Source organism: Macrotis lagotis, chromosome 1 (genome assembly GCF_037893015.1).
Source record: "Macrotis lagotis isolate mMagLag1 chromosome 1, bilby.v1.9.chrom.fasta, whole genome shotgun sequence".
Lineage (NCBI taxonomy): Eukaryota > Metazoa > Chordata > Mammalia > Peramelemorphia > Peramelidae > Macrotis > Macrotis lagotis.
The window spans coordinates 267,495,766-267,567,854 of NC_133658.1; positions in this window are offsets into that span (position 1 = coordinate 267,495,766).

Sequence of the window (72,089 nt, forward strand, 5' to 3'; positions counted from 1 at the left end):
GATCTTGTGCTGGGGGGTGCTAAATCACAGATGTTAGGTTTTGAAAACTCTAGAAGCTTTGCTCACTGGGCTTGGTAACTGCAAGTAGGTTAGTCAGTAGTGGGTACTAGAATATTTCCCTGGAGTGTCTTTGAACTCAACTTGTGGCCTACTCCCTAGGCTTGGAGGGTGGGGGAAGGAGTAGGGTCTGAATTACCCTTGAACAATGTGGGGTTACTCCTTGAGCTATTTCATTAATCTCAGTATTGAGAGAGATCTGCTGCCCACACCTGAGCCTGGGGATGTCGGGGAGGGCAGGGTGCAGAGGTTTGTTACTATGTTTGTTCTGGAAGAGACCAATTCTCTCACAGGGATTGGGGGGGGGGGGGGGTCTCAACTGGGGACTTTGCTGAAAATATAGGTCTCTGGCCCTGATCTTCCAGGCCAGTGGTGTTGATCAGACTGATGTCTAGCCACTCTGATGGATCTCCTCCACCCAATGTGCTGATCTCAGCTTCTGAGGCTGCTCTAAGGTTAATACAGGGTCTCAAACCACTTCCCCTGTGCTGGCTCTCTGACTTCCAGCTCAACCATCCTTGAAAGACCTTGTTGGTAGATTTTCTTCTCCTTTGCTCTTTCTGGATTTTGTGGATTTGAATTCTGTTATGAGACTTGATTCATGTTAATTCTGAGGGGAAGACAGGATACCTTAGCCTAGATTCTTTCTGCCATCTTGAGCAGATATCCTAATGTTCCTCACATATACTTTAAGAAAAAATTTTTCTTATGTTCTTCTTTCCATTGATCCTAAATCCTCATGTCTAAAATGTCTAATCTGTAAACAAATTTTACGCAAATGTGTAAGTACAATTTAACCTGACTGTTCACCACTGAGAGGAGGAGGATGGAAGGGAAGAAAATTTTGTAAGTTAAAAATTTACATATGCATTTGGGTGAATATTGTAAAAAATTCATAGCATATATTTGGAGAAATAAAATATTAGTTTAAATGATCTGATAAATTAGCTTTGCTTTTAATAAATTATAAGCGTATCACCAACTGTATAATACGGAGGCCAAAATTCTACTGTTTAGCTGAATTGAAATGAATAGTATTGAAGAACTAAGAAATGCAAATTAAAGCTTCTCTGAGGTACTACCTCACACCTCTCAGATTGGCCAATATGACCAGGTATGATAATCATCATTGTTAGAAGGGTTGTGGGAAATCTGGGACACTATTACACTGTTGGTGGAGCTATGAACTCATCCAACCCTTCTGGAGAACTATTTGGAACTATGCCCAAAGGGCAACAAAAATGTGCATACCCTTTGACCCAGCAATACCACTACTGGGTCTTTACCCTGAAGAGATGATGAAAAGGGGTAAAAACATTACTTGTACAAAAAATATTTATAGCAGCCCTGATTGTGGTGGCAAAGAATTGGAAATCAAGTAAATGTCCTTCAATTGGGGAATGGCTTAGCAAACTGTGGTATATGTATGTCATGGAACACTATTGTTCTATTAGAAACCAGGAGGGACAGGATTTCAGGGAAGCCTGGGGGGATTTGCATGAACTGATGCTGAGTGAGATGAGCAGAACCAGAAAAACACTGTACATCCTAACAGCAACATGGGAGTGATGTTCAACCTTGAAGGACTTGCTCATTCCATCAGTGCAACAATCGGGAACAATATTGGGCTGTCTGCAAAAGAGAGTGCCATCTGTATCCAGATAAGGAGCTGTGGAATTTGAACAAAGTGCAAGGACTATTCCCTTTAATTTAGAAAAAAAACCAGATATCTTATTGCCTGATCTTGTTACCTCTGAGACTTCCCTTCTCTTCTTTAATGATATGATTTCTCACTCATCACACCCAATTTGGATCAAGGTACAACATGGAAACAAAGTAAAGAGTGACAGAGTGCTTTCTGTGGGGGTGTGGGGGGAGGGAAGCAAGATTGGGTGGAAAATTGTAAAACTCAAATAATATCTTTAATAAAAACAAATTAAAAAAAACATAGTATTTCTTTTTATTACTAATATAGGTGACACAATATTATTTAGAAGGGTTCATTAGACTTCCAAGAGATCCATGACACAAAAAAAGATTAAGTATTCATGTGAATTTTTTTTTCTGAGTCCAGTCAGCAGAATGAGAAGAAAGAAAAATGGAAATTACAGAGGAAAGTTAAGACAAAATTGTGCTAATAAGTACAATTATCTAAAATTGCAAGGACTGTCATGCGAACTAGAGGGATCACTTTTTTCTTCAAGTAAAAAGTAGGGAATCAAACAATAAACATCTCTAAGTACTCTCTATATATCAGGCATTATTATAGATTTTTGTCAATTCAAAGAAAAAAATAAAATCTTCTCTGCCCTCAAAGAACTTATACTTAGTAGGTGAGATAACATGTACTTATATAAGTATTCAATATGTGCCTGCAACAAATCAAGTTAATTTTGGGGGGAGTTAGACAAAAGTAATTGGGGGGTAATACTGGGAAGATTTAATTTAGAAGGTGATGGTTGAACTGAGTTTTAAAGAAAACAACTGATTCTAAAAGGAAGACATGAGGAGAGAAGACAGAATAATCTAGGCATGAATCTAGTTCAAAAGTATGGAAATGGAGGATGGAGTATTATATGTAAGGAACATCAAAAATATCAGTTCAATTGGATCATTATTACAGGAAACATAGTAATGTATAAAATGTATAAAACTGGAAATGTCAGTTGGAGAAAAATTGCCAACTATGCTGTAAAAAGCATTCTTTTGCATATATAATTTGGACTAGATAGCCATAGTCTTTTCCAACTCTAAATAATGTAGTTCAAAAAAAGTAATTTCACTATTCTGTGCCTCCATTTTTTTCATCTGTAAAATAAAATAGATGAATTCCTCTGAAGAACCTTAGAACACCTTTATGAATCTAAATCTATGATCCTTTTACCCCATGATGGATAAATTTTCAACATCTTTCTGTCAAATATGTTTCAATAAAAATCACCCTTTTGGGAAATTGGTGCTATAATTAAGAAGGCATGCAATTTTGTGCTAAACATGAGAATCCATACCTGCCTGGCCACTATCTCTTCAACTGTTCTTGTACTCAATCTTCTGTTTTCTCCCTTAAAACTTTTGAATTTCTCAACTACATCAATTTACACATATTTCCTATGCCTCCTGTTCATAAGTGAATCTCATTTCCTGCCTCTGTCTCCAATATGTATACAACTGTCCCAAGAGCCCTCATTTAAACAAATTTCTTTCAAGTCAGGTTAAAGAATAACCCTTAAATCTTCATAGGAGGAGGTACTGTGGTAACAGAATCAGTAATTAGAAATTAAAGGGGAGATACTTCCTTAGAGCTGTATTTTGTTAAGCAAGCAAAATGTAAAATCTTCATATCTTTAGTTATTAATAACCTTTTAAAGGACCTTACTAACAGGAACAATTGAAGAATGTGGGAGCAATTAAGGAGTTCCTCCAGTGCAGTTCACTTTTCAAAATGACTCAGAAGAGATTTCAACTGGATTACTGTCCCCTATGCCTTACCTACTGTCAAACCATATCCAGCAGCCCCCAAGAAGACTATTTTAGGTTCATCAGCAAAATGCCACACTGAACTTTTAGCAGCAATTATAGACATAAAATATATTGGCCTTGCAGTGATGTAGACTGAACTCTACAACATCCTTCATACAGGCACCACTAATACCTCTGCTTAGCTTTGAAGGGATACCTGGTTTCCATTAGTGTTTTTTTTCAAAAGGAAAACAATTCATGCTTGTAAAAGGGTAAAAGCTAAGGCAGTTAAAGGCCCTCTGTACTTTCCTGTAATATCTTTCTTTAAATACCAATTGCTAATGTATAATACTTAAGTTTTAGAAATAGAAGCTTGAGAAATACAGGATTAGCTTTAGTGAAATTAAAAGAGCTCTGGTTTGGTTTGGGTATTAGAAACCTGGGTATGAATAACTGCCATTGAGGTTACAGTTCAATCTCTTTCTAACATACCTTCCCTGTAAAATAGGACTTTGGACTGGATGATCTCTAATATCATTTCTGGATATCAACGTTGCTTTGGGTAAGGGTCTTTTATTAAATGTATATAAAATCCTAGAGATTCTGCATTAAAAAGGACTCAGAAGTCATCTAATTATATAACTAGTTTATGAGGAATATTCTCTACCACTTCCATTACAAGTTTTCATACAGTGTTGTTGTCTTTGGGTTTGTCAAAGAGTAGATTTCTATAGTCATTTACTGTGGTTTCCTTTGAACTTATTCTAATCCACTGCTCTTAACTAGTGTCAGGCAGTTTTACGTCTGGTATTATAATTTTAGATCTAGTGGAGCTAGGACACATTTCTTTACATTTTATTTCATCATTGCCCAAAATGTGTTTTTTTTTGCTTTTATTCTTTGATTCTTTTTCTGGAATGAATTTAAGTATTGATTGGCCTAATGAGGATCATAGATCATAGTTTTATATATTTGAAACTAGAAGTAATCTTAGAAATCATAAAATCCAACTCCCTTTTTTTTAGGTTTTTCTGCAAGGCAGATGGAGTTAAGTGGCTTGCCCAAGGCCACACAGCTTGGTAATTATTAAGTGTCTTAAACCAGATTTGAACCCAGGTACTCCTGACTCCAAGGCCGGTGCTTTTTCCACTACTCCACCTAGCCGCCCCTCCATTATGCCACCTAGCCGCCCCATCCAACTCCCTCTTCTTATAGATCAAGGAAATGAATGACAAAGAGAATAAATGACTTGTCCAGAGTCACATGCTATTAACTGTCTGAGGTATGGTTTGAATAAAGATCCCTTTTCTCAAATTTCTGTAACCTAAACTATAAAATTCTGCCTCACTTTAAGGAAATGTGGAAGACAAATATAGCATACTAGATAGAGTCTCATTACTAGAGATTTGACCCTTACATGAGTGTGTAGAAGCTCATGAAATTTCAAATGAAAGTCTTAGCATCAAAGCTCTTATCTAGATCTATCTCATACTAGATGTTGAAAAACTGGATAAATATAAACTTAAGTATTCATCAAGTTATAGCACCCAATGAAGTCAGAATTTGATTTATTTATTTTTATTGTTTATTTGGTTTTGGAACCCTGTCAAGCATAATGTTGAATAAGACATCAGTCTCCACAGTATTTTAAAATTTCTGAGACTCAATATAAATTTCTATCTCCTTTCCTCATAATTGTGACTATAAGACTCTAGCCAAATATTGATAACAAGAAAGCTAGGACATTTTACTTATTTCTCCTCATTCTCAGCTCAGAATATTTCAATATTCTAAGATAGAATAGAGTTGTTCATATCTGAGTGCATTGTTTAAAATGTGTACCGTCATATATTTTCTTTTCAGTAAGTTTTACCATCTAGAAAAGGGATGGCTCCAAGTTATATGTATTATTCTAGGTCTCTGTCCTAATTTGGCACATCCACAATGCTATGATATATACACTAAAGACTTCAATCACATCTCTGATTGGTTCCCCAAAAACAATATTTGTTCTTCATCAAGGCAAAAACTTCATATATGGGTCCAATTAAATTTTATTAAAAATCTTGATATATAAGTGATTTTCATTTTTACTCTAGATGTTTATATGACTTATATAATTAATAATATTGGAAGCATTTTTACATTGAAGATTATGTAAATTCTTTCATTGATATTTCCTAGAAATTACAAAGATTATCTACTCAAATCAGTCAGCAAATGTTACCTATTGTTTGTCAAACAGAATAAGTCCTGAGGTCACAAAAATATTCCAAATTTAGTCCTGGCTTTTAACCTCTAATAATAAAGGAAACAAAAAAGCAAATATATACAAAGTAATCTATATAAAAGATAAATGGGAAATAATTAAAAGAGATAAGTTAATGGAAAGAAGAAATGTTTGGGAAAGGATTCCTTTTGAATGTAAGATTTTCATCCATTTCATTCATTTTATTATGGGTATAGTCCCTGAGCTACTTGTGCCTTCCTCTGTCAGGTCATTTTTCATCAATTTCATATAAATTTTATATATGCCTATTCATGCAATAGTTGCCCTTCCCATTAGACCTGAATCTCCTTGAGGGAAGGGACAATTTCTTCTTTTTTATTTGCATTTTATTTGCATGAAATAAGCATTTAATAAAATTTAAATTTAAAAATTCATTTATTGAGGTTCAACTACATTACGCCTTTCCTATTATCATCAAGCAGCTAATTTTACATACCTTCCATTTCTTTTTGAAGAACAGTATCTCATAGTATATCACTATTACTTATAGTCCTTCAAGTACAATAGAAAGAGTGATATATTTTGAATTAGAAAACCCATATTCAAATCTCAGTCCAAGCATTTATTATTTGTGTTACCTAGTATATTAGACATTGAGCAAGATGAACTCTTTTAAAGTTCCTTACAGTTCTTAAATGATCCTAGCAAATCTGGATTAGGGGTTCTGAATGTCTTAGTATGGTGAAACCATGGACCCCTTCTCAGGAGAATTCTTTTAAATTCATAAAATAAAATTCAATTACAATAGAAATCAAATACAATGAAAAAGTTTTCTATCTTTCTGTCTGTATAATCTATCTCATTTAAAGATAATTAATTGCATCTAGTTGTGTACTCTTTCTGATAAAAATCAGAAGATGGAAAACTATGGATCAGAGGTTAATTCTGAACCAATGCCTGATTAAGCATAGTCTCAGGTAGGACTTTTTTTAAACATATAAACTAATTTTCATCGATAGGTCATATAGGAACATGTGATGGGATGAATTCAATATGTTTCTCATAGTTTACCAATCCCTAATTTAGATGACAGTCTATTTTTGTCACCTTATCTTATAAAAGTTTTACCTGTGTCCTCCTATAAACTGTCATAATCACCCATAAATATATAGTGAATTTATAATTAATTTCAAATTAATGGTAACCAAATGAATAATGAATAAGAAATGTAAATAAATTTCCATACATTTGTAAATGGTGGAGAATTTCCTCTAAACCTCTTGTATTGCATAGTTACCAATATGTGATGGAACTAAGTAGTGACCCCATATTAGTCCATTCTCTTCCTAAAAGTCCAGGTTATGGCTTTTTGGTCCATATATCTCTTTGATGATGTCACTTATGTCCCTTCTCATGTATAAGCCTTTTTGTTTATATGCTGCACTATCCTCATGGAAAATAAATAACTGTAAATCTAATCTTAAAATACTATTATATTTCATGGCTTTTAGATATAAAACCTCACAAAAATATTAAAAAGATGAGAACTTATCTCAGGCAGAAACATGGGTTCATTTAAAAAATTATAGAATTTCTGAAATGCAATCCAGCTTGCTCTTTTCCTTCTTGTCAAATTAAATTCCCCATTGATTATCTATACTTTGTTCCAGATAGATAGGTTTACTAATAGACAGCTGTATCTGGTGTGGACAATTAGCATTCTTCATTTATTTTACTTTATTCATGAATGACTAGACTGAATTCTGCTAATTATGGATATTATTTAGAAGCTTCCACAGTGTTAAAAGGTTTGATGAATAATTTTTTTAAAAAACATTTATTAAGCACTAACTATACAGAAGACTAAACTAAATGCTGAGATACAAATAAAAATTGAGATAGTCAAGTAACTGTTCTCAATTAGCTCACATTTTTGAATATTATTTTATTTTATGCAAAGATAGTTTTTGACATTTATCTTTTTGTAAACTTTTGAGTTCCATATTTTCTAGAGCTCACATTTAAATGGGGGAGATATCAAATGTGAAAGACTTTGGATAGAAGTCAGATGCAAGGGTTCTAACATCCTAAGGATATAGTCACAAGGGGAGTAGTAATGCCTCTTTCTTTAATGTGTTTATTAATGACCAAATCATATAAATTTCTTATACTGAAGTATACCACAGATTTTATTAGCAATAATTTTTTAACTTGGTCTTTAAAAGTTATGCATGTAGCATCTGTAAGAACAGTTGCAAAGATTCATTTTCATAAGAACTGTTTTTCTATGACGGTTACAAGAAATAGACTGATATTCCCTTGAGTCTTGGTTTCGAATTCTAGAATGTCTCCAACAAAGGTCCAAGGAAATATGGTGAACAGAGAGTGGTGATGGTAATGGTGGTGGTGGTAGTGGTTATGGTGCTCATTTTTGACTTACCTAGTACATGTAGTCCTTTGACTAGTCTGGTTGCTTTCACAAGACCCCATTATTTTCCCTAAGAGTGACAATTATTTGATAATTATTATAAGTGACTGCCATCTTCTACATAGTATTTGCTTCACTAGATGATAGTAATGTGGACTGAATTAAAAAAAAAATTATGACAAATTCCAGGGTGGAACCATGGTGGTGCAAAGCTAGTATGCTACACAACAAAAACTTTAATGAAGCTTCTACACAGATCTTAGAGCCACAGATCCCACCAAAAAAAAAGAGCAAAACAAGTTCCCAACTCAAGATATCATGAAGGTTCTTCTGAAAAGGACTGTCTCTTCCAGAGTAAAGAGGAAATATAGCCCAGGGTAGATGGGAGAACTGGAAAGTCAGTAGGAAGTTTTTAGCTACAGCACAACTCAGGTTCTAGTTCAGTAAACCAGTTTGATAGCAGCTTGGAAGTATCAGATGACAGTGAATTCTGAGACAATAAATGGGATTGGGATGGGAACAAACCACTGCATAGGGAAAACCTGGTATAAAGGAGGAAATATACTTCTGTCTAGAAAATAGTTGCTCTTCATAAGCAACACCTTGGTCAGATCCTGCCTGCAGCACAAAAAGCTTTGGACTATATTCCCTGTACCCTAGAATCAGAGCTCAACTATAAAAATGAGGAATAATAATAAAAAACCACTACCCATAAATAACTACTATTCAGATAAGAGTGATTAAAAATGCCACACCAGAAGAACAAAGCAATGACACATTGCCTAAATGTAAAGTCTCAAAGGAGTTTATAAATTGACCTCAAAAACAAAACCTCAATGAAGAGTTGAAAAGAATTTTTAAATCTAAAGAAGAGAGGTAGTAGAAAAATGGGGGGAGGGCAAGAAATGAGAGTTTTGAAAAATTGACTGAAGAAATCAACTCTTTTAAAAGTAAAAATGACCAGATGGAAAAAGAAAGTAACTCAATAAAAAGTAGAATCAATGAACTGGAAAAGGAAAACAATTCATTTAAAAGTAAAATTAACCAAATAGAAAAAGAAATATAAAAAGCAAGAAAGGAAAAGAAAATCCTAAATATTATAATTGGACATATGGAAACTAATGACTCCATGAGACACCAAAATTTCATTAAAGAGAGCCAACATGCTGAAAAATAGGAGTAAATTCAAAGTACTTTTTAGGAAAAGCAAATGACCTGGGAAATAGTTTCAGGAGAGAAAATTTATGAAATAATGGTCTACACCAAAATCTCATTAAACAAAGACCCTGGAAAATATCTTTTATGAAATTATCATAGATTGCAGAGTCCCACCTTAACAAATACCAAAATATCCAGAAATAGAATAGGGAAATGAGCAAACAACTTTTAGTCATACACACTCATAATACGATAACAAAGTCAAATTTCTGCATTTGAAACCTCCAAGAAAAATATGAATAGGTCTTAGATCATGGACGAGTTAAAAAATTATTTTGAAAAATAAAGGGATGTAGGTAGAGGGGAAAATTTGGAAGATAAATTGAAATGATGTAAAAAAATCATGAAAATCAAGTTAGCAGCTTGATGAAAGAGATACAAAAATTACTGAAGAAAATAAAATCTTAAAAGTCAGTTTTGACCAAATGGAAAAAGTGGTCCAAAAGGCCAATGAGGAGAAGAATGGCTTAAAAAATAGAATTGGTCAAAATGGAAAAGGAGATACAAAAATTCTCTGAAGAAAATACCTTCTTAAAATATAGAATGGAGCTAAGGGAAGCAATGACCTCGTGAGAAATTAAAGCATAAATAAAACAGAACCAAAAGATGAAAAGCTAGAAGAAAATATGAAATGTCTCATTGGAAAAGCAGTTGATTTGCAAAAGAGATCTAAGAGAGATAATTTTAAAAGTATTGGTCTATCTGAAAACCATAATCAAAAATAACATGGACATCATTGTTCTTTTTTATATTTATTTTTTTCATCCATATGCACATGTATATTTTTAAGGCAAAATTTCATTCTACCTTCCCTTCCCATCCCCCTCCCTTCATCAGCAGTCAGTTTAACATTGTACATACAGTATAATTTTTCCAGAAATAATCCAGGAAACCTAAAAGCAAAGGATAAAATAGAAATTGAAGGAATACATTACTTGCCTCCTGAAAGTGATCTAAAAATGAAAATTTCCAGGAATAATATAGTCAAATTTAAATGAGAAAATATTGTTTATAGCCAGAAAGAATTGAAATATCAGGAAACAAGAGTAAGGAGAACACAAAATTTAACAGCTTCTATATAAAGGGATGATAGGACTTAGAATGTGATATTCCAGAAGACAAAGTAGCTTGGATTACAATCAAGAATTAACTACCACAACCGCCCTGGAGTCAGGAGTACCTGAGTTCGAATCCAGCCTCAGACACCTAATAATTAACTAATTGTGTAGCCTTGGGCAAGTCACTTAACCCCATTGCCTTGCAAAAAAACTAAAAGAAAAGAATTAACTACTCAGAACAACTGATGAACTCTTTAAAGGAAAAGAAGGATCTTCAATAAAGTAGGGAATTTTATTTTTTTTCTTCATTTTTTGTTAAATTCTTTTTTTCATGTTACTTCAATAGTTGTATAAAAGTAACCATAATCCCTCTCCACAAAAAAAGAAAGCTTAAGAAAGATAAAATGAGATTTAAAAAAGGTATGCTTCAGTCTGAATTCAGATGCCATCGGTCCTGTTTTGGGGATAGATAATATTCTTTATCATAAGTACATCAGAGAAATTGCTTCTATAGTTTTTTTCCCCTCAATTACTATTGCTAGCTATATTTTCCTCCATCCTATTCCTACCCACATCCATTTATTCTATTCTCTCTTCTTTCTCCTTATTCCTCCTCAAAAATTTATTATATCTAACTACCATCTCCCATCATCATCCCTCTCATTTATCATCTACACCCCTGCTTTCTCCCTCTGTCCCCTTTCTCCCATTCCTTTCTTGTAAGATTTTTCTCTAGGGTAAGATAGATGTCTGTACCCAATTGAGTGCATATGTTATTTCCTCTCTGAGTCACTTCCTTTGAGAGTGAAGGTTCACTCATATCCCCTCACTCCCCCCAAATTTCTTGCCTCTTTTATGTAAAATAGCTCAGCCCATTCTATCTCTCCTTTCCCTTTCTCTCACTAAATTTCTTTCTCACCCATTAGCAACATCTTTATGTTATAACTTCATATTCAGTTCCCTCCTGTGTCTTATCTATGTATAATATTTCTGACTGTCCTAATAAATGAGAAGGCTTATATGCATTGTCAGTATCATCTTCCCATGCAGGAATACAGGAAGCTCAACATCATTAAGGCCCTCATAACTTGCCCTTCCTATGCCCTCTCTGTATGCTTAATCTGAGTCCTGTCCTTGAAGATCACAGTTTCTGTTCAGCTCTGATCAATTCAACAGGAAATTTTGTTAGTCCACTATTTCATTAAAAGACCATCTTTTCCCCTGAAAGAGGATGCTCAGTTTTGCTGGGTAGTTGAAGCTCAGTTGTAATACAAATTGTTTTGCCTTGTGGAATATCATGTTCTAAACCAAACCCTTAAAGTGGACAATACTAAATTCTGACTGTATCACCACAATAAATAGCTTGCAATAGCTTCAACAAAGTAATAACAAAATTACTCACTTTCCAGATTCCTGATTTAAAAAAAATAGTTTTTCCTGAATTTTATTATTGTTTTTCTTGTTGTTGCTTTGTATTTATTACTAAAATAATGGTTATCCATGCATATGACAATTTCATGGATGTTTTTGTTCAGACGAACTGAGCTTGAATTTTTTCACTTATAACTGTCTTTACCAATTAATGTGTATAAGATTAATACTATAAATAACTGAATTAATTTTTAAAAGGGAGCTCTTTTATGCTTAGAAAGAATTGGAAATTAAAGGGATGTCCATCAATTGGGAAATGGCAGAAAAACATGTAGCAAATAATTGTGATAGAACAGTACTGGGCTATAATAAAAGAAATACATGAAATGATGCAATGTGAAAATGAGCAGAACTAGGATAACTCTGAATAAAGAATTAGCAATAAAGTATGACACTGTTCAGTCATTTCATCCACATCTAATCCTTTGTGGCCCTAAATGGAATTTAATTTTCAAAACCCCTGGAGTGGTTTGTTATTCAATTCATTTTACAGATGAGGAATTATACATATAGGGTTCAGTGACTTGCTCAGAGTCACAGAACTAATATCTGAAGTTTGATTTGAACTCAGAAAGATTAGTCTTTCTGATTTCAGGGCTGGCACAGTATTATAAGATGATGAACTGTGAATGCTAACCATTTCAATCACTGAAATGATGCAAAACAGTTCCAAATACTTATGTTGTAAAATGCTCTCCAGATCCAGGGAAAGAATTGGTGAAGTTTGAATGCAAATTTAAACATGATTTTTTTTCTTTCCTTTTTTTTCCTTTTTGGAACATTGATATAACCTTGATTTTTCCTTCACTGATTTCTTATTTTATATGATAATACTACATTTAATTTTCTTATTCCTGTCTAATAATTTACCAAAACATTAAATAAAATATAATATTATGAAGTTGTGATTTCTTTGCTTGACATGTCTCATATTTGAGTTATATGTATTGGTTAAATCTGTCAGAATTATCTAGACACTTTTATTCTACTTTTCATATTAATTGTGTACAGTGATCAAATTTCCTTAAGAAGTAGTAGCAGTTTTTGTAACTACATGTCCTATTTGTTTTTACCTTCAACATCTTATTAATTTATTGAGGCTGGAGTTTGCTGAGCCAAATCTTATCATTTTTATTTTTTCATCTCATTGGTTATTGTACTTGACTGTCTTTTAACAAGTCAATGCTAAGACTTAATACAGAAAATTAATTTGGAATAAATAGTTCTGGGAGTCAGTTATTTCCTTTCAGATTATAATTAGTTTCATTTTTATAATTTTATTCATTGTTTGACATGTCCAGCAATTAATTGTTTTCTTTCTGAAAACATCATTCACTTTATAAATGCTGTAAAGTTTCTACATATTCTATGTTATTGGCATCTCTCATTTTTTACATTTGAGCTGAATTTTAATGTATTTTAGCCTCCTTCATTATGCTCAACTTTTACTTGAAACCACTGAATGTTAAAGTGTATGTTGATTTCATATGGAATGTCTTATTGGAGTCTTCATAATATTTTATGTCTTCTCATTTTTGACAGATACTAATTAATAAACATGACTATTTTCATGGCAATCTTTTTGTAATTACTTACAATAAACACTAAAAGACAAGCCAGATATTCTTTGAAATTATTTTTCTTATAGCCTTTAAATGAAACAGAAAATCACCTAATAATTTCTTTATTTTGCTTTATGACTAGAAGCTATAAGAAATCATTGAACATGTTTTCGTCTTATTGCAAAAATGTCAAGTTTGAGTTAATTTAAATTAGTGGAAATTTGTGTGATTCTTGGCACTCTTTACTTCTTTTTCTGAAATTCTGTCATCACCAGTACAAAAGTAGAATGGTGATTGCATAAGACTAAGGAATATTTTGATTTGTTTTTTTCCCTTTTGACTGCTTTCTTAGCCAAACAAATAATAACCAAATGGACAGCCTTCTGGTAATAAACCATTCCATATTTAATGAGTTTGTTCTTTAGAAAACAGACACCACCTGTTGTCAGAACCATATTGAAAGTCTTTCTAATAAGATAGAACTTGGTCAAGTTTAGACTCTGCAGGTGTAGCCTTTCAGAACTCCAAATTATTTCTATACCATAAGGAAAAATTGAGTATGAAATTGGGTAAGATTTTGTTTTGTGTGTGCGTGTGTGTGTGTGTGTGTGTGTGTGTGTGTATTCATAGATGTATACTTCCTATGCATATAAGTATATACCCATATTTATATGCATATGTACACATACATATAAAATGTGAGTATCATTGAAAGACATAGACATGAGCAAAGATATTTATTTTCATTTATTTTTTCAAACTCTTAAGGTAGGCAGGGTAGGCAGGGGAGGTAGAACTGATGTGAACCTGGATCTTGAAGCCAGAAATGGGCAGAACAGAATTTCACTCTCTGATCCCAGAAAAGATGTTACAGATCTTAGATGCAGCTACTATATTTGGGGAGAACTGCATTATTAATTTAACCTTGGGGAGATATCTCAGGCCTCCTGTAAGCATACATACACACACACACACACACACACACACACACACACACACACGACAAATAATAAAGAAGCAATTCAGTTTCCCTAGCTTTTAGAAGGGATCTCAGAAAGAACATTACACACACTTACAACAATGTGGGGTGCTGATCAATCATGACAGACTTGCTCATTCTATCAGTGTAGTAATCAGGGACAATTTTAAGGGACGTGTGATGGAGAATAGGATCAGTATTCAGAGAAGGAACTGTGGAGTTTAAATGAAGACCAAAGTTTATTATTGTTCAATTTTTCAAATTAATTTTAGGTATGAAGTCTTATCATTGACTTGTTAAAAGACAGGTCAGGTCCAATAACCAGTGATATGAAAAAATAAAAATGATAAGATTTGGCTCAGCAAACTCCAACCTGAATAAATTAATAAGTTATTGAAGGTAAAACCATATAGGACATATAATGACAAAAACTGCTACTACTTCTTAAGGAAATTTGATCCCTGTACACAAGTAATTTGAAAAGTAGAATAAAAGTATCTAGAAAATTACAAATTTCAAAAGTTGTCTTATGTCCTATATAACTTTGTTATCTCCAATATTTTCTTTCTTCCTTTTGGATCTGATTCTTTTCTCACAACAAGTTCAATTTAAATCTATACTAATCATGGATACAATGTAAAAATTGTATATCAGATTCCCTTCTGTTGGGGAGAGGGGGGAGAGAAGAAAGCAAAGGGATGGGGAGGAAGGGAGGGAGGAAAATTGTAAAACTCAAAATTTCTCAAAAAGCATGATTGGCAGAAATTACCACTGCATGTAATTGCAAAACAAATAAAATGTTTATGTAATAATAAAAAAGAAGGAATCTCAGAGCACAAAAATCCTACAATATTATCTGTCTAATCCAGGAAAGTTGACAATAGATTTAAACCTGAATGGCAGAATAGGATTCAGTTCAGTTTCTTTGATAGTAAAGAAAGAATGTGAAACTCAGACCCAGGCTGCATGAGAAATAGAGATTTGTTATCTCACCCTAGAGAAAAATGGGAGGAAAGGGGTGGAATAAGGACGAATGGGGGAGGGAAGGGGGAGTAGGTGATAGAAGAGAGGGAAGATCTTAGGAGAGGGTACTCAGATACAACACACTTCTGAACAGGGACAGGATAAAAGGAGACAGAGAGAGAGAGAATGAAATAAATGAGAGTAGGGAGGTATAGAGGGGCGGGAAATACAGCTAGTAATAGCAACTGTGGGGAAAATATTGAAGCAACTTCACTGGTGGACTTATAATAAACAAGGCAACTCATCCCAGAGATAGAGCTATTGGAATCTGAACACAGACTGAAGTACACGTATTTCTCTCTCATTATTCTTGAGGTTTTTCATCTTTTGGAGGGGGGAGGAGGGTTTTTATAATCACAGGAAAATTATTGGAATAATATAAAATAAATAAACCAAAACCAAAAAAAAGAAATAGAGATTTAAAACAACTCAATAATTAGAAAAGACACATTAACAAACCATAAATAAAACTCAATATTAAAAAAATCATATGAATATACAAGTTTACAAGTGAAACAAATAAGACTTTCAAAGAAAAAATAATTTAAATATCATGCAAACTATTTGTAAAAATATGAAAAGGATTCTTCCAACCCTTCAAATTAAATTAGATTTTTTTTATATCCAAAGCAGAGAGAGTTAAAAGAAAATTTATCGACCAGTTACAAAAAACAAATTTTTATGTAAAAAATATCATCCAAAACAGTACTATACACTTTGAACAAATTAGATTCATTCCAGGAATGTAAGGTTGGTTCAATATTAGAATAACTATCAATTCGCCATATTGATTACAAGAACAAAAAAAAATAATTTGGTTATGTTAATAGATTAGGAAAACTCTTTTTAAAAGTTTAACACTCATTTCTACTAAAATATTAGAAAACAGAAATAAATGAATCTTCATTTATATGATAAAGAGTATGTATTTCAAACCACAATTCTACATTATATGCCATCATAGCCCTTTCAAATGAGATTAGGAAAAAGGTAAAACAGTCTGTTGTCATTACCAATTTTTAATATAGTGCTAGAAATGCAAGTAATAGAAATAAGATAAGGAAAAATGATTGGAAAAATATAAGAAGTGAAAGAACAAAAACATTATTTTTAGAGATGATGATGATATATTTAGATAAATATGTCAAATGAAATTAATTAATATATTGACAAGTAAACTTGTGGGATAAAAAATAAATGCAAGTATATCATCAGTATTTTTGCATATTAACAATACATGCAACAGAGAGAGATAAAGTTTTACTGAAAATACAGAATATATAAAATATTTTGGTGTCTCCCTACTAATGTCAATTAATGAATTAACAATTATTAACTAAATGCATGCTATGTGCCAGACACAGTAGTAAATCTACCAATAAGGGGCAAGAGACAAAGAGACAAAGAAAAGTCCTTGACTTCAAGAGACTTACAGTCTTAAAAGGAATACATGTAAATAAATGTATATAAAGCAACCTATTCACAGGATAAATAAGAAATAATTAATAGTGGGAAGGGCTTGGAGATTGGAAAAGTCTTCCTAAAGAAGGAGAGATATTAATTGAGACAATGTAAGCCCAAGTTGTCCTAGTAGTAGAGAAAGAAGGCTGGTATCTTAGGAATAGCAGAAAACTATAGAGAATATCTATATCTGAAAATATCTGAGAATATCTCTCAGCCCAGAGTTGAGACATGGAATATCTTGTTTGTGGACAATCCATAGGACCACTTTCACTAGATAGAACAGAATAGAATAGAATTTATTCTGTGGAATAAGATGTAAGAATACCAGATAGGTAGGAGGTTGCTAGGTCATGATGGGTTTTGACTTTCCAACCAAATATTTTGGATCTGATTCTGGAAGCAATAAAGTTTACTGAATAAAGAGATGATGACAATGTTCAATATTTACTTTAGAACAAAGCAATTTAGTGACTGAAGGCTAATGAGGAATGTATTGACAAGGTTGAGAGAGACATAAGGTAGGAAGATCTGATTGTATACTATTACATTAGGCTAAATATGAAATGGTGAGGGACTTTTGAGACAAATTTATAAAAATAATAACTATTCTCCAAAAGATTATAAGGTTTAGATTGAATACTATCTTAAGAAAAAGAAATCAAAGACATCAAAATAAAAATCAAAATAAAATACTCAAAACCAAATAATAATTGAGGAAAAATAATTCTTTCAGAGTTGCACAAAGAAATACAGAAAGACAGGGCAGCTAGGTGGCATAGTGGATAAAACACCAGCCTTGGAGTCAGGAGTACCTGGGTCCAAATCAAGTCTTAGACACTTAATAATTACCTAGCTATGTGGCCTTGGGCAAGCCACTTAACCCCATTTGCCTTGCAAAAAAAAAAAAACCTAAAAAAAAGGGTATACAAAAAGAAAGAAGTGCAATAATTAAATACAAAAACAATTCTTATCAATATTATGGACCATCATGACAGAAAATGGCAAAGGGGGAAATGTGGGAAAATAGGTATGCTTATGTATTATTAGAATAGAGTCAAGACTGTGGAATAAAGACAGGAATTCCAATAGGCTTTTACCAACTCACTCGTACTAACATTAAATAATGACACTAAATGCATTTTTGATTGGTGGAACTTAGAAAAAGAGTGTGAAACAATGTTTCTTCCAAAGACAACTTGGAAGATCTGCGGGAAAAATCTTTGGGGTTCGAAAACATGCTCAGTAAGGACTCCTGATGTGGAGCCCAGATAGCAGGGAAAACTAACATGATCCTGGAGCTTTTCCCCACCAAAAACAAATGAAGCCTCTATTCTGACATTCAAGCTAAAAATCCCACAAGAAAAAGAGAAGATTCAAAGAAGTTTTCAATGGGTAGACATTGTGGAGTATCTCCAGTGAAAGTCTATAAGTAAGGGGGAAATGGGGATTAGCTCAGGAGGCAGGATAGTATTGAAGCCAGGAGGAGACTCTTAGCCAGGTCTCAAAAGCTTGACAACAGAAGAGGCCCTAGAAGCTGGATAGCAATTCATCAGGGAAGATCACAACCCTAAACAAAGTCAAAATCCTGGTAACAACATGGCAGAAGACAGGCCTGGGTTGGAAACAAGGCACTGCTAAGTCAGAACCTGGAAATAAAGGAGGGAATAAACCACTGCAAAGGCAAGTCCTGAACTGCGGGGGCAACATTTTGGCCAATGACAAGCCAAGGATAAGACCTAAGCCCCAACAATAACAAAAAAAAAAAAAAATTATGGATATATACTCCCTATTCCCCAGGAGCAGAGGTAAAACAACAAAGATGAACAAAAAAGTGAAAAGAGAACTCACTGTAGAAAACTACTTTACAGATAAAGAAGATAAAAATGTCATGTCTGAAGAAAAAACTAGTGAAAAATCACTCACAGGAGAAGAATCAAAACATTCTATAAACTGGACTCAAATATAAAAGCTCATAGAAGAGCTTTAAAAAGAATTTAAAACCAAAGAAGACAGGAAGAAAAAAATAGAGTGAAAATGAGAATAATGTAGGAAAATTATGAAAAATTGGCCAGAGAATTCAAAACTTTTCAAAAGGAAACAGAAAAGGTAATTGAAGAAAAGAAAGCCCTAAAAACTATAATTGAACAAATAGAAATTAATGAATCTATGAGAAAACAAGATTCCATCAAAGAAAACAGAAAGACTGACAAATTAAAGAAAATATAAAGTACTTATTAGGGAAAGCAAATGACCTGAAAAATAGATCAGGGGACAATCTACAAATCATCAGACCTGCAGAAACTTACATCAAAAAAAAGGAACCTGGAAAACATTCTGCAGGAAATTATAAGGGAAAACTGTCAAAATCTGTTAGAACAAGAAAACAATATAACCATTAAAAGAATATACAGAAGCCCTCAAGAAAGAGACCCCAGCATAAAAACTCCAAAACCTGTTATATCCAAATTTCATAACTCTTGAATAAAAGAGAGAATATTGCAAACAGTAAAAACAAAGCAGTTCAAATTAAAAGGAAACACTATCAGACTCCACAGTACTATCAGCCTCAGTATTGAAGGAATGGAAGACTTGGAATAGCATATATCAGAGAGCGAAGGACCTAGGATTACAATAAAGAATGTACTACCCTGCAAAATTCAGTATGCACTATTGGGCAGGGGGAAGATAGATATTCAACAGAATAGAGAACTTCCTGAATTTCCTGACACAAAGACCAGAACTAAACAGAGAATTTAATCATCAAATAAACTACTCAAGAGTTGAATAAAAGGTAAATGGAAGGAGGAAGGAAAAACAATACAAAACAAATCAAATTTTGTTCAGGGCCATGAAATTGTATACAACCTTCAAAGGAAGATACAACACTTCTAATTTTTTAGAACTTTACTTCTCAGGATAAATAAAGGGTTGAATAAAAATGAGATTGGATTTAAAGGCCATGAGTATAGTTGGATCTTGTCTCTCTATTGAAAAGGTTAAAGATGACATCACTATGTTTGAGACAAAAACCAATGATGAAAAGCAGGGGTGTTAATTTTAAATTTGAGTGTCTTATTGTCTATTTACAAACTTTAATCCTGTTACTTTGTCTAATGAGGACATTATAAACTCGGTGATCCTGAGTCAGTGTCTCCCATAATTTAGAATCATTGTAAAGTTCTCAGGTGTGACTTTCAGAACTTCCCTGACATTAGAGATCTTTAAGATACTTGTAGTTAATTAAATCAGGGTTTGACTTAATCCATGCTTCACTTAACAAGGGGCTAAGTACTCTGTGTTTGGGGTGGGGTGGTAAAGTATGAGAGAAAATAGATCTTTTTTTCACTTTACTAGGGGTAAAGTGCTCTGGGTGGAGAAGAAGGCTAAAGTATGAGAGAAAAATAGGCCTGGGGAGTAAGGGAACAAATAGTTCAAGAAATGATATGCTATTGCATGATACTTTGACATATGAGGAGTTTTGTGTGTACCTGGAGGGTACTTGAAAAGGGGGTAAGGTAAAAAATGATTATAATTGATTATAAGTTGAGACAATGCTGCCTAACAAGCAATAAAGTAATCAATCTGTGATGAGACCTTGATAACAATATGAGTTAATCAATCAATCAAATAATCAAACTGTGATTGATTATAGTTCAATTATAGTTTTAGAGGAAAAAAAAGGGAGACTGTGAATGCTGACTAAATTATGTTAAAAAGATTTGCCCCAGACAAGGAATAAGATACAATCTAACCTAAAGTACAGGGAAGGAGAACACAGGGGAAAAGAAAGATAAGGGAAGAAGGAACTGATAAAGGGAAGGAAAAATAAAAGTGAAAATAAATTGAAATTTGAACTTTAAAAGAAAAGTCAATATGTTGAAAAAGCCTTTGATAAAACACAACATCCATTCCTATTAAACTATTAGAAAATTTATGAATAAAGGCATTTTCCTTAAATTAATTAATAATACCTATCTAAAACCTTCAACAAATATTTTGCGTAACAGGAATAAACTCAGAGCAGTTCTAATAAAATTGGGGTAAAACTAGGATGCCCATTATCACTATTACTCTTCAACATAGTGTCAGAAATTCTAGCTGAAGCAATAAGAGAAGAAAAGGAAATTGAGTCAATCAGAATTGGCAATGAGAAAGAAAAGCTTTCACTCTGTAGATGATATTATGATATACTTAGCAAACCCAAAAAAATCATCTTAAAACTCCTTGAAACAATTAACAAATTCAGCAAAATAGCTATAAACCCATATAAATCATCCATATTTCTATATATGTATAACAAAGCCTAAGAACAAGAGATAGAAAGAGAAATTCCATTTGAAATACCTATTAAAAAACTTTAAATATTGGGAATCTACCTCCCAAGACAAAACCAGAAACAATATGAAAATAATTTTAAAGCACTTCTCACCCAAATAAAGTCATATCTAAATAATGGGAAAAATGTCAATTGCTCATAGTTAAGTTGAACTAATGTAATAAAAATGAGAATTCTACCAAAATTAAATTAGTTATTCAGTTCCATTCCAATCAAATTAACAAATAACTAGTATATTGAGCCAGAAAAAAATAGTACCAAAATTCATTTGGAAAAACTAAAGGTCAAGAATAGCAAAAGAAGTGATGCAAAACATGTAAAGGAAGGTGGCCTAGCTATACCAGATCTAAAACTTTTCTATAAAGAGGCAGTCATCAAAAATGCTATTGTCTTGTTAAGAAATAGAGCAACAGAGCAAACTACCATTTGACTTAAAGACATCCGTTTCTGGGATTTGATAAAATAAATTATTGGGAAAACTAGGAAATACTATGGCAAAAACTAGGCATAGACCCATACCTCACACCTTGTACCAAAAATAAGGTTAAAATGGGTACATGATTTAGACATAAAGGGCAACACTATGGATAAATTGATATACCAAGTAATTATCTTTCAATGGAAATGGGATAAATTTATGACCAAACAAGAATTAGAGTACATTATAAAATGCAAAATGAATGATTTTGATTATATTAAATAAAAAGGTGTTTGCACTAATAAAACTAATGCTGTCAAAATTAAAAAGAAAGCCAAAAGCTAGGAAACAATCTTCCCAGGTAGGAGTTTTCATAAAGGTATCATTTCAAAAATATATAGAGAACTGCATCAATTTTATAAGGTTACAAATTATTCCCCATTGACAAATGGTCAAATGATATGAATAGTTTCCAAATGAAGAAATTAAGGCTATCTAAATTACAAGAACAATTCTCCCAATCATTACTGATTAGAGAAATGCACATCAAAACACAAATGAGATATCATTGTACTCCTATCTGAATGGCCATGATGAGAAAATGGGAAAATGATCAATGTTGGAGAGGTTGTGGGAAGATTGGGACATTGATGCATTGCCGGTGGAGTTGTGAATGGATCCAACCATTCTGGAGAGCAATATGGTATTATGCACAATGAGCAATAAAACTGTTCATACCCTTTGATCCAGAAAGTACTACTCTAGGAGTATATTCAGAAGAAATTGTATGAAATGGGAAAAGCCTTACATGTTCCAAAATATTCATAGCAGTTCTTTTTGTGGTGACAAAGAACTGGAAATTGAAGGGATATCCATCAATCTGGGGAATGATTAAACCAGTCATGGTACATGAATACTATGGAATATTATTGTTCAATAAGAAAACATAAATGGACAGACTCTAGAGAAGTATTAAATAACTTACAGGATCTGATTCTGAGTGAAGGGAGCAGAACCAAGAGAACAATGAACATATTATCAACAACATTGTGAGATGCTCAACCTTGATGGAAGCAACTCTTCTGAACAGTTCAGAGAGCTAGGTCTACCATTTTAGACTGGCTATGCAGAAGAAGAAAAACAACAAAATGGAACAGAAGAAAAGAACCCTTCAGAAATTGATGAACACTTTATAAATATTACCTGTTATGTGTCTCTTTCCCCTAATCCTAATTTCTCATACCCAAAATGAATGATCTATAAACATATTTATCAAAAATATGTATGTACAATGCTAATCTGACTGTTTGCTGCTGAGTAAAGGGAGTGGAAAGGGAGGATGGAAGGAAATTTATTATGTAAAAATATACATGTGCATTTGGCTGAAAAAATTTTAAAAATAAATTAAAAAAAAAGAAAGGTTCCCTTGTTGCAACCCAGGCAGCCCTGAAGCAGACTGATCCCAGCAATTCAGAAATAGATTGTCAGACATCTGGGGCCTGGGGGCACCTGGGTCTGGGGCTAATATGGTGGTTTCCAGAATTCTTAGTCAAGGGAACAACTGGGAAGCTCAAAGGGAAAATTTTTCCTCATCAGAGGGAGCACAGAGCTCAGTCCAGTGCAGAGTTCAGCAAAGACCCAACCACCAGGAACCAGTCAAGTGTCTGGGAAATCACCCACCAGGGAGTCACCCATCAGCTGATTCCAGTGTAATTAATCCATGACAGTAAGGGGTTCTTGGGAGATTTAAGAGGTCTCTTTGATGTCTCTCCCTGAGGCAGGACTCTATTGCTTGGCTCATACTCAGATCCAGGTTACAGTCTGGGGTCCTAGTCTCAGAAAAAGGAATTTTGCTTCCATAGCAGAGCAGGGACTATCCTCATGGTTTCAGGGAAGAAGGAGTGATTGTAGTCATCCAAAGACCAGAGAACAGACCAGAAGAGCAGTCAGAGTCTCCCATAATAGAGGAATTTCAGTTCTCTGGGGATGAAAAAGAAAAAAACTGAAAAACCCCTCAAAAGGTGGGAAATATAACCCCCCCCCATCCTGGAAAGAAGGCTCCACCTTAACAAAGAGGTAAAATCAAGTCTTAGTCTGGGGAAATGAATAAACAATAGAAAAACAAAAAAATCTGACTATAGACAATTACTCTGTTCCTATGCAGAATCAAATTACACACTCAGAAGACAACATGGTCAAAGTTTGTATATCCAAACCCTAAAAGAAAAATATGAATTGATCTCAGGTTGTTGAAAAGCTCAAAAAAGATTTTGAAAATCAAATAAGGGAGATAGAGGTAAATTGGGAAGAGAAATGAGAATGATGCAGGAAAATCATGCAAACAAAGGCAGCAGCTTGGTGAAGGAATTACAAAAAAAAGTTACTGAAGAAAACAACAGCTTAAAAACCAGTTTGGGTCAAATGGAAAAAATAATTCAAAAGGCCAATGAGGAGAAGCATATCTTATAAAAGCAGAAATGATCAGATGGAAAATGATCAGATGGAAAAGTAGATTAAAAATTCTCTCTGAAGAAAATAATTCCTTTAAATGTTCAATGGAGATAAGGGGAAGCAGATGGATTTTTGAGAAATCAAGAAACAATAAAACAAAACCAAAAAATGAAACACTAGAAGAAAATGTGAAATAGCTTATTGAAAAAGTAACGGACCTGGGAAAAAAGCTCCAGGAGAGTCTATTTCAAAATTACTGCCTGCAAGTATTGATCAAAACAAACAAATAAACAAAAAACACTTGACTTCATTTTTCAAGAAATTCTGCAGGAATATTGTCCTGTTATTTTATATTATTTTTAATTTTTAAAGATCTTATTTGAGTTTTGAGTTTTACAATTTTTCTCCCAATCTTACTTCCCTCCCCCCACTCCACCCAACAGAAATCAATCTGTCAGTCTTTATGTTGTTTCCATGTTGTACATTGATCCAAATTGAGTGTGATGAGACAGAAATCACATCCTTAAGGAAGAAACAAAAATTATAAGAGATAACAAGATAAGACAATAACATATCTATTCTTTTTCTAAAGGCAATAGTCCTTGAAATTTGTTCAAACTCCATGGCTCTTCATCTGGATACAGATGGTATTCTCCATTTCAGACAGTCCAAAATTGTCCTTGATTGTTGCAATAATGGAATAAATTAGTCCATTGAGGCTGATCATCACCCTCATGTTGCTGTAAGGGTGTATAGTGTTTTTCTGGTTCTGTTCATCTCACTCAGCATCAGTTCATGCAAATCCCTCCAGGCTTCCCTGAAATCCCATCCCTCCTGGTTTCTAATAGAACGATAGTATTCCATGACATACATATACCACAATTTGCTAAGCCATTCTCCAAATGAAGGACATTTACTTGATTTCCAGTTCTTTGTCATCACAAACAGATCTGCTATGAATATTTTTGAACAAGTGATGATTTTACTGTTTTTCATCATCCCTTCAGGTTATAGACCCAGTAGTGTTATTGCTTGATCAAAGGTTATGCTTATATTTGTTGCCCTTTGTGTTTAGTTCCAAATTTCTCTCCAGAAAGGTTGGATGAGTTCACAGCTCAACCAACTGTGTAATAGTGTCCCAGATGATAATTATCCTTCCTGGTCATATTGGCCAGACTGAGAGGTGTGAGGTGGTACCCCAAAGAAGCTTTTATTTGCATTTCTCTAATAATTCATGATTTAGAGCAATTTTTCCATATGGCTATGGATTGCTTTGATCTCCTCATATGTAAATTACCTTTGCATATCGATTGGCCATTTGACAATTGGGGAATGGTTATTTCTTTTAAAAATATGACTCAGTTCTCTGTATATTTTAGAAATGAGTCCTTTGTCAGAATCATTAGTTGTAGATATTGAATCACAATTTACTACATTTCTTTTGATCTTATTTACAGTGATTTTGTCTGTGCAAAAGCTTTTTAATTTAAAGTAATTGAAATCATCTAGTTTGTTTTTGCTTATGTTCTCCAACTCTTCCTTTGTCATAAACTGCTTGCCTTTCCATAGATCTGACAGGTAAACTAGTACTTGATCTTCTAATTTGCTTATAGTCTTGTTTTATATGTTTAAATCCTGTAACAATTTGGATCTTATCTTGGTAAAGGGTGTGAGATGTTTGTCTAATCTAAGTTTCTTCCATACTAACTATCAATTTTTCCAGCAGTTTTTATCAGAGAGATAGAGAGTTTTTATTCAAATAGCTGCACTCTTTGGGTTTATCAAATAGAACATTACTATAAACATCTCCTGCTTTTGCACTTAGTCTATTCCACTGGTCCACCACTCTATTTCTTAGCCAATACTAAACAGTTTTGATGACTGATGCTTTATAATATAATTTTAGATCAGGTAGGGCTAAACCAACTTCTTTTGCATTTTTTCCATTAAGGTCTTAGAAATTCTTGACTTTTTATTTCTCCATATGAATTTACTTACATTTTTTTCTAACTCATTAAAGTAATTTTTTGCAATTTTGATTGGTAGGGACTAAATAGGTAGTTTGGTTTTGGTAGGATTGTCATTTTTATTATGCTAGCTCTACCTATCCATGAGAAGGTGATATTTGCCCAGTTATTTAAATCTGATTTAATTTGTGTGAGAAGTGTTTTATAATTGTTTTTAAACAGTTTCTGAGTTTGTCTTGGCAAATAGACTTCCAGGTATTTTATATTGTATGAGGTTACTTTGAATGGGATTTCTCTTTCAAGCCCTTCTGGTTTTATCTTGCTAGAAATGTTTGGAAAAGTTGAGGGTTTATGAGAGTTTATTTTATAACCAGCAACTTTGCTAAAATTGTTAAATTTAAATTGTTAATTGTTTCCAGTAGTTTTTTTGGATGATTTCTGAATTTTGGATGACCATGCTGTCATTTGCAAAGAGTGAGAATTTTGTCTCTTCCTTCCCAATTCTAATTCCTTCAATTTCTTTTTCTTCTCTAATTGGTGATGCTAACATTTCTAATACAATATTGAATACTAGTGGTGATAATGGGCACACTTGTTTCACCCCAGATCTTATTGGGAATGCCTCTAGCCTCTCCCCATTGAATATAATGCTTGTTTATGGTTTCAGATAGATACTGCTAATTATTTTAAGGAACAGTCCATTTATTCCTACACTCTTTCATGTTTTTAGTAGGAATGGATGCTGTATTTTGTTAAAAGCTTTTTCAGCATCTATTGATATGATTATATGATTTCTGATAGGTTTGTGGTAGATATAATTGAGTATACTAACAGTTTTCCTAATATCGAACCAACCCTGCATTCCTGGAATAAATCCTACTTGATCATAATGTATTATCCCAGTGATAACTTGTTGTAATCGTTTTGCTAAGATTTTAAGATTTTTGCATCTATATCAGCACCATTTTGTTTTCACAGAAAGAATTAGGCAAAGTTCTATCTTTCCCAATTTTCCAAAGATTTTATATAGAGGGGGGAAACAATTGTTCCTTAAAAGTTTGGTAGAATTTACTTGTGAATTCATTGGGCCCTGGAGATTTTTTCTTAGGGAGATAAATGATGGCTTGTTGAATTTATTTTTCTGAGATAGGGTTGTTAGGTATTTAATATCCTCTTCATTTAACCTGGGCTTCTTATATTTTTGCAAATATTCATCCATTTCACTTAGATTATGAAATTTATTGGCATAGAATTGGCCAAAATAATTTCAAGGTACTCCTGACTCCAGGGCCAGTGCTTTATCCACTGTGCCATCTAGCCACCGCAATCATTATGTTTTTATGACCTAGTACATGGTCAATTTTGTCTAAGTTCCATGTACTACAGAGTAAAAGCTATATTTCTTTCTATCCTCATTCAATTTCCTCCATAAGTTTACCATATCTAATTTTTTTAACAATCTATTACCTCCTTAACTTCTATCTTGTTTATTTTATGATTTGATTTATCTAGATATGAGCATGGGAAATTGAGGTCTCCAACTAGTAGAGTTTTGTTGTCTATGTCTTCCGTTAGTTCTTTCCACTGCTCCTTTAAGAATTTGAATGCTATTCCATTGGGTGCATATACATTCAGTATTGAAATAACTTTAATGTTTATGGTACCTTTTAGGAGGATATAGTTTTCTTCCTTATCTCTTTTAACGCTATCTATTTTTGCTTTGCCTGAGATAAGGATTGCTATACCCCTGCATTTTTTTCATTCAGCTGAAGCAAAATATATATTTGCTCCAACATTTTAGCTTTACTCTATGTGTATCTCTCTGCTTCAAATGAGTTTCTTGTAAGCAGCATATTGTAGGATTCTAATTTTTAATTCTCTCTGCTATTTGCTTATTATTCACATTCAAAGTTATGATTAATATTCTTTATTTTCCTCCATGCTCTCTGCCCTCATTTTGCATTCTTCCCCCTTTCCCCTTATCCATATTCCCTGTATTTTGTTTCTGAATATCACCTCCTTCAGAGTATTTACCCTCCTATATCACCCCCTCCCCTTTCTTTCCCCTTTCCCTTTTTCCCTCTTCCTTTTGTTAGTTCCCCTTTTTTCCACACTCCCCCTCACTTTCATTGTCATCCCCTCCCCTTTTCCCCTTTTAATACTTGAAAGGTTAGATGTTTTTTAAGTGAACTCAGTATGTGTAAGTTAACTTTAAACCAAGTCTGATGAGAATAATATTCAGGTGTTTCTCATCACCTCCCTTCTTCCCCTCTATTACCTAAGTATTTTGTACCTCTTAGTGTAATGACACTTACCCCATTCATTCCCCTCCCTCCTCCTGTCTCCTTCCTGACCCCCTTTTTAAGGAAGTAGTATTTTTTATATCATTCGATCTAATTCATAGAAAATTCTGAGTATCCATCACTTCTAGCTAAGTACAGTCTATCTGATAGAGTTAAAATTGTTGAGATTTATCAGAGTCTTTCTCCCAAGTAGGGCTAAAGTCAGTCACACCCCTTTGGATAGCAGTCTCATGGATAGTTCATGAATGTCCTTCACTTCTGCCTAGGTATATTCTCTCTCTGTTAGAGTTACAGTTCTCAAGATTTATGAGAATCTTTTTCCCCATGCTGGGATATAGCCAGTTTCAACTTATTGGAAAGCACCATTTCTTTTCCTTTTTCTGCCCCCACCTTTTTCACATTTTCATGTGTCTCTTGAACCTCCTGTTTGATGTCCAAATTTTCTATTTAGCTCTGGTCTTTTCATCAGGAATTTTTGTAATTCTTCCATTTTGTTGAATGTCCATCTTTTTCCCTGGAAGAGAAGGCTCAGCTTTGTGGGATAGTGGATTCTTGGCTGCATTCCAAGCTCCCTTGCTCTATGAAATATCTTACTCCAGGCCCTTAGATCCCTTAATGTTAATGCAGCCAGGTCCTGTGTAATAATTACTGTGGCTCCTTGATATTTAAATTGTTTCTTTCTAGCTGCTTGCAAGATTATCTCTTTTATCTGATAGTTCTGGAATTTGGCCAAAACATTTTTTTGGTGTTTTCATTTTAGGATCTTTTTCTGTAGGGCATTGATGTATTCTTTCAATGACTACTTTGCCCTCTGGTTCCATGGTATCAGGGTGATTTTCCATCACTAGATCCTGTAATAGTATGAGCAGGCTTTTTTATTCTTCAGTGTTTTCAGGAAGTCCAATAATTCTCAGGTTGCCCCTCTTTGAACTATTCTCGAGGTCAGTGGTTTTACTGATGAGGTATTTTCCATTTTCTTATATTTTTTTCTATTTTTAAAATTTTTTTAACTATTTCTTGCTGTCTCATTAAGTCATTAGTTTCTACAGACTCCATTATTTATTTTAGGGAGGAGTTTCCTTCATTAACCTTTTTGCAACTCCTTTTCCAATAGGTCAATTCCACTTTTGAGAGAGCTTTCCATTTGATCAATTGAGGTTTTGAGAGAATTATTTTCATTTTGCATTTGCCCAGTTGAGGATCTGTGAGATTTATTCTCATTTTGTATTTGTTCAGTTGTATTTTCTAAGAATTTCTTTTGTTGTTGCAAGTTATTAATTGTCTCTCCCAAATTTTCCAGTTGATTTTTAAACTCCTTCCTTATTTCTTCAAGGAAAACTTTCTGTGCTGAAGAACAGATCATATTCTCCTCAGATGTTCTAACTCTCTCTGAGTTAGGGTCTTTTCCTTCCAAGAATTTTTCTATGTATCTACCTTTCCACTGACCCTTCTTCATTTTGCTAAGACCTTGACTTGGGGAGGGGCTGGTTCACAGGGACTTGGGATCACTAGAGGCTTTACTCACTGAGTGCAATTTCTCTGGCTGGCCAGTAGGAGGTGCTGGTTGCTTTCTCTGGTGAGTTTGTGACCTTTATTGAGGTCTTCTCCCTTCTCTTGAAGGGAATGATTGAAGCTTTTGAATCCTTTTGTCTTCAATGAATGGTGGGCTTTACCCTGGGGTGAGGTCATTCCTCTCACTATTGTCAGCTGGGCTGGTTCTTCTGCTCACACACCTGTGCCTGAGGCAGAAGTAGTCTGTAAATGTTTGTTCTGGGAAGTGCCCTCAGCAGCAATGGAGGTGTGGACTCAGAGTTCCTCAGACCAGACAAGTCTATGGGTGGTGCTCGCTGCTCTCCTGCACCAGAACTTTCCCCCCAGCCCTGCCAGCAAGCTCCAAAGTGTCAGTGCCAACACCAGTGCCTCTGCTCCTTAGTTGACTCAAGCCCCCATGGTCTAGCCCCACCACTGAGCCAGCAAGTCCATCCCTTGGGCCCTTAGACTCCCTGGCTCCAATTCAGCCACTAATCTGACTGATCCAGGGTTGATCCACCCTCTGTGCCCAGACTCACCTGCCTGGATTCACCCAGAGCTGCTGCAGGAGACAAATCCTGAGTTAGATGTTCTTTCTCCTGGCTTTTCTTTCCAGATTTTGTGGGTTGGATTTCTGTTAAGAAGTTTGTTTCATATGATATATGGGGAAAGATCAGGAGACTTTAGAACTGTGCCTGTGTTATCTCCGCCATCTTGGCTGGAAGTCATCCTGCTATTTTAGAAGCAGAAGGTAAAATAGAAATTGAAAGAATCTACCTATCACCTCCTGAAAGAGATCCCAAAATGAAAACTAACAGGAATATAACTAAAATTTCTATGTCCCAGTTCAAGGAGTACATATTATAAGTAGTCAGAATGAAACAATTCAAATATGGAGTTATACTCAGTATAATATAAGATTTAGAAGCTTCTACTTTATGAACTCATAGGCCTTGGAATACAATATTCTAGAAGAAAAAAGTTCATTACAACAAGAATCAACTCCCCAAAATTGAGCATACTCCTTTGGGGTAAAAGATATGCATTTGGGGTGGCTAGGTGGCATAGTGGATAAAGCACAGGCCTTGGAGTCAGGAGTACTTGGGTTCAAATCTGGTCTCAGAAACTCAATAATTACCTAGCTGTCTGGCCTTAAGCAAGCCACCTAACCCCATTTGTCTTGCAAAATCCTAAAAAAAAAGATATGCATTCAAGGAGACTCAAATTTTCCTGTTGAAAAACCAGAGCTGAATGGAAAGTTCGATCTTCAAGTATAGGATTCAATTGAAGCTTAGAGAGGGTGGACAAAAAGGGCAAATTATGGAGGACTTAAGGATGTCAAATTTCTTGTATTCTTGCAGGGGAAGAACATTCTGGTAACTGATGTGCACCTTCTCATTTATTAGGGCAGTTAGGACTTGCATAGACAGAGCACAGGAGGGAGTTGAATTTGATGGTATAATATATTAAAAGATAGAGTTAATTGCTGAGAAAAGAATGAATTGGTAGAAATGAACAGGAGAGGTAAAATGGGCTAAGTTATTTCAAATAAAAGAGGCAAGGAAAAGCTGCTTTATTTTTAGGTTTTTGCAAGTCAAATGGGGTTAAGCAGCTTGCCCAAGTCCACACAGCTAAGTAACTATTCAGTGTCTGAGGCTGGATTTCAACTCAGGTACTCTTGACTCCAGGGCCAGTGCTCTATCCACTGTGCCACCTAGCCACCCCAAGGAAAAGCTTTTGCAAAGGAGTGGAAAAGGAAGAAAGTGAGGAGGAGTGAGTGAGCCTTTATTCTCCTCAGATGTGGCTCAGAGAAATATGCAATCGTTTGTCTATAGAAATGTATCCTACCCTCGAGAAAAATTACAGAGGAAAGGGGACAGAAGAAACGGATGGGTGTATAGATGATAGAAGAGAGAGAAGAACATAGGAGAGAGTAGTTAGATCTCCTACAACCTTGCTAATATTGTTTTCACTTTTTGTCACCATAGCCAGTCTGATAGGTGTGAAGGATTACTTCAGATTTGTTTTGTTTTGATTTGCATTTCTCTGATCAGAAAGGATGTGGAACATTTTTCATATGAATATATATATATATATATATATATATATATATATATCTTTAAATTTTTCATTTGAAAACTGCCTGATCATGTCCTTTCATCATTTAATAATTGGGGACTGACTTGTAATCTTATATATTTGATTAAATTTTCTGAATATTTTAGAAATGAGACCCTTATCAGAAGTTCTATATGTGAAAATTGCATATTTCTCTTTTCCTTCTAATCTTGTTATCATTGATTTAATTAGTGTAAAACCATTTTAATTTAATATAGTCAAAATCATCCATTGTGCAATTAATAATGAACTCTATTTATTGTTTAATCATGAATTTCTCCCTTTCACATAAATAAGACACATTATTTCTAGATCTGTTAATTGGTCATTGGGATCAACTTTTAATGTCTAAATGCAATACATATTTTTTTCTTCTTTGGGTATGGGCTGGGAGTTGTGGACCTATGGCTAGTATTTACCATACTATTTATCTTTTTTTCCAACAATTTTTGTTAACTTTTTCAAAGAACTGTTTATTAAGATGGTATAGTAAGAAAAGATGGTAGAAATAAACCACAAAAGTCTGTAACATACTTTTTCATTAGTCCATAATGAAATAGAGGGGTAGTGGGATCAAGCTTAGTCTGCCCATGTCCTTTTCTTGATGCTGGACTTCTAGCTGATATTTTCTGTGGTTCTGCAGTTACTCATTGAATGTTAAATTGAATATCTTTTTAAATAAATATTTAATTATTCCACTGATAGAACAAACAAGTCCATTAAGGTTGATCATCACCCTCATGTAGCTATTTGGGTGTACAGTGTTCAGCTAATTCTGCTTACCTCACTCAACATCAATTCATTCAAGTCTATCCAGTCTTCTCTGAAATCCCATCACTCCTGACTTCTACTAGAACGATAGTGTTTCATCATAGACATGTAACACACAGTTTATTAAGTCATTTCCCAAATTATGGACATTCACTCAGTTTCCAATTTTTTTCCACTTACAAACAGGGCTGCTATGAATAGTTTTGTACAAGTGATGTTTTTACCCTTTTTTTCATGATCTCCTAGTGGTATAGAAGCAGTAGAGGTATTGCTGGGTCAAAGGTATGCACATTTTTATTGATCTTTGGGCAAAATTCCAAGTTGATCTCCAAAAAGGTTGGATCAGTTCACAGATCCACCAAAAATGCATTAGTGTCCCCGATTTCCCACATCCCTTCTAACATTGATCATGTCCTTTCTGCTCACATTGGCAAATGTGAGAGGTATGAGGTGGTACTTCTGATATGCTTTTATTTGCATTTCTCTAATCAGTAATGATTTAGTGCAATTTTCCATATGTCTATAGATAGCTTTTATTTCATTTTCTGCAAATTGCCTTTGCATATTCTTTGACCATTTGTTAATTGCATAATGACTTTTTTTATAATTTTGACTCTGTTCTCTATATATTTTATAAATGAATTCTTCGTCAGAAACACTAGTTGTAAAAATTGCTTCCCGATTTACTACATTTCTTTTGATCTTGGTTGCAAGGATTTTGTTTGTGCAAAAGCTTTTTAATTTAATGAAATCAGAATGATCCAATTTGTTTTTGATGATGTTCTCTATCTCTTCCTTGGTCATAAACTGCTCCCCTTTCCATAGATCTGACAGGTAAACTATTCTTTGTTCTCCTAGTTTAGGTATAATACTGTCTTTTTTGTCTTAATATTGCACCCATATAAGGTGTGAGATGGTATAGTCCATGTTTTTGCCAAAATATCTTCAAATTTTCCCAACATGTTTTATCAAAGAGTGAGTTCCTATACAAGAAGCAGTTTTCTTTGGGTTTATCAAACAGCACATTATTATAATCATTTCCTGTTATCTCTTCAGCAACTAGTCTATTCCCCTGATCCATCACTCTGTTTCTTAGATAGGATCAGATAGTTTTGAAGACTGATGCTTTATAATATAATTTTAAATATGGTAGGAAAAAAAACACCTTCTTTTGCACTTTTTTTCATTAAATCCCTGCAAATGCTTAACTGTTTATTTCTCCATATGAATTTTCTTACAATCTTTTAGCTCATGAAAATAATTAAATAATTTTTAAAATTTCAATTGGTAGGGCACTAAATATTTAGTTTAATTTAGATAGAATTTTCATTTTTTAAATTGTGGATATTTAATTAGTTTTTTGTAGCTTTTTTGATTGCATGCTCAGTTTATTCAACTCCTCTATTTTATTCATATAAGTATTTAGAGATATGTAATGTCCCCTAAAATTTATTTCACTGCATCCCATGTCTTTTTGTCTGATGTTTCACTGATATTTCCTTGCATGAAATGATGGTTTACTTTTGTGATTTGTTGTTTAATCCAATTGGTCTTTAAAATTAAGTCATTTAGTATCCAATTTCATTTTGGTTCATCTTTCTATGATCCTTTATCACATGTAATTTTTATTATAAATTATAATTTGAAACTATACATCTTTTTGTCTTTCCGACTTTGTGAGGTTCTTATGCCCTAGTTCATGAACAATTTTGGTATTGCTGCCATGTTCTGCAGAGAAAAAAAGTATATTATTTTTTATCACCATTCAGTTTTTTCCAGATACCTGTCATATCTAAATCTTCTCAATTGGGAAGTTATGTTATTCCATTTCTGAGCCAAATCAATTGAGTAGAATTTACTCAGTGTTCACACCCTCCTTTCTTTCACTCTACTATAATAGGTCATTGTGCCTCTTCACCTGGAGATGTTTATTCATTATTGCCTACCTTTCTCCTATTATGGTCTTCTTTTTTACATTTTATTATTTGGACCCTATCTTGTACTAGTCTCCCCTTTGTCAAAATATACTCCTTTTATCTAGCTTGATAGAAGTACTATCAATTAAAGTACTATCAAAGTACAATCAATCAAATCTTGAGTGATTGATTCTTTGATTGATTACTAGCATTGCCTTATAGTCACTAAGTAGCCTCCCCTTTTTAGTTTCATTAGAGATATACTTCATAGGAGTCATGAATCAATAAAATTATAATTACTTTATACCTTATCCCCTTTTCAAGTATGCACCATGGACAACCAATACTCATGAGTCAAAGTATCATGCAAAGCCAAATCACATCATGAATCATTTGTAACTGCCCACCCAAGGATACTTACTCCAATTGTAGCCAAAATTTCAAGCAAAGAATATCTCTTCGTAATGTATTCATGGCCAGTCCTTCTATACTCACTTTCCTCCATCTCTATAGTACTCCATCACAGCTCTCCTCTACCAAGGTATTGTGCACACTCTCACCCACTGTGCTTTTAATAGTTGAACCATGATACTAAAAGCCTTGCTAACTAAACATCACTTACAAATCTCTTTATGTCCAACCATTCTAAGTAGTATTCCAACCTCTACCTCTATTGTACTATTAACTTCTAAGTATCTATTATGGTAAAGTCACTTCTGATTTAATTATGTATAGAGCCTCTAATTACTCTAAGTACTGGGACACCCTGAAGATTTCTCTTAAGAACATTAGCATTGATTATAAGGCATGGGAGACACTGATGCAGGACCATCCAACTTGAGGTGTCCTTATCAGAGAATATCCAAAGTCCTATGACCAAGGCAGAATTTAAGTGACTCAAAGGAAATGTGAGACATATATGTTTAGAGAAAACACCCAAGAATTCACCTGAAATATTTGTGCCTGTAGTAGAGCATTCTGAGCTCATATTCGTCTGATCAGCCATACTCACACAGTAATTTGTGTCACCAAATTTGGGACTTCAAAATGATGTTGTTTGGGTCTTCTTCCACAGAAGGACAAAAATCAACCCATTTCCTCTAAATACAATCTATTCAACTATGTTCAACCCTCTAAGCATCCTAAGAGAAATACAATTCTGAAGAGTTCTGTGTGTTATTTTCCCTTGTAATTCTGTATATAATTTCAATTTCTAGATTAACAATTTTTTCCCTTTCTGTTTAATTTTTAAGCATCTCTTCATTTGAAGATCAAATTTGCTGTTCAGTTCTGGTCTTTTTTAATCAGAAAATTTTGAAAATCTTCCCTCTCTTCCATCACCTACTCCCCACCCTCCACTCCCCCCATTCCTCTAATCCTATCCCTTTCCTCACATTTTTCTCTAGGGTAAGATAAAATTTCCATATCCTAGTAATTATGAAAGTTATGTCTTCACTGAGACATTTTTGATGAAAATGAAGGCTCATGCATTCCCCCATGCCCCTTTCCACTCTGTTGCAGAAGTTTCCTCTTGACTTTTTATGTGAAATATCTTAGCACATTCTACCTTCCTTTCCCTTCCTCCCAATACTTTATCAACCATTGACTCCATCTTCATCTTTTATTATACCATTATACTCAATTCTATTCCATGCCTTATATATGCTCCTTCTAACTACTCTTACAAATGAGAAAGTTCATATGAGTTATAAGTATCTTTTTCTATGCTGGTATACAAGAAGTTCAATAACATTAAGTTCCTCATAATTAATCCTCCTCATTCACCATCTCCATGTTGCATCTGAGTATCATACTTGGAGATCAAACTTTCTGTTCAGCTCTGGTCATTTCAAAGGGAAAGTTTGAAAGTCCCCTGTTTCATTGAAAGTCCTTCTTTTCCCCTGCAAACAGATTCAGTTTTGCTGGGCCATTGATTCTCAATTGTAAATCAAACTCTTTTGCCTTCAGAAATATCATATTCCAAGCTCTATGAGCTCTTAATGTAGCTGGTGTGCAATCCTTACTATAAAGGCTCAGTAGTTGTATTGTTGGCTTCCAGCAGTTTGTAGTATATTCTCTTTTACCTGGGAGCTTTGGAATTTGGCTATAGTATTCCTGGAAGTTATTCTTTGGGGATCTCTTTCAGGAGGTGTCCAGTGGATTCCCTCAATGCCTATTTTATCCTCTGCTTCTAGGATCTCAGGGAAATTTTGCTGCATTATATCTTGAAAAATGAAATCTAGTCTCTTTTCCTGGTCATGACTTTCAGGTCACCCAATAATTTTTGAATTATCTCTTCTGGATCTATTCTCTATGTCAATTGTTTTCCAATGAGATATATCACATTTTCTTCTAATTTTTCATTCTATTGGTATTGATTTTTTGTTTGTTGATTTTTCTCAAAATTATCAGCTTCCTTTAGCTCCACAGTACATTTGAAGGAGTTATTTTCTACAGAGAGCTTTTTCATCTCCTTTTCCAGCTTGCCAATTCTGCTTTTTAAAGCATTCTCCTTTTGTGTTGCTTTTTTGTTGGTTTTTAATCATATTATTTTCTTCAATATTTTTTGTATTTTTCAACAAACTGCTGACTTGATTTTCATGATTTAGCTGCATCACTCTGATTTCTCTTCCCAATTTTTCCTTTACTCCCTTACTTGATTTTCAAATTCTTTTTTGAACTCTTCTATTACATGAGCCCATTTCCTATTTCTCTTGGAAGCTTTGGATATAGAAGCTTCAACTTTGTCATCTTCTGAGTATGTATTTTGATCTTCCATGGGACCAAAATAATTTTCTATTGTCAGGTTCTTCTTTTACTGTTGTTTTCTCATTTACCTAGCTTATGACAGATTTATTGCACTTCCAACACTTTATAAGAGACTCTGACTGATCTTTTGCCTGTGCTCTTATCTGTGAATGACTACAGGTCCTCCCCTCTGACCTGGAGCTGTAAGGAAAGTCCCTGCTCCTCTATGGTGGTTTAGGGTCCAGATTATTATCTGGATCTGAGTGTGGGAAAACTGCAGATTCCTGACCCATGGATAACAGTGAGACCTCTGCAGTTTCCCAGACCTCCTTACCATCTGTGGTCTGAATGTTCTAGAAGAGTTGAGTGGCTTGGCAGGTTCCCACTGCAGGTTCCACCACCAGGCTGATTCAAGGACTGCTCTAAAGTGAGCTCCATGCTTACTCTGGTGAAACAGAGTGTTCTTACTGAGATTCAAGCCATCCCTGGTGATCCCTGGACCAAGAAGTCTAGAAAAGTTCCCCTCTGCCAAGGACCTAGGTGCCCCGAGGGACCCAGCTGCTCCATGGGCTCTTCCTGGAAAAATAGAACAGGTTTGCTTTGGCTTAACTTGACTGCAGCCTGGTTGCACTGTGGTGCAGCTGTAACTGTGGCTCTTTTCAACTTCCAGGTCTGATGAAACAGAGCTTTTCAGTGCAACTTTTTAAAGTTGTCTTGGACTGGGAAGTTGTATCACTCAGCCTTTCTGCCCTCTAAATTTTGGTTAGTCATAATTTATGGATTTTGGGGTATTTTGGGGTAAAAGTTCCTGGGAATACCTGGTCTCAACCCACCATCTTGGTACCATCCCCTCAAAGTTCCTTTTTTTTTGATTTAGGCTTTCTAGTAGACCAATAATTCATAAGTTATCTCTTCCAGACCTAATTTCCAGATCATTTGCTATTCCAAAAGGTACTTTATGTTTTCTTCAATGTTTTCATGCTTTTAAATATGGTGAATGGAATCTTGGTGTCTCATAGATTCATTAGTTTCCATTTGTCCAATTCTAATTTTTAGGGTTTTATTTTCCTCACTTAGTTTTTGTTTCCTTTTGCAGTTAATTTTACTTTTTGCTTACTGCATTACCTTTCCAATTGGGAATTTGGATTTCAAATAAGATGACTTGTTTTTTACAGTTGGTTCGTTTTATTTTTTAGAGAGCTACATTGTTTTTTTCAATTGGTTATTTTTATTTTTATTAGAGTTGTTTCTTTGCTCAATTTTTCAAAATTTTCATGAATAGCTCTCAGATCCTTTTCTGATTTTTTTCTCCTTTTTCTCCTTTTGGCTTTTATCTTATTTTTTAAAACTTTTCTATGATGGTTTGGATTTGAATCCAATTCATAGACCTTTTTGAGACTGTCTATATAAGTGGTTTGTCATTGCTTTCTTCTTAGAGATGACATTTTAATTATCTCTATCTGTGTATTAGCTTTTAATGGTTAGCGCTCTTTTAGGGGTTTTGCTCATTTTCATTGATTGAGTTCTCCACCTGGGGTACAGAAAGTTTCGACCTGAGATTTCTGTGCTGATCCCTGACTTACACCTGGCTAAGATGTTGCCTGTGCAGTTCAGGTATTGTCTATCCAAAGGCTTTTTTCCCTCCTTTATGTCAAGACTGTGTTTTCAGTGTTTTCCCTCAACCCTATACTATTTTTTGTCCCAGAGTTACTAGATTTCAGGGATTAGGCCTCTTCCTGATGACTTGCTCTCAGACTGCTAGGACCTGGCTTTTTACTAAGTTATTGGGATCTTAACTGCATCATGACAAAAACCTCCTGCTGAATTTCGTGCACCCCATTCCCCTAACTAGGTTCTATTTTCCCTTTGTCTCCAAAGATACAAACCTTTGCTGGAAAAATCCTCCAATATTGAAAAGCAAATTTTCAACTTCAGGTATCATGGAGGATATTCAGTGAAGCTCTACCTCATAATTTCTTATAACAATAGTCTTCCATTACATACATATACCATAATTTGTTCAGCCATACCCCAATTGATGAGGATCCCCACAATTTCCAATTCTTTGTTACTACAAAAAGAGCTACTATGTATATTTTTGAACATGTGTGATTTTCACTCTTTTCCACAATTTATTATATATATGTATAGATATACATATACATACACCCATATATTTATATATATATATATATATATATATATATACACATATATTACTCTCCAGAAATGTTGGATCAGTTCACAACTCCACCAACAATACATTAATGAACCAGTGTCTCCACATTCCTGCCAAAATTTATCCTTTTCCTTTCTTTTCTAGTCATATTGGCAAATCTGATAGATATGAAGTAGTACTTCAGAGATGTTTTAATTTACCTTTCTCTAATCAATAACCATTTAGAGCAATTTTTCATCAGACCATAGAGAGCTCTGACTTATTCATCTGCGAATTGTCTTGCCATATCAATTGAGGAAAGACTTGGGGGTTTTTTGGTTGTTTTGGTTTTTTCATAAATTTGACTCAGTTATCTATATATTTTAGAAGAGTTTCCTTTGTCAGAAAGTCTGGATACAAGAATTGTTTCCCAAGTTATTACATACATTTTAATCTTGCTTGCAGTTGCTTTGCTTGTGCAAAACCTTTTTAGTCAAATGTAATCAAAATTATCCAGTCTGTTCTTTATAATGTTCTGTATCTCTTTGCTCATAAACTAAGCCCCTTTCCAGATATCTGATGGTAAACTATTTCTTGTTCTCCTAATTGACGTCATATTACCTTTTATGTCTAAATTCTGCACCTATTTTGACCATATGTTGGTATAGGGTATAAGATGTTAGTCTATGCCTAGTTTCCGCCATGCTAACAAAGAGTGAATTTTTATCCCAGAATCAATTTTTTTCCAATGGACTATCAGTTTCTAACAATCAATTCACTTCATTATTTTCCTTCTTTATTTTATGGTCAGATTTATCTAATTCTGAAATAGGGAGGTTAATATCACCCACCAGTAAAGTTTTGCTGTCAATGTCTTCCTGTAACTCATTTAACTTCTTTTCTAAGAATTTGGATGCTAGACAGTTTGGTGCATACATGTTTTAATCTTGAAATTGCTTCACTGATTAAGGTACCTTTTAGGAGTGATGCAATTTTCTTCCTTATCTTTTTAATGTGTTCTTTTGCAACTGCTTTGTCTTTTTTCACTGCAACTGAAGTATAATATATTCTCCTCCAGTCTTTTACTTCTACTATGTATCTCTCTGTTTCAAATGTGTTTCTTGAAAGCAGAACATTGTAGTGTTCTGGTATTTAATGTATTCTTCTCCATTTTATAGGAGAGTTTATCCTATTCACATTGACATTTGTCAATGGAGGGGGTAATAACATGGAGGGGCACTTATTGCCATATATACTATTTCCACCACCATTGGTATTTTCCCCTACTTTCACTTAAACACTCTTCCCTATTGTTTTGCATCTGCAATTCTGTCTTCCTCAAGATGTTTTCCCCACTTCTATCCACCACTCTCTTTCCCTTTTCCTTTTCCCCTTCTTTCCTTCCCTTCTATCAGTTCCTCCTTTCCTCCATACTTTTTCCCCTCATAATACTTGAAAGATAAGATATATTTATAAACTTATCTGAGTTTGTGTGCTAATCATGCTTTGAATCAAATCCAATAAGTGTATGATTCAGGCAGTTCTCACTTCCTTTCTATTGCTCTATTGCAGTAGGCCCTTAGTTCTCTACATGTGATGTAATTTATCCAATTCTATTTTCTTCTTCTTCTCATCTCCTTTCAGCTCCTAATATTTATAATGAAACTTTTATTTAAATTTTTCAGTCAAAGTCATTCTATGAATGTCCATTCCTTCAGTCTAAGTATATTCTGTTTAATAGAGTTAAAGTTCTTAAGAGTTATAAGAATCTTCTGAGGTAGCGATGTTTCCAATTTAATCTTATTAGATAGCAATAGTTTTCTTTTCCCATTTACTTTTCCATATATCTCTTGAATCTCCTCTTTGAAAATGAAATTTTCTGTTAAGCTCTGGTCTTTTCATTGGGAAAGTTTGAAAGGCACCTATTTTCCATCTTTTCCCCTGAAAGTGAATACTCAATTTTGCTGGATAGTTGATTCTTGGTTGGAATTCAAGCCTCCTTGCTCTGTGGAACATTATAGACCCTTTGATCCTTTAATAATGTTGCAGTCAGTTCCCATGCAACCCTGATTGGACCTCCTTAGTATTTTAATTGTATCTTTCTAGATACCTGCAAGATTTTCTCATTCTGCATTTGATCATTATGGAGTATGACTACAATATTCCATGGTGTTTCATTTTAGGGTCCTTTTTAGGAGGGTATTGATAGATTCTTTCCATTACTATTTTGCACTTTGATTCCAGCTATAAGTGCAGTTTTCTTTAATTATATACTGAAGAATAAAGTCTATGCTATTTTTTGCATCAATGTTTTCAAGTAGTCTATGATTCTTAAATTATTTCTCCTGGATCTATTTTCTGGGCCAATTGTTTTAGCAGTGAGGTATTTTATATTTTCTTATATATTTTTTCATTCGTTTAAAATTTTGTTTACCAGTTTCTTGGGGCTCATGAAGTCATTAGTTTCCACTAATCTTAATCCAGTTTTAACATCTACATTTTCATTAGATCAATTTTAATTTTAAAGAAGTTGTTATCTATTTGCATTTTTCCAATTGTGTTTTTGAGGGTATTATTTTCCTTTTGCATTTAGTATTTTTAAAGGATTTGATTTCTTCTGTCATTTATCCTTGTAAGAAATTATCTCTTGCTTTTCTTTCTTTCTGCACTAAAAACCAATTCATATTCTCCTCTGAAGCCTCACTTATAGTTCCTCTTCTGTCCTTTTCTGAGCTAGTATAAATCTCCAGGGAAACATTCAATAGACCCTGCTTTGAGAGGCCTTTTTACATTTGGCAATGCTAACTTTCCAAGGGTCATGTGATAGGAGCAGAGACTGGTTCACAGGCCCTAAGGGTAAAGAATCCTAGAGACTTTACTTATGGAGTTAGGAACTGCAAGGGTTTACTCAGTGGATCAAACAGGAATTCCAGAAGCTTTCTGTGGATAATCCATATTGAGCATATTACTGGCCCATTCCCTAGGGCTGAGGTTGGATCTGGGCTGTCCTCATGCAATTCATTGACTGGACAAGGTTATCAGGGCTGGAAATTCCAGAGAGTCTCTCTGGATAGAGAGGGCTGGTGAAGTCCTGACACCCATACCCAGGCCTCAGGAATGGTAAAAATACCTGGGGGCTGATTCTGTGTTTGTCTGGGGAATAGCCTGGTTCTCTAACAGGAACAGAGGGGCTACTCTGGTAATATCAGAGGCTCATAGTTTAGGTTGTCCAGTTCAACCATGCTGGCTAAATGGGTGTCATGGGCAGCCAGAATCGAGTTCTCCCAATACTCCCTACATATACACCTCAAAGTCTTCTGCTCACACTGTTGCAGTTCTCAGGTTAGCCCTCCCCCCACTTCAACTGTCATTGGTGTGCTGGATACTTCCATACTGCCCCATGATAAATCTTGCTGCTTATTTTGTGGGTTCTGAAGCTCCAAGATCCATTAAGAGACTTGATTCATGTCAGATCTGAGGAAAAGTTGGGAGAGTTTTTAAAACAGTACCTGGCTTCTCTCCACTGTCTTGGCCAGAAATCTGTTATTTAGATTTATAACTGAGTTTTCTTCTTCCCCAAATTTTTGGTATCTTTAATTATTTTCCCCTTAAATAACCTTATTAGTTCCTTTCTGATTTTGATGCCCAACTCTTGAAATCTGAACCTTAAAATTTTTAAGCTTCTTCCATCCTTTGTAATTCACTATTCAGTGATCTAAATCCTTGCCAAAGTAAAATCTGAAGTGAAAGAACTGAACTGAACTTAATTACAGTTATCTTTCCTTCAACACTGGTACAGAATGATATGCAGACTGCTTGCCTACACCAATTCTTGCTTTTTATAAATTTTCTGATTGAACACTGCTGAAGTTCACCCTTGAAAGAGTAAATTCCTGTTTTCCTATACCTCCCACTCCTTGGTCATCAATATTGAGTTTTCTTGTTTATTACCAGAGAATGCTGGAATGTAGACAGGAAAAAGGAGATATATTAGCAAAGATTAAAAAATCATCAAGGAAATTACTGAGTCTAACCAAGACCATGCACCTGAGTGTTCCCATGTCCTTCTTGGCTACAGCAAAGGATGCTAATAGAAGAGAAAGTACTTAGTGGTGATATTAGTGATTATCTTCTCTTTTGCTTTTAATTCATCAATTACTTTTTAAAAAATTAATAGTTTATTTTAGGTTTCCAAATACAGGGTAGGGAAGTTTTTCAACATGTTTCCACTTGAATATTTGAAAGATGCATACCTTTTTTAAAAATATTAATGAATTAATTTAGTTTTGTATTTTATAATTTTTCCCCTATTCTTGCTTCCCTCCCCCCATTCCCCACAGAAGGCAGACTGTTAGTCTTGATATTGTTTCCATGCTATACATTGATATAAGTTTAATATGCTGAGAGAGTTATATTCTTAAGGGGAAAAATGAAATATTAGCTATCTCTAATATTTTTCATATGTCTATGGATAACTTTGATTTCCTTGGTGGTAAATTGCCTCTGCATATCCTTTGACCATTTGTCAACTGGGGAATGGCTTGTTATTTTTTTAAAATTTGACCCTGTTCTATATATATATTTTAGAAATAAATATTGTCAGAAATCCTAGTTGTGAAAATTGTTTCCCAATTTGCTACATTTCTTTTGATCTTGGTTACAGTGATTTGTCCATGTAAAATCCTCTTAATTAAATGTAATCAAAATTATCAAGTTTGTTTCTAATGATATTCTCCATCTCTTCCTTGGTCATAAACTGCTTCCCTTTCCATATATCTGACAGGTATACTACACCATGATCTTCTATTTTGCTTATAATATTGTGTTTTTATATCTGAATCCTGTATCTATTTTGATCTTATGTTGGTATAGAGTATGAGGTGTTGGTCTAATCAGAGTTTATGCCATATTAACTTCCAATTTTCCCAACATTTTTTTAATCAAAAAGAGAGTTTTTTATCTCAAACCTGGACTCTTTGGATTTATCAAACAGCAGATTACTATAATCCTATAATCATTGCCTGTTATCACTTTTATACTCAGTCTATTCCACTCATCCAAAACTCTATTTCTTATCCAGGACCAGACATATCCAGGACCAGTGTTAATGACTGATGATTTATAATGTAATTTTAGGATTTCATAGGGCTAAGGCACCTTCTTTTACACTTTTTTTTTCATTAAATCCCTGGAAATTCTTGACTTTTTATTTCTCCATATGAATTTACTTACATTTTTTCCAACTCATTAAAACAATTTTTTTTGCAATGTTGGTTGATAGGGCATTAAACAGATAGTTTAGTGTTGGTAGAATCATCCTTTTTGTTATATTACCTTGGCCTATCCTTGATATTTGCCCAGTTATTTAAATCTGATATTATTTGTGTGAGAAGTGTTTTGTAATTTTTTTCATAAATTTACTGAATCTTCCTTGGCAGGTAGACTGCTAAGCATTTTATATTGTCTGAAGTTACTTTGAATGGGATGTCTATTTCTACTTCTTTCTGCTGTATCTTGCTAGTCATATATAGAAATGTTGAGGATTTATGAGGGTTTATTTTATATCCTGTGACTTTGCTAAAATTGTTAAGTAATTTTAGTAGTTTTTTAGATGATTTCTTGGTAATTGCTAGGTATACCATCATGGCATCTGCAAAGAGTGAGTTTTGCTTCTTCATTTCCAGTTCTAATTCCTTCAATTTCTTTCTCTTCTCTTACTGCTGAAGCTAACATTTCTAACATAATATTGAAAAGTAATGATGATAATGGACATTCTTGTTTTGCTTCTGATCTTACTGGGAATGTCTCTAGTTCATCACCATTGCATATAATGCTTGTTGATGGTTTCGGAGAGATACTGCTCATTATTCTAAGAAACAATCTAATTATTCCTCTTCTCTCTAGAGTTTTTAGTAGGAATGGTTCCTGTATTTTGTCAAAGACTATCAACACCTATTGATATAGTCATATGATTTCTGATAGGTTTTGTAATTGATATAGTTAATTATTCTAACAGCTTTCCTAATATTGAATCAACCCTGCATTGTAGGGATAAATGCTACTTGGTTGTAGTGTATTATCCTAGTGATAACTTGCTGTAATCACTTGGCTAAAATTTTACATTTTGTATTTATAATCATCAGGGAGGTGGGGTCTATAAATTTTTTCTCTGTTTTGACTCTTCCTTGCTTAAGTATCAGCACCTTATTGGTGTCATAGAAAGAGTTAAGCAGAGTTTTTATCCTTCACCTATTTTTCCATATAGAATTGGAACCAATTATTCCTTCAGTGTTTGATAGAAATCACTTATGAGTCCATCTGGCCCTGGAGATATATTTTACCAATACTAGTTTTTGAATTTCTTTTTCTGAGGTAGGGTTATTTAGATATTTAAATTCCTCATCATTTTACCTGGGCAACATATAATTTTATAAATATTCACCCATTTCACTTAGATTATCTTATTTATTGGCATGCAGTTGGACAAAATAATTCTGAATTATTACTTTAATTTCCTCTTCATTGGTGGTGAGTTCAGGTTTTTCATTTATGATGCTAGCAATTAGGTTTTCTTCTTTCTTTTTTTATTCAAATCATCCAGAGGTTTATCAATTTTATTGCTTTTTTTCATAAAAACCAACTCTTGCTTTTATTTCTTTAATTCAGTAGTGTTCTTGCTTTCTTATTTTTAATTTCTCCTTTACTTTTAAGAATTTCTAGTTTGGTTTTTAATTAGGGGTGTTTGATTTGATCTTTTTCTCTGATTTTTTAGTTGCCCATTTAGTTCATTGATTTCCACTTTCTCTAATTTATTCATGTAAGCATTTAAAGTTATAATATCCCCTGACAACTGCCTTGCCTTATATTATGGTCTGTTGTTTCATTATTGTCATTTTCTTAGATGAAATCATTATTTGTTTCTATAAGTTGTTGTTTGGTCCACTCATTCTTTAAAATGAGGTTATATAGTTTCCAAAACAATTGTAATTCTATCTCTCCCTATCCCTCTATCACATGTAATTTTTATTGCATTATGATCTGATAAGGATGTATTCACTATTTCTGCCTTTCTCTACTGGAAACAGATTAATGGATCAGTAGAATAGATCAAGTACAAAAGAAACATTTGTAAATGAGTACAGCAATCTACTGTTTGAGAAACCTGGAATATAACTCATTATTTTCACAAACTTCTGGGGAAAACAGTATGACAAAAACTAGGTTATAGACCCACATCTCACACTCTATACCAAAATAAGAATGAAATGGTACTAGATTTTAGACATAAAGGGTAACAATTCAGACAACAAGCAACACTCTATATATCAGATCTATGGAAAGAATAGATATTTATGACCAAACATAAAATAGACAACATTATAAACTGCAAAATGGATGATTTTGACTATATTAAATTGAAAATATTTTACATAAATAAAACCAATTCAGTCAAGATTAGAAGGAATACACAAAGCTGGGATAATATTTTCAGTTTGGGCTTCTGATAAAGGATGCATTTCTAAAATTTATAGAGAAACTAATAAATGGTCAAATGATATGAACAGGAAGTTTCAGATGAAGAAATTAAAGCTATCTAGAGTCTTAAGAAAAATGATCTAAATGACTAATGATAAGAGAAATGGAAATTTAAAACAAATCTGAAGTGTTATTTCATATCTATCAGATTTGCTAAGATGACAGGAAAAGGAAAATTTTCAAGGTTGAAGAGGATGGGAGAAAATTGGAATACTAATTTACCACTGGTGAAGTTATGAACTGATCCAACTATTCCAGAGAACAATATGAAATTATGCCCAAAAGACAATAAAACTGCAAACCTGTTATTCCAATGATATCACTACTAGATATATATTCCAAAAAGATCATAAACAATGGAAAAAAATCATACGTGTTCAAAAATTTATATAACAACTCTTTTGTAGTGGCAAAGATTTGGAAATTGTGTAATGCCTATCAATTAGGGAATGGTTTTATAACAGTTATGGTATATGAATGTTATGAAATACTATTGTTCTATAAGAAACCATTTGATAACCATTCAATGACTTGCATGAAGTGATACTGAATGAACAGAACCAAGAGAACACTGTACACATTAACAACCATATTGTGAGATGATCAACTCTAATGGATGCAGCTCCTCTCAGCAGTCTAGAGATCAATGACAATTCTGAAAGACCTGATATGGATAATGCCTTCCCCCTCTGGAGATGGAGTCTGAATAAAGAGCAAACTATAATAAGTTCACTCTTTTAAAAACTTATTTTCTGATTTTTTCCTTTTCCATGATTTTTTTTCCTTTCCCTTTCTCTTTCACAACATAACTAAGATGGAAATATGTTTACAAGTTTTTACTAGATTGCTGACATGGGGTATGGGAAGGAAGGGAGGGCAAGTAGCAAAATGTGGAACTCAAAAACTTTCAAATGTATGAATGTTGGATATTACCTTTGCATGTAATTGGAAAAATAAAATAAAATTTCTATTAAAAAAAAGCATTTAAAGGGATCTTAGATGTCATGGAGTCTAACAATCTCATTTTACAGATAAGAAATCTAAACATATGAGAAATAGAGTGAATTATCTAGGTTCTTACTTGACTAGCTCATAATTAATGTATGTCTGAAGCAAGATTTATACCCAAGTCTTCAAAATCTAGTATTAAGAAAACCTAGCACTTCAAAATCTACCATTCAATTTAATACATTGGAAGGACTATCCTATGAGATATGCCTTTTTTTTCGGTGGTGCACAGAAAATAATACTAAAAAGCAGAGAGTAAAAGATATGGGGAGGAAGGTTTAATTTTCATATAATATTTAATTTGGTAATCCCTTGGAATTATCAATGAATCAGTTAATCAGAGAGATGATAAACAGGGTGTATGCAACTTTTAGGCATCTCCACTGAACTAATTAATCAAAGACATTTCAACTAGATTTGTCAGGATAAATTGATGTAAATGGTTGAAGAAATTAAGGAAAACCCTAAGGTTTTTTCTAAAATAGCAGGACTAGGGTGGCTAGGTGCCGCAGTGGATAGAGCACCGGCCCCTGGAGTCAGGAGTACCTGAGTTCAAATCCAGCCTCACACACTTAATAATGACCCTAGCTCTGTGGCCTTGGGCAAGCCACTTAACCCCCACTGCCTTGCAAAAAAAATAATTTAAAAAAATAAAATAAAATAGCAAGACTATTCAAAAAAGCAGATTTCATGGATCTAGCAAACTTGGAGGAAAGGTCCCTTAAAGTCAAGTTCCCAAGAACGAATCACTTTTGGAGAAGATAGTATTCCTTTTCCTCCCCTGCACTGCCTTCTTCTTCTGGCATGAACAGTTAGTTTCAGCTATATTGTGGCTAAAATGTCAAGTTAAACTTCTGTGGATGTAATTGACATAATGTATTATTAAAAGACTGAAAGACTTCAGCTTTCTCAGTGGCATCCTAACAGCATCCTAGAAACAACAATGACTAATGGCAATTTCTGCTTTGGAAGTCAAAGAAAAACTAGACATACCGAGGAAAAAACAGCTTTAAAACTCTATAGTCAGTGGAAGGACCTGAGTTCAAATGTAACATCAGACACTCAATAATTGCCTAGTTGTGTGACCTTGGGGAAGTCACTTAACCCCATTTGCCTTGCAGAAAAGAAAATAAAATCAAGAGTTGTATGTTACTATTTTGTCACATATATTCTCTAAGCTTGGACTGTCTTTGTACTGGCAAATAAAAGTCTTTTGGGAGACTTTTTGGAGGATGTTTTGGATTGCTTGGTCTTATTATTATTATTAAACTTTAGCAAATATCCCTTTCTAACAGTCAGTTAAATCTATTTGACTAATTGATACATAGTGATAATTAATGTGAGAAGTACATCAATGGGGTTTTATGGGTTAGAGAATTAGACACATACACTTAGGACATAGCAGTCACCCTCTTGTTTTGTTTTGTTATTTTTTAGGTTTTTGCAAGGCAAACGGGGTTAAGTGGCTTGCCCAAGGCCCCACAGCTAGGTAATTATTAAGTGTCTGAGGCCGGATTTGAACCCAGGTACTCCTGATTCCAGGGCCGGTGCTTTATCTACTATGCCACCTAGTTGCCCTTACTCACCCTCTTAAAACTTAATTAACCAGGGCAATTAGGTGGCCCAGTGGATAGAGTACCTGCCATGGAGTCAGGAGTACCTGAGTTCCAATCTGGCCTCAGACACTTTATAATTACCTAGCTGTGTGGCCTTGGGCAAGCCACTTAACCACTTAACCCCATTGCCTTGCAAAAAAAGAAAAAAGAAAAAAAGAGACCCTAATTAACCAATATGAATGAGAATTGTGAAACTTGTCCCCAGCCAGATATGCAAAGAAGAATGCAAGACCTAACAATCAAACCATTATAGTTGTTTAAAGTATAATATATATGTATTGTATAAAGTATATTATATATGTATAAAGTATAATACACACACATATATACATATACACATATATATATATATATATATATATATATATATATATATATATATATATGTATATTGGGTTTTTGCAAAGCAAGTGGGGTTGAGTGGCTTGCCCAAGGCAACACCGTTAAGTAATTAAGGGTCTGAGGCTGGATTTGAACTCAGTTATTCCTGACTCCAGGGCCGGTGCTCTATCCACCGTGACACCTAGCCATCGCCTAAAGTATAATATTTTTTAAGAGGTAATTTGTTCTCTCTCACTAGATGTCTATTATCAAAGACTAGTTGGGCATTAACTGGGACTTTTACAGGTATAACTCATGATCAATTATGTGTTGGACAAGGGACCTCTGAGATGCCTTCTAAATATGATATCCTATCGATCTAAATAACTCTTTAGTTATAAATGCATATTAAGTGTGTATGTACATGATAAATGCCATGCTGCAGATGTCAAACTTATGAACATATAGGTATAAATGTGAACACATTCATCATACAAAGAAGTTAGAGATGAGCATTCCAAAGCTAAATATTTTAATCACTTTAGCGCACATAATTATTTCATCAGATAAAATTATTTCATGAAACAAGGGTTGAAATTATAATAGAATAATTTTTCAAAGGAGAGGCAACACAGAAGCACTAATGATTTGAAAGAGAATTGGATTTTTTCTTAGATTTTTTTTGCAAGGCAAATGGGGTTAAGTGGCTTGCCCAAGGCTACATAGCTAGGTAATTATTAAGTGTTTGAGACCGGATTTGAACCCAGGTACTCCTGACTCCAGGGCCGGTGCTTTATCCACTGCACCACCTAGCGCCACTTGAATTTTTTTTTAACTGAGAATGGCTATATTACTTTGGAGATAATCAAAATATGGAAATGACTAGACTAAAATAGTTTGATTGAACTTAGTGACCCCTCTATATGACTTTAAACATGTATTTGCTATTCTGCCTTGGAAAAAGCACATTTACAGAGAAAAACATTGGATAAACTCAATTTGTCTTCCCTCCAGCTGATTTGGTATGTATAGATGCCATTCTTTCCATAAAAGACAATTTCCAAAAGTGAGATCCCTTTTTTCTCTTCTCTATCTGTCCACTTGTGCAAAGTGCTTAAAACTCTTTGGGAGAAAGGAGCAATGTAAATGCAAAGGATGGAGGAAAAACTCTCCACCATTCATGGTAATTAGGCAGGAACAGCTTAGCAATTTGACAACTGTAGATAAGACAAGTATTTAAAATTTCTTTAACTTCTCTTCCACTAACCTTTTAATGAAAAGATTGAGTTTGGTTTTTTCTTTGAACATTAAGCATTAGATAACTGGTCAAAATCTAGACAGGCTGAATTATGGGCATTAGATCAATAATAACGCAAAGGAAAGTCTACTACAGTTATATACACATGTATGCAAATATGCATACAAATGCATATATATGTATGTATATGTATATATATAAATCACATTTCTGAATAACTGACAGATAATGATTCTATTTCTCAGTGCATCTACTCAGAAGTCACAAAAAAGTGGGTTCATTAGAAAAGGAGACTTTTGTTTTGGCATTGCTTTCAAGTTTTCTAGAATTCCAAAGTTGCTGTCTTGTTTTTTCATCTTAATGACTGTGATGTTGATGTGGGATATCTCTTCCTCTTCTAATTTCTTATTATACTTTCTGCAGAATTCATTGCATTTATGCCTTTCTAACTTTCACTATACCTGCTTGCAAGAATGCCTTATCTTTCTTAGAAAATTTTAAACTTTTTGAAGTCAGAATTTCTGACTTGCTTCATCTTTATTTTTATATATTGTCCATGCAAAATACAATATATATATATGCATATAGGTATTTATATATGTATACACATACATATATACATATAAATACATATAAATATACTAGATTTGTTCCATCTAAATTTGAATGAATGCAATGAAAACTTGACATTGTACTTAGGGTTTTCAATTGTGACAGATTCTTAGTTCTTAACCCTGAAACCCTGGTTCATTGATTTAGTCTGGACTGCAATGAAATTGAAAGACTTTATGACAAACTTCAGAAAAGTAATCATAACAAAATGAGAACTTCAGGAAGGTGAAAAGAGGTATACCTTTTTAGTTTTCCACACAGGATGGTTTTTCACATTTATTCCAGGCTACTAAAGTATGAAATTAGATGAATAAAATTTCTAAATTCCATGTATTACCATTTGAGAATTTCACCTGAGAGCAAAGATTTTTTGTTGGTTTTGATATCATGAATCCCCCCTTCCCCCCTTTTGGAGTCCAGTGAAACTTTAGGACCTATTCTCCAAATAATATTTTAAGTACATAAGATAAAATAAATAGGATTAACAAAATATCATTTTGAAAACGTCATGCTGTTGCCAATGAGATTTGGGGGTAATCAAATAAACATAGAGATTGAGGTTTACTAAAAGTGCAGGGTTTTGCATTCTTCCTGGGAATTTAAAACTACTCAGGATTTATAGTAAAATATTTAAAGCAAAAAATATTGCAAAGCAAAAGGTTAAAACTCCTAGAAAAGCAGTAAGGAGAAAGGCTAGGTGAAATTTAAGAGAGAGAGAGAGAGAGAGAGAGAGAGAGAGAGAGAGAGAGAGAGAGAGAGAGAACTGGTTTAGTCTAGCCACAGGACAAGGTACTCCAGAGGCCTAACTTTGGGAGCACATGGTCTAAGGAAGAAAGTGAAAGAAAGACATTCTGCAGGATGAGTAAGAAGGAGATATATTCAAGAAAAAGCAAGAAGGGACAGCACTTTCTCTTAAATACACTTCTGTAGTAGGTTGGACACAGAGTGGCACTTGGGGAGTGGTCTAGCACCTTGCTCAGGTATTCTCCAATGGGCAAGCTTCACACTGGTCCTTCCTGTCCCAAGGTGCATGACCTCTAAGTTCAACATGCCATTTCTCTCATGCAAGCATCAACGGGAAACAGAGTTTGGTGAAGTGAAAAATGGGGAGACTGGATACAAACAACAGGTGTCAGTTTACATATCAAGAGTAAACATCCCTCCATAATTAACAAAATTTAAAAGCATGAAAGTTTTCAGAATATGTTTCTAATTATAAATTTCCTATGTTCATAATTCTCTGCATCAGTATTGTATGTATACATAGAGGTATATATTTTACATTTTCTTGCCCTTGGTTAAGAATTCCTGACCTAAAGATTATTAAAAAAAACCCCAAAAAATGAAGTTTCTCTACCATGATCCCATGAACTGGAAAGGATGGGTTCACATATTAAAAACTAAACTGTTCATTTCAGTGAATCAAATTTAAGATAGATTCATTTTTTTTTGTTATAAAGAAATAGGACCATCAAAAGTCTAATATCCGTCTGTGGGCTTTAAAGATGGGTGATGAAGACCTTTTATTTCTGTGAATTAATAGCAAAGGGTGAGATAAAGATTAGTACTCAATTAACAAGCATTTATTAAGAACTTATTTTTTGGTGGAAATTAGGCTAAATGCTGGAAATAAAAAGAAAGAGGGGAAAACAATAAAGCAAACAAAAATATAGTCTAACCATCAAGGAATATGCACCTGGACAGGGAAGACACGATGTAAATAATTAGGTCAAGCCCAGTCTGAGACTTTCTTTTCCTTTCCTGAGGATGAAGAGGAGAAGTGAAAAAACAAAAAGTATAGTGATGACTAAAGGAGCAGCATGAAATAACATTACCCCCCAACATGTATCTAACATGCTCTCCAACACATATTGAACATTGGTTTTCCCTTACCTCACCCTAGGTGCTTTGCTTATCCTCATAGGCACCACAGAGTGTTTGAGGAAGAGAAAAGGAAAAAAAAAAGTTTCTTCTATAAGGACTGCTCCTAAATACCCACCTAACCCTTAAGATATGCTATTAATAACCATTGTGCATTTCCAGGAGAGATTCCTACCAAGTAACTCAGGTGCTGGTTGTTAACAAAAATCTTTCACTCAGGACACCATGGGCATCCACCCAAATGGAAAACATTGCCTAGCAGGCTTTTACCTAAATAATATGTTGGCCCTTAGGCAAGTATTCAAGCTCAAAATCTTCAGCAGGGTGTCCTTGTGATGGGAATCTCATTTTATCTTCAGAGTCAGAATGTTACAATTAGCAATTCAGAAACTCTTTTACAACTTAGTAACCATGCATAAAAATTAATTCAGGCAAAACCTAATTTAGAATAATAATAACATGCTTTCCTAATGTTTCCGACATTAATCACAGTTAAGACAGTTACTATAGCAGCAGGGCTGAATTTATTGAAAATGAAGTAATTCACCATAGTGGAGGTTCTCTTAGGAGATTGTTACTATTTGTTTAAGAAAAAGAGAAAGGAATAGAGAAAGCCCTTTCTGTTTTCTTTTTGAACTAATTTTAGGTTCTGTGGAAGCTTGATCCAAATGCAGTGAAGTTCTAGTTATGTGGAAGAAGGGTTTTGACTTTTTCTTTTGTGAAGAGCTGAAGACTGACACTCCTGAGGTGTCTCCCATTTGTGCATAGGCAATAGAGACAGGGGTCTGGGACAATGTAGTCAGATGGAGAAAGTGGAACATTCCACAAGTTCTTTACTCAATATTTGTTTCTATAGCATAAAGGTCTGAGAGCTTTATACAACTGAGGAAAGTCGTTTCTTCTTTTTTCTTGAGAAGCAACCTGGAGTCTTGGTTACTTGGATAGACCAAGAACCAGGTGCCTTCACTAGGAAGCTTATCTCAAATATTTTATCAGCTTACTAAATCTCTGTAATGTACTACTTACTCCTCCAAAAATGGGTTAATTGCACTCCTTACCTCAAAAAACTATAGTACTGAATGACTTCTATTCAAATCCTATCTCTAATACTTTGAAGTTAAATTTTCACAAGAAGATCATCTAAGTCTCATTTTTCTCATCTATAAAATAGCGATAATGATTACTCTAATATCCTTCTCATCAGGTTGTTGTAAGACTCAAAGGACTAGGAAACTTTTTTTCTAGTGACTAGGGTAGTGAAGAGCATTCTGGTAGAAATGGTTCAAACTCCTCTTCAGAAGCTCAATTTCTCTTTGATGCTGGGTAGGTACCTTAAACTATTTATGTGTTTGTTTCCTCATCTGTAAAATAAGGAAACTGTGTGGTCTTTGAGACTGATACCAATTCTATATTTTGATCCTTGATACTTTATGTAAAAAAACACTGAAAATACAGAGTACTAATAAACGCCAATTATTATTGTCCCAAATATAAGATTAAATAGTAATGCAATCATGAGAAAGTGTTTGGGGAGTTTATTCTTCATATTAAAAAAAAGACAAACTACTCAGAAGTTCATTTAACACTTCATTTTATCTCCAACATTTTAGCATTAGTCATTTGAACTATTATTTTACCAAGCTAAGGGAAGCATTCTTACTTAATTCATCACTTTTTTTTTACTGTATAACAGCTTATTCAATTACACCAGCAAAGCATTGGGCAGGTGTTTTGGACAGAAAATTGGATAGCCCCCAAATTGAAGAGGGTCTTTTGTTTTCATAATAAGCATTTTTGTTATATCTCTTTTCACCTTCAATTCTCTCTTATAATAAAGAAAAACAAGTAGGGGAAATCTATTGACCCAGAAATCGTATCAGACAGTTTATGAAACATCTATGGTCCTCCAAATTTCTGCTAAGAGGAGAGACTTCTGTTTCATCATCTTTTCTTCAGGACCAACATTATTATACTTAATTAGAGTCCTATTGCTTCTTAGTGTTTTTAAAATTTGCAGCATAGTCAATAGATGTAACTTTCTGATTTATTTACTATATATCAATCTAAGCAACTCTTCTCATTTTATTACTTCATTATTAATAATGAAATATTATTTCATTGGGTGACATAATCACCCAATTCCCAATCCATAGACAGCCATTTTGTTTCCAATCTTTTGTGTTCATATTTTTATTTTGTCTAGTTACTGCAAAAGTGCTGCTATGAACATTTTCTAAAGCAAGGGGAATTTCTCCTTTACTATCAAGGGTTGTGTGGGTGTATATATGTTTGTATATGTGTGTCTATGTGTGTGTGTGTGTGTGTGTGTGTGTGTGTGTGTGTGTGTGTATATCCAGAGGGTTTGAGTCTTAAAATGATTTAAAGATATTCCAAAGAGTGTGACCTCAAAAATCTTCCTTAAAGTTTGAGCTTCACAGATTGTAATTTTCTTTCCCAGAGATCCTTGTTTTTGGCAGAAAATACTTTGCCTTTGGTGAGAGAACTGGTGCAATGGTAACAAAAGCTAATGGAAAATAGAGGAGGAAGGAATGTTTGCCAATTTGAGAGATTTGTTCACAGATTAGAGAGAAAAATGAAAAAAAGATATATTGTATGTGCTTAAATTCTCTTCTAGGAACCTTTTAAAAAAATTTTCTTATCTCTAAATTGATCTAGAGCATACTTCATGGCTGGGAACCCAAGGACAGATTTAGATTTGTTCTATTTGATACCCCTTGCATCACACACTGTTCTTTGACAATTAGTGCAGTTACATTTGGAGTTTGTATATGACCTTTAGGTTTTCTCATGTTTACTTTCAGTTTTGATGTGAATCTGAAATGAGTATATGGAGAATTGATTGACTCATGGGGAAGATGGCGAAAGCCTTTGAATAACAGAGTTGGAGGGTCACATAATTTGCAAACCCTAAAAGACTGAAGATGGGTCAACTGTCAGGCCTGACTAACCTTGCAAATAGCAAGTTGGGAAGCAACCCAAGAAAGACAATGAATCCCTTCTGGCAGAGCATTTTAAATAAGTAAAACAGACAGCATTACCCTTTCCCCATTTTTAATGAAATAATTTAATTTTGAAATGCTGCCACAAAACAAAGAATACTAGAATTTCCAATTATGGTAGCAAGGTGCTGAAGATTGGATGTTTCATAAATGACAGAAAATAACTTGAGAATGAAGGGAATTTGCTAGCTTTCCCTTTTGTATGACTTGTTGTGTGTCACTGCTCATTATAGTGAAGTACAGGAGTAAAAGCAAGCTATCAGAAAAATTATGGTACTCTGGGTAGCCATGCTATACCTGAAACAATCATGAGGAAATGTGCTTTCCAGCTCTCAGGGATTGGGAAGGGGGGAGGATACAAAAAAAAAGCTTAATTAGCTTGTATTATTTCTTGGTTTAAACATCAGCCCACATTCCAAGGTGTAGGGTTTGGTGGCTTGACTAACTCTAGCATAAGAGCTATCCCATGATTTTACCAATAATTTGTTTAAAATTATGAGATATAAAATATACATTAAGGAAGCCATTATTAATTATCTCCTAAGATGATACAGTGGATAGAACACATAGTCTAGAGTCAGGAGGAACAAAGATCAAAACCAGTCTCAAAATATTTCTTAGTTTTATCACCCTAGACAAGTCCCTTCACCACCACCTACCTCAGCTTTCTCATTTGCAAAATAAAGATAATTATAGCGCTTATTTCCCAGCATTGTTTTGAGGAACAAATGATACAATATTTATAAGTTTGTAGCATACTTCATGGCAAATCATAAGTGCTATATAAGTATTAGATATTACTATTCAACATGAAAAAGACCACAACAGGAAGAAAGATACAGAAAGGGATAAAAATGATAAAAAGGAGGGGGATAGAGTGAGAAATAGAGGGTTTGAAGAACTCTTTTGTTTTTTGTACTATGATAGAAGATGAATTTCTTTTATGGATAGATGATGACATGCATAGAGGTTTTGTTGTGCTTTCATAGAAAGTTACTAGCAAATTGAGAATTATTAACCTTCAACATCTCAAAGGCAGAATATTGTAGTTGATGTTTGTCCTGCATTTTCAAAGAAAACCATGACCTCAGGAGAGGTGATACCATGATAAGCACAAGAATTGAATTTTAGTGAGGGAATTCTATGCCAAGTTTTCAGCCTCACTTTCTCCTCCAGAGCCATCTGGGTCAGATATGAATCAGAATGACTGGAGACAGCCCTGAATATGAGACAATCAAGGTTAAGGGACTTGTCCAAGGTCATATAGCTAGTAAGTTGTCAATGCCAGGGAAGAATCTGAGGGAAGATTCAAACTCTGGTTCTCCTGACTCCAAGTTTAGTGCTCTAACCACTGTGCCTGCTAGCTGCTCAAGGCAATAAGACATTTAAGGGATAGGGCACAGGATTTTTAAGAAGTCTGACTTAGGAAAAGAAACAGACTGTATTAAAATGACAAACAGTATCCCAGTTTGACTAAAATGGAGAGTACTTGTGGGGAGGTTATATGTAATAAGCCTGGGAAGATACCATGACACCATACTACTTTGAGTACTAGGCCATAAATACAGATTTTAATGGTTAATAATCCAGAGGGAGCCATGGATGCATTTAGAGCAGAAGAGTGACACCACTGGTTCGATATATGGCAGTTTAATATGATAGCAGGTGTGAAAATGGCATATTGAGCCCAAATCAGAACAGGAATGAACCACCAGAGCTCCAGTAGCTGAACCATCTAAATTCAATTTATTTATTTATTTATTTATTTTTCCCTGGAAGAGCTGCTTAATTTCCTCCTGCAGTTAGTCAACCAGGAATTGTGCCAGGCAATTTTATACAACCAACTGCTTTGTCCACCCCAAAAGGATTCTGGATCCTGTACAACCCTCATTTTGCATGTATTTTTCTAAATTGTGTGTGTGTGTGTGTGTGTGTGTGTGTGTGTGTGTGTGTCTGTCTGTCTGTCTGTGTGGGGTGTGTGTGTGTCTGTTTCTGTGCATTAAGCAGGATAGCCTTGAAATAACTGTTTTTTAGTTTGCATTCTCAGTTTACACAATCTTAGGCACACTTGGTTTGAGCGTAAAATAAAATGCTCAATTAATTATTAATAAGACAGTTAGTTAATATTCAGCTAAATAAATCCAAGAAGGGCACTTAAGAACTGAATTCCCTTTGTTGAATTGCTTGTACTGTCACTATCTTCTTTTGCTTATTGTTGCCCTTTACCAGTCGGGAAGTTGGGAGGAAAACAAAAGCAGTTTTAGCTTGGAGAGAAGACGGGTGGGGGGTGCACTTCAAAGATGCCCTAGTTTTTCATTTCCTATTTCAAGGCTTTCCTGCTCTTTTCCTTTTGTATTATTTATGTGATTCTAAATTAATGAGTGACCATGTAAAACTCTATGATTTTCCCTTTACCACAAAGGCAAGATTTAGTATTACAGAGGAAAAAAAACTATTTTAGTCATATATATATATATATATATATATATATATTTTAAACTCTAAATATGTAAATGTAAATATATAATATAAATAATACATATAACTGAATATAAATATATAAAATGTTTTATATCAATACATTTGCAAATGTGTCAATATGTGTGTATATATACACACATATACACATATATACATACATGTATGTAAATACATATATATGCATAAAATGTTCTGACATTTTCCTCCCCCTTTTTTTCCTTAAAGGAATAGATACTTCATTATTTCGTATTTTTGGCTAGGGCTTTATGAAACAAAGTACTTGTATATTACAGGTTTCATCTGCTCATGGCTCAACATTTCTTTAGTAATTCTTCTTTCTGGTTTCCTTTATTATGAATTCTGGATGTTGCATCTAGTAATCGTTCTTTATGACGTCCCCAATATGGGCTGCATTATTTGTGGATTAGTGAGAAATTTATTTAGAATCTCAGAAAATTACTTTTCTCCTGAATGCGGTTTTTCAGTCTATCCATTTTCTTTTATCTGCTATTGTTTCCTGTGTCACTAGATCCTTAAAAAAGATATTTCATTCAGATTTGAACTTCAAGGCTACATTAAAAAAAATAGAACTACACACACACACACACACAAAGTGAAAAAGTACCCTGTTTTGATTTTGGCCATAAGTGAAATAAAACCAATAGAAATATCCCCTAAAGCATTTCACATGCATAGGAAGGAGAAAACATTCAGCATTTTCCTCAATCAATAATCTTCCACAGCCATGGGGTTTTAAACCAAGGCCCAAGCACAGGAATTGAATGACAACCTCCAGTGAGTATTGACCATTTGAAGGACCAGTGGATTGCAGACTCATTAGCATGACTGTGATAAACTGAGCTTTGTTCCTGCTCATTTCAATAAATACTGGAAAGGGACCAACAACTACAAAATTGCAAGTATCCAAAGACCCAGAAGTCATTGGTCTCTATACATGATGACTCAGAAGTAGGAACTCCCATGATAAGAAATAGAATGTTCTTTAAAGACCTCAAAGGTTTCTTTCCCCCATTTATGACATGCCTCCTAGATATACTGTAGTATACTCCTAATATGTATATATATATATATATATATATATATATGTATTCCTATACTTGTATATATATATATATATATATATATATATATATATATATGTATTCCTATACTTGTGTATATATATATATATATATATATATATATATATATATATATATATATATATATATATATATTCTCCTATACTGTAACTACTAAAGACAAAATGAAGAGGCCTGGATTTAAAAGACAAATCAACAAATCAAAGTAAATAGCTCTCCTTTACTAATGAAAGCAGCATTTCTTCATTTAGAATATAGTTGTTCAGGATGAGAGTGGGTACCAAAGCTACCTCATCTTAGCAATAAATAGGAAAAACTAAAAAAAACCTGATTTTGAATCTCAGAACTGTTATTTGTTATTGTGTGACCTTATATAAGTCATTTGCATTGTACAGTATTATGGTTTTTTATTTCTAAAATGAAAGCATTGGAGTAGATAATGTCTTCCTTTACTCTAGTTCTAAATTCAGATTTAATCTACCTCTGATGTTCGATGGAAATAATCAATAAATTTCTTGCTGCTGAGGAAAAGCTCTTTCTTCCTATTCAATAAAATTTTGAGACTCCTGGTACTTTCTGTATCCAGAAACAAAGCCTATTGTTTCTAAGTGATTTCTGTTTGGTGATATTAATTGCATTTTGCTAAGAGAAGAGTTTAAAACTCCAAATATAATTTTACATGCTTTTGCTGAAAGGAAATAGTTTTTTTTCCCCATCAAACTCTGAGTAAAGAATAAAAAGAAAAGATGCCAGAATTCAATCCAATTTTATTCAGCAAACATTTACTTAGTGATTATAATGTGTAGGGAAGAACCCTATTCTAGGTGTTAAAGAGATCAGAGAGATAAGTAAAAGTCTTCCCTTGAAGAGTATATAATTTAGTGAAAAAAGAACGGCATTGTAAAAGTTGAAGTTAAAATAAATCTCAAAAAAAGAAATATCTACAATCTTAAATAGTTAAAATAAAAAAATAGGACACTTGAGTGCTCATATTAATTGTCTCAAAACTATACAGATAGAAAGAAAAAGAAGTCAATTCAAGTGTTGCTCTCTATAGGAAGTCTTTCCTGACTCCCCCCCCCTCAATTTTGTAGTGCTTCCCCTAAAATTTATCTATATTTACTTGGCATATATTGATTTATTTATATGCATTTATTTTGCATAGGCTTATTTGCATACCTGTTGGCACTTTTCTCCCATCCCAAAATAGAGTGTGGTATCAGAGACTGTGATTTTACACCCTTGACCCTTTCACATAGCATAATACTAGCACAGATTAGGCTCTTAATAAATATTTCTTGCTTAAATTGATTTTGAGAGGTCCTCTCATTCCCTTGAATCTTCAGAGGAATCATCACTTCAAATGACCAATTGTTTTTTGATCTCTCTATTGTGAAAAAAGACATTTTCCACATATAATTCAATATTTTGGAATTTCATCTGCATGTTTTTATTTCCTCCAACAATGCACATCATAATGTTAGATGGTGAGTTGCCATGACCAAAAATTAACAATTGGTTGACTCTGAGGTCAAACAATAATAACCTACTCTTTCCTTAAAAAAGACAGAAATTCAGGCAATAGATGTAAAATCCATCACCAGGTTCATACTTGAAGATTATTGTTTAGCTTAATAGGACCTTGCAAGAGCTTAGGTTCTTGAGCACATATCATGAGATATCAAAGCAAAACACTAGTAAAGAATTGCACCATACTACTAAATCACCTTTTTATAGTACTTTACTATTTACTACCAAACATTTTCCTCATAGCACCTTTGTATAATTAAACTATCATTATCCTCATTTTTCTTTGGAAGAATATGAACCTTGGGAAGGTTAACTGATTGCCCACAGTCATAGCATCAATAAGAATCAGTATCCAGTGTATCTGTGCCCATAGCCTTTCCAAAATCATTCTCGATGTCATAACTCACATTCATATAGCATTTTAAGATTCATACAGAATATATCTCGCAAAAACCTAAATTTTCTCCATTAATGATTAAGAAACTAAGACCCACAGAATTTAAACATTTTAACCATAGTTATATTAATATTAATTGTAATATACTGTGATTTAAATCTAGGTATTCATGATTACAAGTTCATTTCCACCTTAGTTTCATCCCAAGTTACAATGGAACTCAGAATTAATTTGTAGGAAATATAATGAAGATGTCTCCTTAAGCTTGAATCATAATTAAGGGCCATTTCCAACTTCACCTTTTTAAAAAACATTTTCGCTCACTATGTAGAAACTAATGCTACCTAGCTAGCATTGCATAATAAGAATAAACATCAATATTGCTATTTGTACCAAATATAACTAAAAGCCACTTTAATGTAATAACTGGAACCTTTCCTGGGGTAGGTGCCATGTGTATGAAGCTATAGGCAAACATTCTGTTAAAGTAGGCATATAGACATATCTGCTCTGCCACCTTCATTTGCATAGTAAAGAAATATTTTGTTACTACGTAGTCCTCAAAATAACTGCCTCAGAGATGTTTGCTAAAAGAGATGATTAACCTCAGCATCATTTTGAGTATTACATGCAACAATTTTAAACATTATTCACTAAATAACTTTCTTATTGGCAAACTATAATCAGCCATCAAAATAAGTTAGGTTAAACTCAGAACAATAAAAGTGAAGTGCAAAATCTTCATTTCCCACAGTCAGTGGGGAATAAAATTCCTCTCACATATGAAAAAGGAAAGCAGCAGGGTCATTTAATCTCATATTTTTAGCACAGGGGAATATAAGAAAATTTCTACTCAAGACAGGTAGCTTTTGCCTTCATTCCTCAGTCACATTTACTGATACTGTTTCCATTAGCAGTGATAAAGACAGAAATAGATAAATGTGGCACAGCAATCAGTACACAAAATACTAAGTTCTTTAAGATGTATTTGTACAGTGCCCTATCATGGAAATTGGAGCAGGAGAAGGAATTTAATGATACCCATGTTATCAGATATAGAACTATAAAGGAAAACATGACTGACATTAGTGAGCACAGAATAGTCAATGAGAGATAGAAAGTTCTCTTCATCTAAAAGGGAAAGATATTTAAAGTGGTTGAAGCTTAAGTGATTTGTCAGTGAAATTCTGCAGGTTGGAAGCATTTGTAAGATTTTGGGGTCAGGGAGAAAGGTAATGTTGAATGGGCTAACTTTGAAAATATATTCATTATACTCAAATCCTCCTCCCAAAGTCATCATTCCTTTCATTACCCTTGGAATTTATGCTCAGAATATCTCTTGTAAAACTATGCTCATGTATCTGGCAACCCCAGAAAGGGGTCATAAGTGTGTAGCATGATAGATGGTGAACGAGGACTCAAAGGACATCCAACCCAACCTTCACCAAGTGTGTTGTAAGAAAAATGAATTATGATGGAGTTTTATAATGGAGGTCATAGTTCTCTAGTCCAGGGCTTCTTAGCCCTTTTTCTATAAGGGATCCCTTTCCTCTAGCAATTTGGGGAAACCTATGGATCCCTTCTTAAAATTATATTATCATATGCATGAAGTAAAGCAATTTGCGATCTAAAAGAAATATTATTTTAAAACAAAATTTTGCTTTTTCCTCATTACAGTTAATAGATTCCCCAAAATCTATCCTCAAATCCCCCAGTGATGCATAGGTATCAAGTTAAGAAGCTTTCCTTTAATCAACAGGATTCTTGAAGACAGTCTTATCTAAACTTTGTAATTTTCCACCACAGTTCTATATATCCAAATGCAATCAAAGCATTTGGCAAAATAGATAAAACACTGAGCCTGAAGTCAAGAAAATCTGAGTCTGAATGCAACCATAGTAATTTCTATCTCTGTGACAATGGGCAAGGCACTTAATGTCTGTTGGACTTTGTTTCTTCATCTGTAAAAAAACAATAATAATAGAGTTTACTTCCTAGAGGATAAAAAGAGGTTATATTTGTAATTTGCATTTGTTAATGAGATCTTTATGGAGGAGATAGCATTTGTATTTACTTCATAAAGCTTAAAACTATATATATATATATGATAGTTAATATTATTGTTCATTGAATTTCATAAAGCTGAGAATGGGAAATTTCACAAAAAGGCATCCCTGGTCTCTCCAGAAACCAAATCCAAGTTTTGGAATATATACACGCATATATTTTGTATGTGCATACCTGCACATGTGTATCTGTGAAAATAAGTGTGCATGTGTTTAAACTACTATCATCTATTCAAATATGAAAGCTAAAACATAAGGGCCAGAATTTTGATACTATCTTGGAAGACCAACTATAGTGACTCTCATTGGTGCTTTTTCTTTATTTTTTTCCAGAAGCTTTGTGGAAAAAATGTCTATTTGAGCATAAACAGTTTATGAACATTTTGTAATGGAATGAAGGATGCCCTGACTATATAGATGGACTTTTTAGCTGCCTTTTCCATACAAGGTAACGAGAGGCATTAAAAATACATTTGCCACTGATAGGTTGAATTCATTTTGGCTGGCATAAATAGGACAGATGAGCTATTCAAATGTCTGAAGAGTACCATACAATGAAATATTGATCATCTTCTCATGGTCCCTGCAAAAGGGACCAATAATTTGTTTTCTCTCAGTACTAGTATTTTGTGGCACTTATAATGAATTATACATTGTTGGCTCATATTTTTTGCCCATTTCTATTTACCTATCCAGTCTGAAATCTCATTTGTCAAAGCTTTAAAAATCCATGAATTTGAAGCTACACCCTTTTCAAAGAATCTAGAACAGATAATTCTGGTATCCTTCAGGAATTAGAGATTAAATACCTGTTAAAACATGACTTCTACATACGCAAAATGATGTTCATTTTGCCATAATAAATGTCCAAGAGTGTGGAGAGATAGGCCTACTTTTCACAATTGCCTTTACAAACTATGCGAACAGTGTCTTCCCTTTAATCCTGATGATTTCAGTGTGGGAATCAGGATCACAGAAAAATCATAGCCTTCAAGATATAAGGAAGACAATTTATTTTTTTTTTCTTTCATGAAGTTAATTCCAAAAATCCAATTCAAGGAAATATACATTTATTAAGAGTTTCCATTGTTTAAGGCACTGTCCTAGGAAAACATGAGAATACAAAGAAAAAATAAAGTCCATGCCTTCTAGGAACTTAGATTTTACTGAAATCCAAGTTAAAGTTGTCCTGGTAAAAAGGACTACTTAGGTAGTCTCTGATTATTTTATTTCTGTTAATTTGGGTGGGAAAACTCAGTGATTGGAAAAGGAATTTTCTTTAAATAGAACTTTCAAAGTTCTATTGTTGGTTCTCTGGATTCTCAATTCATGTGATGCAATGTTCCAAAGAAAATTGGAAGAGATCACTTCTTTATTTTACAGTCTGAATGGGTTAATCTTCATGCCTGGAATACCCTCTCTCTTCACCTCTGTCTTAGAATCCTGAGTTCCCTTCAGATCTCAAATCAGGTGCTATCTTCCACCTGAATTAGATAGTGATGCTATAGAAAAGGTACCAGATTTGGAGTCAGAAAGAATTCAATTTGATTTTATAAAATTCCTAGCTGTGCAAATCACTTAACCTCTGTCTGTTTTCTCAGTTTTAAAGTGGCAATGGTAATAATAGCATCTAATTAGTAGTATGGTTGCGAGAATCAAACCTTTTAATATTTGCAAAATACTTAATACATTGCCTAGCAATCCTTAAATATTTGTTTACCTGAAATCTTTCCTGATACTTGGAACTTTGAGTGCTCTTTCTCCCAAAGTTACAGTTTTGTATGTACAAATATATTTGTATCTGTTAATAAAATATAGGTTCCTTGATATCAGGGATAAGAGAACTAGACTTGTGACTTCACTGGTATAAAAAACTAAGAGTTGAGAGAAGATTCCTCAATGAAGGTTAGCATTTTGTTTTCTCATAGACAACTGCCTAGAACAAGAAGAGTTTCAGTAAGAATCTCTTCTCCACATGAATCACAGCCAGGGGATCAAGCCATACTTGATCTGGAGCTCTTCCTAGTTCACTTTCTATCCCCTATACCAAGTTACCTCTGAGGGCAGGTGGTCATTTTTGGTTTTCATCAGCATTTTGCCTATCTGGTATATAGCTGTTGCCTAATACTTCTTGACTGATTGATTGATATTTTCAGCTTTTAGGAGACATTTCCTTCAGTGTTTTCCTTGAACTTACTTAGCATGACTTCAAAACTGGGTTTCCAATAACAACAACAATAATAGATAACTCACGTTATAAAGAACTGTAAGGTTTTAAAAGTACTTTACACATGTTAGCTCATTTGAAATTTCATTGACATTGGATTCCAGTAAATCACTTGTGTATATAGATTTATGAATTGCCTTCTAGGTTAATGGAGAGAACAGTGTAGACATTCCATAAAGATTTCTCTGATAGTATTTAGTAGATCTGCATAAATACCAAAAAAGAGAACATGAACTGTTTCCACTATTAAGTCAGCTTTTCTCCTGGAGATTTTTAGGAAAGAGTGATAATTCAGTTCTTTTTCCTACTAATTGTAGGATTTTCTTGATTTTTTAAAAAACTGAATAGCCTTCCATTCTTCATTTTGAAACTTTGCCACTTTTGCTTTTTGTAAAAGGCTCATCATCTCCCAAAACATCAATTTGGACAGCTCTCATTATGATAATATTAGAAATGTAGAATTAAGTTTGTTGTTTGATTAAATTCTTATTTGGTAATAATATATAATCCTCCATCAGTGCAATTTTTCCTGAATTCTTCACAGCAGGCTATCTAATGAGGGAACAGGGGAATAGATGAAGAAGAGGAGAAAAATAAAAGTAAATTTTCTCCTTAAAAGTTACACTGCTCTTGGACTTCAAAGTTAATCACTCTGCCCATGGGACCCTGGTCTCTGAGTAGACTTGACTTGCCTAGAAGCCAGTAGAGTTTTCAGTCCTTGGCCATTTGAAAAATCAGACTTTTGTCATGCCCCACAATCATATCAGTACACACACCTTTTCCAGATAGATATGTTGTATTCTTTTATTAGTGTTTAAGATCCTGGAGGGTAAAAACTGTCTTTCTTAATTGTATTTGAAATCCTTTGTGTTAGTAATGTCCCTAGCACATAACTCCTGGTTACTTAATTTTTTCCCTTCATTCCATAAGTATCAAAATAGAAAACACCTTTGACTGCAGTTTCTGCCCTTTATAATCTATCCTTATGTGGTTGTCTATTCAAAAACTCTTGTACTCAATGGCTTTCAAACTTGGAAGATTTGGAAAGTTCCCATGGGTAGGGTGTGAAAGTGGCAAAAAAGACTCAAAGACTTATTTACAATTCAGCCCTTGTCAGTTTTGGGGTTTTATGGTTATTGAGTTGTTCTTGCTGTTGTTATTGTTGCTGTTTGTTTTGTAGTTAGGAAGTCTACTGCCTTCTTACCAATCATTTTCTTTCTTGGGTTTGAATAATCATTCCCTTGAAAAGCAATCATTTCCAACCTGTTGCCAGCTTCTTCATATATGAATCCTACCTATTTTTCAATTTTTGTGAAGCTAATCTGACAATCTAAACAACATTATAATCTTTCCTATGAATTTTAGTGTCAAATAATTTGTACTGTTTAAAAAATCTTTCATTACTTTAAATGTATATTTCCTACCTATATATTTTTGTATGTCTGTAAATATAGACCTGCATATGGATAATATTATGTAATGCTTAAAGAGACTTTGGAGATCATTTAGAACAATTTATACATTTTGAAGATGAAGAAACTAAAGCACAGAGAATTTAAGTGATTTGCTCAGTGTCACCCAGGCAATTTGCTGGATTGAAATTTAAACTCAGTTCCTCTAACTTCAAATCCCATCATTCTTTGCTCTATATTATTTTCTCAATCTTGAGAATAAGGCTATATTTCTTTCCTATGGGTCTAGCTGAAAATGCTTCATCTGCCATACAGGTTATATCTATAGAAACTAGAAAGCTAAAAAAGACCATAGACAGCAAACTCAGTAGTTACCAGAAATTTCAAGTTATAGGTCATATAGAATCAAGATTTAGTTACCACATAATACAGAGTTCTGTGTTGGGAAGCAGGGCATGAAAGTCAGATCAGAAGTACTGAATAAAACCCAAAGCGACAAAATTCAATGAACAAGTGAAAAGAGAAAATCTGTAGATCAGGAAGATTGGTAGAATTTAGGTGAAACAGAACATAATTGATTTCAACGTAAGATTTGACACTGAAAGATTCAGCTTCTTGTATGCATTTTTTTTTAAATTCCTCAACATGTGACTTTGACTTCATTTCCCAGAAATTTGTTTTAGTCATATAGCTCCCGGCCACCACTGACAACATTCTGCTCAGGGGAAAAATAGCTTGTTTAAGCTTGAGCAGACAGGACCACATCATCTGCTTTGTATCTTTAGTCTGGAGCATAGTATTTTGATTGATTGAAATCTATAAGTAACTATGTGTAATCAGCTACCATTTATTGAGTGCCTCCTAGCTGTGACCACATTGACTGGAGAGTGAGAGCTAATAACAGACTGAGTAAAATCATTCAGGCCTTTCACCCCTCCAGATAGATTTCAAAACTAATTTTACAGGAAGAAAAGTGGAATGGTGAATCTATCATAGTAGCTGTAGATGTAAGAAAATGCAAGGGTTTATCAGAATGCACAGTCTTTTAAGGCAAGTCTACATTTTAGGCAAGATAGTGGAATGGTTTCAGTCATCTTAACTCATTTTCTCCCTGTCCATGAATTTAGCTTTGTGATAAGGAAAGCAAGAAAATTATATTTTTATTAGATTGGTGACCAGAGTCAATGGGAACTGGTCCCAGAACCACAAGCTGATAGACTGTAATTGACAAGGGCTGTGGTACCATTTGTAATTTTTTGAGAAATGGGTTGACTAAAAATATCACTTGTAAAAGTTCGTCTGGGTCTACAGTTAACCAGGGAAAGAATGAGAGATAACAAAATCACCTGAATTGTTGAAGTCAATAGCTTGTCCACAAATTGGGGAAACATAACTTAATGAGAAGGGTGACAAGTTCAAGTCTGATTACAGAGGTTCAGATAATTTGGCAAGATAGATGAAATTAATTGATGAAATGTAAAAGAAACAGTGAAGGAAACAAGCAGAAGATGAGAATGCATTGGGTCTGTTGTCTCTCTGTGAGTTTGTTTTTATCCTTTTAATGGGCTTTTATTTGGACTTGATCAGAACTTTCAGTTTTTCTTTTCCAAGATGATAAAATTTAAATGGACAATCTGTGCCTAAATTGGGGGTAGAGACTTCAAGTTCATATCAGTCAGATACACTTTATATTTGCCCCAACATAGTGATATCATTTTGGTCCTTTTCCAGTGTGAAGGACAAGAATAAAATGATAAACTTTTTTAGACCTTGGAGGGTCAAATTCTAGGTCAAAATTTTATATATTATGGTACCAAGGTAACTTAAAGAGCATGGTACAGTAAATTGAAATCTAAATTTTAAGTCAGTTGATGTATGTTCGAATCCTATCTTTACTACTTACTGATTGTGTGATATTAATCATGTCACTTAACTCAGCAAAAGTTGGAGGATAGGATTATTTTTACTTCTAAATCTATGATCTAATGATTTTTTTTCCCCATGAATGTTCATGGCTCTTTGGACAGATGAGAGACTTATGGCAGATTTGATCCCACCCTGAGTTGAGTAGAAGCTAATTCCTCCTGTTCTTAAAATGTTCTTCATTAGGATCTTCCTTTGGAGTTGATCTAGTCCAAGATTTTGACATCTATTCTTTATTGAAGTCGAGGTTTGGACATTTTATGAATAAATATCATTTAGAGCCAAGTATCTTTGTTGATGCTACCTGGGTGTTATGCTGGTGGTATTTGAGGTTTTATTTGAACAAAAATTTCTACCAGAATTGCACTCAATTGCTACTCTGTATCACAGATTCTTCATGGTACTGACTACTCAGGAGAAAAAGTCTCAAAAGTCCTACCAAGTTGGAAAGGATTTGATAGGCATGTGATGATTAGCATATTGCTATCTTAGACCCATCTTAACAGAGAGGTAAATTCATAGAAAGTTGAACTGCAAATGATAGTTTCTTTTGAATACTCATGAAAACTATCTATTTGAGGGATTCCACATAGTGGAAGACCTACCCACACCAATGAAATCATTTGGAGAGAATTTCAGGAAGGAATGAAATAAAGCATAGAAAGTCCGAGCAAATAAATAAAAATGGTCATTTTACATATAAAATAATCCTTAGAAGGCAGAAGGCAGATTTGGGGGATGGAGAAAATAAAGCAGGTGGAGAGAATGGGTTAATTACTTATAAAAAAAGAGATAGCATGTTATTTTCCTGTTTTCTGAGAAAGCTAGCTTAAATGCTATTCTATAATTATTAGGGAAAACTTGGCTATTGAAATATATGATGTACATGAATAATTGCAGATGATCTCTGTTCTTCTCTTCTTCACTTCTAACCCAAGTGGGTGGGAATAGCTTTTGTCAGCTATTGGTACCTTTCAATTTAGAAACAGCCAGGTCTGTTTGTTCTTCTTCTGATAATATGTTCTCTGTATTCAGTTACCTTTGTCTAGTTACAGAATTGCCTAAAAGAGGGTTTTAACTCTCATTTTCTTTCTCCTAGAGATTACAAAATGATTGGATGTCATGTCTATGTCAGTAGGTTGAGTACCTATTTTTCTCTAACAATGATGACTCATTATTAAGACTAAGCCACAGAATTACCTATTCAGAAGCTCCAAAATTAGTAATTACACGTGTTTCTTCATGTTGTACTTGTGCAATGTGGTGGAAGATTTAAGTTTGTGAAAAGATAATTGATATTAAAAAATGAGTGAATACATATTTTCATGCTCTGTAAAATTTTTTCATCTTGTTTATTGAAATTGTAATTAACATGCTACAATATAGCATAAATTCACAACTATTAATTAAACTCATATCAAATTAATGCCTATTAAAAGATTTTTAAGTGAATGCTTACCTAATATAAATGCAACTCATAAGAAAATCTCAAAGTTACTATGCTTACTTGATGAAGATGCTTTCCTACTGTGGGGAGGTTGTGGGGGGAGAGATTTTACTAGAAAATAAATGGGTGGCTTTAAAAAAAGAGTCTTTCTCCCCACTTTTCTTCTCTCCTTGTTCCCTTGAAGCACAATGAGTCCTTTCAATATGGCATCTGTGATTCAGTCCTGCAGCTCAGGTATGCCCCATGCCTATGAGCCCTTATGCACTATCCTGTAATCAGCACTTAGTTTTCTAACTGTCCAGGAGGAAGAAGAACCATCAAAATATTAAGGGAAGCATGTCTGGCATTCTAGTTACTACTCCAGCAGATGGCAGTATTCCCTATGTCTTTGTCCAAAGATGGTGGTAGCCCATGCTTTAGAGGGGAGAGTGTTTTGGGAGACTTTGTTAAGAGGGTAAACTCCTAAACATAGTTAATGAAGATGCCTGAGGACCAGAGAACTGAGAGAAGCAAAAAAAAGGGCAAAACAAAACGAAAAATGACATTATTCTGATTTTAAGGTTCCAAGTCATCTCACAGTCACTCTTATGGGAAGGCAGAAGTATTTTAATCTTTTTTTTGTAATG